We start from the raw sequence: 72089 nt of genomic DNA, 5'->3' as shown, positions 1-72089 counted from the left end.
TTTAATGAGGTGATTAAGTTAAAAAGAGACAGGGGACAGCTGGCTGGCTAGCTGGCTGGCTGAGTCAGTACAGCATGGGACTCTTGATCTTAGGGTTGTTAAATCAACCCTAAAACCAAGATCAAAATCTTGATCTTAGGGTTGTTGGATGTAGAGATTACTTAAACATAAAACCTTAAAAAAAGAAAAGAAAAGAAAAGAAAAGGAGAGAAAAGAAAAGAAAGAGGCAGTTAGGGTAAGCCCTAATCTATTCTCTGTGGTATCTTTATAAAAGGAGATTAGGACATACAGAGACATCACGGGTACACATGCACACAAGGATGACCATGTGAAGAGGCAGCAAGAGTGAGGCCATCTCCAACCCAAGAAAGAGAGGCTGGAAAGAATCTTCCCATATGGCCCTCAGAGAAAACCAGCCATGCCAGCACCTTGATCTTGGACCTGCAGGCTTCAGAACAGTGAGAAAAATAAATTTCTATTGTTTAGGCTACCCAGTCTGGTATTATGGCAGCTCTAGCAAACTAATGAAGTACCTAACACATTCTTAATAAATTGGATTTTCCTTCTGGTGAAATTGATTGCTGCAAACAACTGGTATGAATAAGGTAATTAATGTTTGCACACATTAATAATTGCGTTTTAATAATTTCAAAATGGAATGTGGATAAAATAAAAGACCAAGAGATTGCTCATCTATTACAATGTCCAAAGGAATCAGTTTGGCTTCAACCTGGGTCCCCTTCTAATAGGTGCCTATGCCTGAAACTTAGCTATGACCTGTTTGGTTTTGCAGGCAGAACGAAACAAGTTCAAGGGTCAACGTGTTTCCTTGTCCACAACTGGTAATTCTGATTGTACGCGTAACTTCTTAGAGGTCTGAATGTAAGCTAGAAAAATATGTTAGGGTCCTTGCCTGAGCTAGGATTCTGAAATGTGCAGCAGCAGAGAATACACTGGTTAAAAAGTGGGGTTTCCTACCGCCCTCCCGGCTGTGCTGTCCTGAACCCTCTTGCCCTTTGCCGCAACCTCTCCAGGTACTTAATAAGCCCAATGACGGGAGAAAACATTTAAAAAACAACTCATCAGGAGACTAGAGAACTTTAGCTATATAGAATGAACGCGAGCCTATTTTCTCAATTTGCCCCTTCAGGCTGTCAAGACCGCACAGCCCCTACTACCGCTAACCGCCCCAGCTGGAGGGTGGTGCCCCGGAGCATCGAGGCTGGCTTCAAATTCCTCAACCTTGGGGCCGGTTCTAACAAGCATCACACCCGGGCTGCCAATTCCCCAGCCACACAGGGCGACCCAAACCCCAGGCCCCGAAACAGCAGCCCGTCCCCCCTCCCCCGCCCGGCGCTCGCTCACCCGCATCCCCTAGGCCCGCGGCCCCGCCCCCCAGCGCCCCGATTCACCTCAGGCCAGGCGTGCTGCGGCCGGCTCGGATCTTCTGTACCCGCAAAGGGAGGCCCAGGAGACAGCTCAGAGCTGTAGACACCCTCAGGATCTGGCCGCCCTGCCAAGGGTGTGGGTGGGAGAGGAGAGAAAGAACATCAGACGGGGAAGCTCGCTTCCCTCTGCCACCGGCCCTGCCCCGCACTCACGCCTTCCATGATCCCGCCGTCCACCTCCACCCGCTGAGCCGCCATCGGGGGCGCCCTGCGGTCCGGCCCGCAGCGACAAGGCCTCTGCCGGAATGGGAGGAAGAAAAGATGCTCGCCCCGGCCCCGCAGCTCCGAAACTTCCGTCCCTGCTTGGGCCCGCGGAGGCTTGCGGAAGCACGAAAGCGGCTCCGGCTCCCGGGAAACCGGAAGCAGCTGAAACAAACCCCGACACTCCGCGCGGGGACCCGGGATCTCCCGGCCCAGCGGCAGTACGCGTGCGCGCCACGGCGCTTATAGAGGCGGTGCCCAAAAGATGCGGTCAAATCGGACGCTCTCCCGGTTAGGCGGCGGCGGCCTGGCAGGCATCCTGGGGCTCCGCAGTAGATTCGTCGCTTGAAAACACCAGCCCCTAGCATGGCAAAACACGCAGACTGAAGAAACTCAAACCAGATTCTCCGGTTGTCTCGCGGGCTTCTGCAAACATCTGTTTATCTCTTTTCTCAAGGATGCTGCTGTTTCCAGAGCTGACGAATTTTAGAGCTGAAGCTGGAAGAAAGGTCTGGATCCTGCAATGCATAGACCACCTTCTCCCTGGTCGGGTTTGCCTCTTCTGCAGATGGCCCTTTAATACCTGTGAGCCCGTCATTGATCACAGGGTTGTGTGTAGTAGTAGTAGTAGTATAGTAGTAGTAGTAGTAGCATTGTACTAGTAGTAGTAGTAATAGCGTTCTTTTTCTCTTCTGAAGCATGATTTATTTGGGGGTGGGTGGGAAAGGGCAGAATTGGAATCAGTGATATAATGTTCTAAAAAACTAGTTACGTCACCTTGTCCAAGAGCAAGGGCAAGTTCATGACAGTTGAACTAACGTCATTCACCTCAGACGATGGCAGAAAAAAACAGTCAGCTTCTTGATTCTGCTTGTGGCTAGTTCCTGCAGTAACTGAGTATCCCATGATATGCAAGCCTCTAGGTAAGCAAAGAAGAGTAAGGCAGCTTCCACCATGAGGTTACTGGAGGTATATTTAGGACACTGAGAAGTAATCATTTACAGTGTTATACTTTGGTAATTTAAATAATATTTAGCATATACTAATCTTAGAGTTAAATAGGAGGGCACAGAAATTAGAATATGGTAAACCACAACAATAACAGACAACATTCATTAGGCATTTACTTGAGTGCCATGCACTGCATGCATTCACAACCTGTTGAAGTACTTAGTGTTTTTACCTCTGCTTTACAACTGCATATGTTAAAAATTTGCTGCAAGTCCACAAGTTGTTAACTAGAAGACTGGAACATGAACCTGGGTGATCTGATGTAACTACCATTGTTTCCTAATCCTAATAACTAATCCTAAGAGATTATTCTGCCACTTTTGTGACAGAAATGTTCTGGTAACATATACTCTGTATACTTAACCAAATCTGAGACACTGTAATATCAGGAACTAGCCATAAGACATTAATCAGGGAAGTAGTCATATTTGCATTTTAGAATGTTGATTTTGACAATGTGTGGAGGGTAAATAGGGCTAAGAGGCTGAAGAGAAAAATGACAATGGTGTAATAATCTAGGCAAGAGATAATAAGAATTTTTTTTTTTTTTAAAGAAAGGTGGGATCACTTCTCGGCCTTTTGACTGAGATCAAGTGTAGAAAGGTGGGTCTTTGTTTTTGTTTTTAAAGATTTATTTGAAAAGGAGAGAGAGAGAGATTGAGTGTGAGTGTGTGTGTGTGTGTAAGCACAGAGCAGAGGGAGGGGCAGGTGGAGGAGAGAGAGAATCTCAAGCAGATTCCCTGATGAGTGCAGAGCTATGGCAGGGGCTCAACCCCTGGACCCTGATATCGTGACCTGAGCCAAATCTTGAGTCAAAAGCTTAACCAACTGAGCCAGCCAGGTGTCCCAAGAGATAATAAGAATTTGAAGAAAGGCAGTAGCAGTGGGGATGGAATAGTAAAGCTCTACTCCTATTTGACATCTTAGATCCTATTGTAGAAACTTAACCTTCTCAGGATCCTTGGTCTTCATTCCTAACTTTGCTATGGAATCCTGCCTCTGATCCATTCGTCTCATTCTAACTACTTCCAGTTGTAGGAGGAAGTGAACAAGATGGTAAGATAATGGAGAAACTAGCCAGACAAGAGTAAGTAATAGTAAGCATTTATATAATGCTTTCATATACATTATCTGTTCTAATGTTCACTAGAAGCTGTGAGGTCGATGTTACTGTATCCATTTGGCCAACAAGAATCTGAGGCCTAGGGTGCCTGGGTGGCTCAGTGGGTTAAAGCCTCTGCCTTCAGCTCAGGTCATGATCCCAGGGTCCTGGGATCAAGACCCGCATCTCTGCTGAGCAGAGAGCCTGCTTCCCCTTCTCTCTCTCTGCCTACCTCTCTGCCTACTTGTGATCTCTGTCAAATAAATAAAATCTTAAAAAAAAAAAAAAAGAAGAAGAATCTGAGGCCTAGGGAATCAAAAGACATGCCAAGGTGACATAACAAGTGGTATAGTTGGGTTAGATCCTGGGTCTTCGCAATTATCTACAAAGAAAAGACACTTAAGCCCACAACAAATTCCTCAAGAGAACAATGGAAGTAGAAAAGATAATGGATTGGGAGGCTTCTGGCTCAGTGGGTAGGGTATGGGACTCTTGCTCTCAGGGTCATGAGTTCAAGCCCCATATTGGGCATAGAACTTATATTAAAAAAAAAAAAAAGGAAAAAAAGACAATAGATTCATATCTTCAGAATGCTGACAGAAAAGTAACCATCAACATAGAATTGAGTCATCAGCAAAATTATCTTTCAAGAATGAGAATGAGATGAAGAAAATAGTTTCCAGATACATAGAAACAGAGTTTAAGATACTTAGTAGAGGATGTACTTCAGAAAAGAAAAATTATATCAGGGACACCTGGGTGGCTTAGTTTGGTAAGCCTCTGTCTTCTGCTGAGGTCATGATTCCAGTGTCCTGGAATCAAGCCCTGCATCATCGGGCTCCCCACTCAGTGGGAAAACTGCTTCTACTCTCCCTCTCCCTGCTGCTCTCCCTGCTTGTGCACGCTCTCTTGATCTGTCAAATTAAAAACAAAAACAAAAACAAAAAACTTTAAAAAAGAAAAATTAGGGCGGCTGGGTGGCTCAGTTGTTAGGTGTCTGCCTTCGGCTGGGGTCATGCTCCCAGGGTCTGGGATCCAGCCCCCCATCGGGCTCCCTGCTCAGCAGGAAGCCTGCTTCTCCCTCTCCCACTCCCCCTACTTGTGTTCCCTCTCTTGCTGTGTCTCGCTCTGTCAAATGAATAAATAAAATCTTTAAAAAAAAAAAAAAGGAAAAAGGAAAAATTGACTCAGAGGGAAAGTCTGATATGTAAGAAGAAAAATGAAAAAGAAATTATAAACATATCAGTTTATCTAAAAAAGCATTACATAAAATAACACCAGACAGCAAAAGTGTGTAAGTCAAGAGATGGATGACTAAAGTTAAAGAATTCTAAGATCTTCTTTGGGCATAGAGTTAAAACATAAATTGATTAAAGACTTTAAGGTAAGTATGCAAACAGGGTGTCTGGGTGGCTCAATTGGTTAAACATTTGCCTTTGGCTCGGGTCATGATGATCTCAGTCCTGGGACTGGCTCCCTGCCTGGTGGGAAGTCTGCTTGCCCTTCTCCTTCTGTTCCTTCCTCTACCTCGTGTCCTCCCATGCTCTCTCTTTCATAAAAAAAAATTTTTTAAAGGTAAGTATCAAGTTAAAATTCAAGGGTAATGAATAAAGTAACATTGTATATAACTTCTAAACGAGCTGAAAGGAAGAATAAACTAAGTGGAAAACACACTTCCGTTTTTAAAAAAAGAAAAATTGAATCAGCATAAAAAAGCAGGATATAAAGAAAGCACTAAAGCAAGAAAGTAGAAATGCGTTCATGTATACAACTAATAAAAGTAAAACGTAAAGTAATTTTCTGGTTGAAAGCCAGAGATTGGTATTTTTAAAAATAATCCATTTGGGGCACCTGGGTGGCTCAGTGGGTCTGCCTTTGGCATAGGTCATGATCTCCAGGTCCTGGGAGGGGGTCTGCCTCTCCCTCTATCCCTCCCCAACCCTCATTCATGTGCTCTCTCTCTCTCTCTCTCTCTCAAATAAATAAATAAAATCTTTTAAAAAGAAATTCCAGGGGCTCCTGGTTGGCTCAGTCAGTTAAGCGATTGCCTTCTGCTCAGGTCATGATCCCAGGGTCCTGGGATAGAGCCCCACCTCGGGCTCCTTGCCCAGCGGGGTCCTGCTTCTTTCTCTGCCTGCTGCTCCCTCTGCTGTATTCTCTCTCTCTGACAAATAAATAAATAAAACCTTTTTTAAAAAATCCATTTATAAGAGATGCACTTAAAATATTAAGGATCATGAGAAGTTGAAAATAAAAAAGATGGAAGGATGTACCAGATAAATACCAACTTTTAAAAGAAAGATGATATAGCTATGTTAATGATAAATTAGATTTAATACATAAAGCATTATCATTGACAACAAAAAAAGGTAGCTACAAAATAAAAGGTTGAATTCACCAGGAAAATATAACTCTTCAAAACTTTGTAAGCCCTAGATCAAGCAGGTGAAAATTTAGAAAAGATAAGGATGATTTGAACAAAACAACAAATAAGTGTGATTTAATGGCAATGATATATACATATATATTTCCATATATATATTCTTCAGTCAACTATTATAGATTATATATTTTCTTAAAGAACTCATAAAACACTTATAAAAATGACTAAGTCAAAAAGCAAATCTAAACAATGTCCAAAAAACTTGTATCTACAGGTGACATTTTCTAACCAAAATGTAATTTTGTTAGAAATTCATTCCAAAGAGGTCAAGCAAAACAACAAGCAAAGAACAAGTACGTTTAAAAATGTACAAACACTTGTAAATAAATCATAGGTAATTGAAGAGATGATAATAAAAAAATGTTAAAATACTTAAAGGTGACCCAAAAATCTAAAGAATGCAATGAAACTAGTACTTCAAAAGAATTTTTTCATTAGATATTACTATTATTAAAGAATAAAGGCTGAAAATTGACTTAAGAAGTCAGAAAAAGAATTAAAAAATCAGTCAGTAGAAAGGAGCTAATAAAGACAAAGGCAGAAATTAATAAATTACAAAATAAATTAGTTCCTTAAGCTGATAAAATTGACAAACTTCTTAAAAGATTGATCAAGAAAAGCAAGTACAAATGCACAATATCTGAAAAGAAAAGAAAGCACATAATTACAGATACAACAGATCTTTTTTTTTTTTAAGATTGTATTTATTTATTTGACAGAGAGTGCACAAGCCAGGAGGGGGTGGGAGTAGCAGGGAGAGGGAGATGGAGAAGCAGGCTTCCTACTGAGCGGGGAGCCCCACGTGGGACTCAATCCCAGGACCCTGGGATCATGACCTGAGCTGAAGGCAGGCGCTTAACAATGAGCCACCCAGGCTTCCCAGACCTTTTTTTTTTTTTTTAAAGCAGGAGAATACTCTGAACAACTTTTGCCCATTAATTTGAAACTTAAATGATATAGACAAATTCTTTGAAAAATATAACTTACTAAAACCGGCTCAAGAAATAAACCCATTTTCTTCAACAAGCAAATTGTGCAGGGAAAACAAATAGTGGTAGTTTTTTGGATCTTGGTTGAAACAAACTGTAAAAATATAAAGAATCTCTAATATAAATGAGACTATTGAGAACTTGTATGATCAAAAAAAAAAAAAGAAGAAGAAGAAGAAGGAACAGCACCTGGATGGCTCAGTCTATTAATGTCTGCCTTCAGTTCAGGTCATGATCCCAGGGTCCTAGGGTCCTGGGTTCTAGGATCAAGCCCCACATTGAGCTCAGCAGAGAGTCTGCTTCTCCCTCTCTCTGTGCCCCTCCCCGCCACTTGGTGCACTTTCTCAAAAATAAATAAAATCTTGAAAAAAAAAGAACAGAAGGAGAAGTAATATAGAGACCTACTTATACTATAACTGTTTAAGAAATTTAACTGAACTCAAGGAGAGAGAGTGAAACAGGAAAGGCAGTCAGAGTGTTCTACTGACAAGATATCCCAAATTTTCTGGGAACAGATGATATTCACATATAGAGAACAGACCATGAATTCATATAAGTTCTACCAGGTAATATGAAAAAGAAGTAAGACACCCCAATTCTTTTTACAAGTATGACTTTGTTTTTGTTTTGTTTCTTTTAAAAATATTTTATTTATTTATTTTATTTAGTGATTCAGCACTTACATATAACACCCAGTGCTCATCATAAACAAGTGCCCTCCTTAATACCCATCATCCATTTAGCCCATTCCCCACCTACTTTCCTCCATCAACCCTCAGTTTGTTCTCTATCATTAAGAGTCCCTTACGGTTTGCTTCACTCCCTTTCTCTCCCTCTCTTTTTTTTCTTCCAATATGTTCATGTGTTTTTGTTTTTTAAATTCCACATATGAGTGAAATCATGCAGTATTTTTTTTCTGAATTATTTTGCTTAGCATGATACACTCTAGCTCCATGTCATTGTAAATGGCAAGATTTCAGTCTCTGATAGCTGAGTAATATTCCATTGTATATATATACCAATATATAGAAGATTTATCCATTCATCAATTGATGGACATTTGGGCTCTTTCCATAGTTTGGCTCTTGTTGATAATGCTGCTGTAAACATTGGGGTGCATGTGCCCCAAGACTCATTTGACGTTGATACCAAAACCAAAGAAAGATGACATGGGAAAGAAAAATTATAGGCCAGTTTTATTTATAAATTTAGGGGTACCTGGGTGGCTCAGTTGGTTAAGTGTCTGCCTTTGGCTCAGGTCATGATCTCAGGGTCCTGAGATTGAGCCCCATGTCGGGCTCCCTGCTCAGTGGAGGGTCTGTTTCTCCCACACCCTTGCTCATGTTCTCTCTTTCTCATGCTCTCTCTGTCTCTCAGATAAACAAATAAAATCTTTAAAAATTAATTAATTGATTGATTTAAATGTACCAGTATCAATGAAAATATTAACAAATAAATCCAACAATGTTTATAAAATACTATATATTATGACCAAGTTAGGATTGAAGATTAGTTTCACATTAGAAAAATGTTATGATGATCTATCAAAAACTTAAGATTTCATCAATAAATGAAGAGAAAACATTTGAAAAAAAAATCAAGATCTATTTAAAATAATTCATGGTTAAACAAGGTCAAAACTAGAAATAAATGTAAACTCCCTTAACTGATTAAGGGCATCTGGAAAACCTTACAGTAAATTTCATTCTTCTTAATAGTAAGTAGTAAAACATTAGACATCTTCCTTTTAAAATTAGTAACAAGATAATGCCCACATCATGGCTTCATTTCAACAGATGATGGAAGTCTAGCAAGATTTACAAGAAAAAGATAATGGACTATGTTATTGAAAACATAGTTTCAATGAAAATTCCAATCAAATGCCCCTGGGGACTTTTTTAAAGAGACAGATTTGCAGATTCTCAAATTTATATGAAAGAACAAAAAGGCAAGAATAACTTTAAAAAGAATGAGGATGAAGGCACCTGTCATCTCAAAATCCTGAATTTCTAAGTAATTAAGATAATGTGAGATTGGCGTAGTGACAGACAAATAGTGCCCAGAAGTGGATTTCTAAACTGATGAGATGGCAGGTCTTTGGAAAAAGAGAAACTCCTCAGTTTATGAAGCTGGAACAATGGGTTAACCATAGGGAAAAATGGAATTGGATTTCTATCTCACAGCATACATAAAAACTATTTCAAGATGTTTTAAAGACTTAACTATCTTACACTATGTACAAAAATTAACTCAAAATGGATCAAAGCCTTAAATCTACTAAAACTGTAGAACTCTTTTTTTTTGACAGACAGAGATTACAAGTAGGCAGAGAGGCAGGCAGAGAGAGAGAGAGGAGGAAGCAGGCTCCCTGCTGAGCAGAGAGCCTGATGATGCGGGGCTCTATCCCAGGACCCTGGGATCATGACCTGAGCCGAAGGCAGAGGCTTTAACCCACTGAGCCACCCAGGCACCCCAGAACTCTTTTTTTTTTAAGTTTTATTTTTATTTACTTAATCTCTACAACCAACGTGGGGCTCAAATTCATGACCCTGAGATCAAGAGTTGCATGATCTAACTGAGCCAACCCCTACAACTATAAAACTCTTAAAACATGGATATAAATCTTCATTGACCTTGGATTAGTTAATGGTTTCTGAGAAACCAAAAGCCCCAACAATTAAAAAAATAATTAAATTGAACTTTAATTAATTAAAATTAAAAACTTTTGTGCTTCAGAGATACCATCAAGAAAGTGAAAAGACAAACTGCAGAATGGGAGAAAATACTTGTAAATCATATATCTGTGAAGAGTGTAGTATCTAGAATATATAAAGAATGCTTACAACTCAAAAATAAAAAGATAACCCAATTTAAAATGCATAATGGATTTGAATACACATTTCTTCAAATGGCTAATAAGCACATGAAAAGATGCTTAACATCATTTGTCATTGGGAAATGCAAATGAAAACCCCAATGAAATAACAGTTCACATCCCACTAGCATGACATTAAAATAAAAGACCAGTAATAACAAGTGTTGGTGAGGGCATCAAACCAGAACCTTCCTACACTGCTAATGGGGATGTAAAATGGTGCAGTCACTTTGGAAAACGGTCTGACAGTTCCTCATGAAGTTAAGCATAGGGTTATCATCCTACCTAGCAATTCCAGTCTTAGATATATACCCAAGAAAAATGAAAACCTATGTCCACACAAAAATTTGTACAAGAAAAAAAAAGTAGAAAAAAAAACTTGTACAAGAATGTTCATAGCATTATTATTCACAGTAGTTCCAAAACAGAAACAACCCAAATGTCTATCAACTGATGAGTGGATAAACAAAAATGTACTATATCTTACGATGAAATATTATTGAGCTATTAAAAGGAATAAAATACTGATAAATGTGTAATATAGATGAACCTCAAGAACATTATGCTAAATTAAAGAAGCCACTCATAAAAGAACACATATTGTATGGTTACATTTATATGAAATGAAATGACTGAATAAGCAAATTTGTGGAGAAAGGAAATAGATTAGTAGTTGTCAGGAGCTTGGGGAGGGGGTGGGTGGAATTCCAGAATGGGAATTTATTGTTAATGGGTATGTAGTTTCACATGGTGGTGATGAAAATGTTCTGAAATTAGATAGTGGTAATGGTTACACAAGTTTATGAATATACTAAAAATCATTTAATTATATACTTTAAAGGGGCGAGTTTCATGGTATGTGAATGATATTTCAATTTTAAAATTACAAAACCAACAATGACTTAAATGTGAAGGAAATATATAGCAGATTGTCTTCAGAACTTTGGATAAGGAAGCATTTTTTTTTCTTTTAAAGATTTTATTTATTTATTCATTTGAAAGAGTGAGTGGTGTTGTAGCAGAGGAAGGACAAGTAGACTTCATGCTGAGTGCAAAGCCTGACATGGGGCTCAATCCCAGGACCCTGAGATTATGAGCTCAAATCAAGAGTTGGAGGTTTAACTGACTGAGCCACCCAGCTACTCCAATTGGGAAGTATTTCTTAAGACAGAAAAAGCACTAACCATACAGGAAAAAACCAACAAACAAACAGATACATTCAACCATGTTAAAAGGAGAAACTCTGTACACCAAAGACTCTTATAAAAGAGCAAAGACAAGGAAAAAGATACCAAAAACACAAATAAATGAAAAAACATTACAATCTAAAATATATAAAGAACTCCCACACAAATCATCTAGAGAAAGACATACACACGATAGTGGGGAAAAAAAAGGCTAAAAACATGAGCAGGCATTTTAAGAATGATTGATAAATATATGAAAATGTGTTGACCTTATTAACAGGAAATTCAAATTAAGAATATGATACCATTTTACAACTACTATGTTGGGAAAAATATTAATTTGGTTTTAGTGTGACAATATCAAATCAGAAACAATGGGTAATCTCTTAACAGCTTCCGTGTATTTTGCATGATCATGTTGGGAAACAATATAGCACTATCTTGGGTAAAGTTAAAGGTAGGTATAATCTTGGGGTGCCTTGGTGGCTCAGTTGGTTAAGCAGCCAATCTTCAGTTTGGCTCAGGTCATGATCTCAGGGTTGTGAGATCCAGCCCTGTGTTCGGGTAGGTGCTGAACATGGAGCTTGCTTAAGATTTCCTCTCTCCTCTCCCTGTTTGTGCTCTCTCTCAAAATTAAAAAAAGGGGGGGTGGTAAGTATAATCCAAGTCTCCACAATTCTATTTTTTTAAGTTTGTTTGTTTTAGTAATCTCTCCCTTCAACGTAGGGCTTGAACTCACAACCCTGAGATCAAGAGCTCCACCACCTGAGCCTGCCATGTGCCCCTCAATTCTATTTTTAAGCATATATCCTTGTCTCACTAATCAAAGTGTAATTGGCTAACCAATAGCAACTGTATCACCTACAGCTTGTTAGGAATGCAGAATTTCGGGCCTCATCCAGATCTAGTGAATGGGAATCTGCATTTTGACAAGATCCCCAGATGATATGAATGTTCATTAAATCTGAGAAGCACTGCCCTAAAGAAACTCTTGCACATGTACCAGGAGAAAAGAATGTATGTAGCAGCAGTAGTGGTAAAAGTTGTAATAGCAATAGAAAAGAACTGGAAACACCACAAATGTTCACTGCACAGAGAATGGATAAGTAAATTGTGGTACAGTCATAAAAGCTAGTTGCAGAAAGATGCAATTTGATGACATTTTTATGAAACTCAAAAATAAGCAAAGCTAAGCAAGATATTGTTGGAGATTCATATGTAACATATGGAAACAAAGTTATGCTGTACACACATGCAGGATAATTTACCTCCAGTGAGAGGAAGGGTTAAGAGGAGGAGGAGACAGTGTGACCTTCACCAGAATAGGAACGCTTTTATTTCTTAAATTGGGTTATGGGCTCCAGGTTTTTGTTACTATGTGCAACTTACTGATATGTTACATTATTCTTTGTAAATATACGATGTAACAAATTTTAACAGCTTCATTGAGCTATATACCATAAAATTCACTTGTTTTAAGTGTATAATTCAATGATTTTTAGTACATTTTATAGTTCTGCAACCATCACCACAATCTGGTAATAGGAAATTTCCATTACCATAAAAAGCTTTTTCTCATTCCCAGTCATTTGCCATTTCCCACTCCTATTCTCAGGCCCACGCAACCACTAATCTGCTCTGTCTCTATAGATTTTCTTTGGACATTTCATATAGATAGAATCATGCAATGTATGACCTTTCAGATCTGGCTTCCTTTACTTCCCATAATATTCTTGAGGTTCATCCATGTCACAGATGTACAAGTGTTTCAGTCATTTTTAAGGATAAATAATATTTTATTATGTGAATATACCACATTTTGTTCATCTGTTCACCTGTTGAAGAGTATTTGGACTGTTTCTAGTTTGGGGCTATTAAAAACAATGCTATTACCATTATTCTTGTACTGGTCTTTGTGTGGACATATGTTTTCATTTCTCTTGGGTAGATACCTAGCAGTGGAACTGATGGGTCATAATCAGTTATTTATTAATTAGGAAAAGGGAAAAATGGTTCTTTGGTTCTTTTGAACTCAAGCAAATGGATTAACTAGTATGTAGGTGGCATAACAGTTGATGGTGAAAGATAAGGACACACACAATACTGAATGTGGACTCAATCCATTGAGGTCAAAAGAGGGTAAAAGAAAAGAATAACCAAGTATTTTCTTGGAAGAAGGTAGAATTAAAGGGAAAGTTAAGGGGTGCTTGGGTGGCTCAGTCGTTAAGTGTCTGCTTTCAGCTCAGGTCATGAAAACACAACACACCAAAATGATGGGCTGCAGCTTAAAGCTGTGCCATGAGAGAAATTTATGACCCCAAATGTTTGATTAGAAAAGGAGATGTTGGGGCACCTGGGTGGCTCAGTTGTTAAGCGTCTGCCTTCGACTCCGGTCATGATCCCAGAGTCCTGGGGTCAAGCCCTACATCCGGCTCCCTGCTCAGAGGGAAGCCTCCTTCTCCCTCTCCCACTCCCCCTGCTTGTATTCCCTCTCTCACTGTGTCTCTGTCAAATAAATAAATAAAATCCTTAAAAAAATAAATAAAGGGAAAGTTAAGAGGAAGAAGGTGGTATACGGGCCCTGGGAAGAAAATAATTCACTTCAAAGTCACAGCTATTACATCTTCTATTTATTTATTTATTTTATTTATTTTTTTTTTTAAGATTTTTTATTTATTTAACAGAGAGCGAGATCACAAGTAGGCAGAGAGGCAGGCAGAGAGAGGGGGACACAGGCTCCTCGCCGAGCAGAGAGCCCGATGAGGGGCTTGATCCCAGGACCCTGAGATCATGACCGGAGCTGAAGGCAGAGGCTTTAACCCACTAAGCCACCCAGGCGTCCCCCCACCCCCCCGCCCACATCTTCTTTTTAAAACACACACACACAACTGGGAATATCAAATAAACAGTGCTTATAAAATCTTTTGTTAATTGGAAAGTTAAAAAAATTAAAGTTCTTCTGACTTTTCAGATATTGTTCTAAAAGTAATGATTCGGGGCACCTGGGTGGCTCAATACTTTAAAGCCTCTGCCTTTGGCTCCGGTCAGGATCTCAAGGTCCTGGGATCAAGCCCCACATCTGGCTCTCTGATCAGCAGGGAGCCTGCTTCCCTTCCTCTCTCTCTGTCTGCCTCTCTGCCTACTTGTGATCTCTGTCAAGTGAATGAATGAAATCTTTAAAAAAAAAAATAAAATAAAAGTAATGATTCGAATGTATTGCTTACAATAGTTTGTATGTGAAATATACTGAAAAGCAAAAAAAAAGTGTGAGTTTGGGTAATATTAGCAAATTTGTGAAATAACTGAGAATTTGTTCCAGTCACTAACCTTGATTATTGAGGATTTAAAATGTCTTTGTTCCCATATTTTGGGCTTTAATTCTTTAGACATCTGTACAGATTTTATTTCTCATCTAGAGGGCAAAAACCATGCAAATGTCATCCTGGAAGTTTCCAGTAATTGTTATCCTAGTTGCTCTGAGAAAGATTGACTGTTAACAAACTCTGATCTCATATTTCCCCCCCAATCACCTTGACCTGAATTTGACATTCTCCAAGAGCCAAGTAAATCAAGTTTATATATGTCTGTGATATATATTGTATACGCTGGGCAGCTGCATCTGACAACATTCTCTAAGAAGAAAAGATAATGTTGGTATCTTTATTTCAGACGTTAGGGTAACCTTTATCTTCTGTAGGACAAAAAAATTGAAAAGGCAATTTCGGTCACCAAGAACCCTCAATGGGAGTAAAGAATACCAGTCACTGGGTAGGATTCCAGCATAGATTTGTGACTCGATTAGTGGTACAGAGCCTTGCTGCAAAGTTTGGAAATGTCGCATTTTCTGTAATCAAGGCGGGTAAGATCCAAGCTGAAAGGGGGTATTTTCCTACTCATCAGGTCTTCACCATAACTCTCTCCAAGTAATAGTCTTCCTTTTTGTTCCCTTAACAGTCTCCATTTCTACTACACGTATGAAAAAGATGATCGTTGGTGGACACAGCCATGGCCTGCCCAACTTTGTCCCCGAAACTCACGTTGAGCTGCCTCCACCCCGCTCTTCCCCTCCAGCGTGCTCTCTTACCTCTGCGCAGGACTCTCCGCCCCTTCGTGTTTCCCTCAGGCCCCGCCCCGCCCGCTGGTTGGCTGTGGGGTGGGAGGCTCGTTCCGGCCCTCGCCATTGGCCGCTCAGGGGGAGGTGCGTTTCCCGGCTCCCCATAGGTCGGCAGTGCGAAACAACTCTTCACAACCACCGAGCATTTGTCATTTCCGGGTAAGATGGCTGCAGTGCGTGTGCTGAGGACCTGGAGCCAGAATGCTGGGCGGCTGGTAAGCGGTTTGGGGCTGATTTGAGGTCGGGAAGGAATGATTTGTCGCCGGTGTTCGCTGGGAGGTGTGTTACTTTGTCGTCCGAGAGCCAGGCGGTCGGGGCACGTGTGATGGAGAAGTGGAAGGATGTATGCTACACGAAGGGCAGAGAAGGTGGCGAGCGGACCGGTCCAGAGACCCACTCCCTCCTTACCTGGCCGTGTTTCTGTCGCAACTCCGTCTCCTTCCAGCTTTATCTACACCCAGTGCCATCTAGCCTTTCACCCGATAGCCTTTCATTGGGCACCATCTAGGTGCTGGGCATTGTGATAAGTGCTAGGGGTATGGAGATATATATTCATTCAGCATTTATTGAGCACCCACTGTGTGCCAAACACTGACCACACGACCCCTGCCTCGGAGAACTTGCAGTCTAGAGAAACTCGAAGAACTTACAGTCTAGAGGAAGAGACCCGTAAAGCAAACCGTAACAGCACGGGTCCTTGCCTCCGAGGAGCAGGAAAACTCAGGCTTCATTCTGTGGACCTGTGTTCCTCTCCCGTGTCTGTGCCACATATCTTTACAACTTTTTTTTTTTTTAAGATTTTTTTATTTATTTGACAGACAGATCACAAGTAGGCAGAGAGGCAGGCAGAGAGAGAGAGAGGAGGAGGAGGCAGGCTCCCCGCTGAACAGAGAGCCCGACGTGAGGCTCGATCCCAGGACCCTGGGATCATGACCTGAGCTGAAGGCAGAGGCTTTAACCACTGAGCCACCCAGGCGCCCCTCTTTCCAACTTTTTATCACCATAGCTGCGACCTACCTCCATCTCCCCTGAAGTTTTTCCCTTTGAACAACCCTTTAGCACCAATCACCTGACATCCCAGTAATCATAGTGTTTCGTCCTATTTGCATAGCGTTTTTCCTTCTGGGATCCCTCTTTCCTAAGGTCTTACAGTGGTCGACCCCTGAGCTTAGAAAATCTGTCAAGAGCCTGCTGTGTACTAGGTCCTGTGCTAGGCACTCTGGAAGCAAATGTGAGAGAGAGAACCCTGCCGTCTCAGATTAATTACAGCCTTGGGGTGGAAGGCAGGGGAGAAAAAGGTACAAAGAATTAGGACAGCTTGAGAAGTGCTAAATGGGACATTATAGAGTTACAGGAACCCGTAGGAGGGGTATTGGGGGGTCAGAGAGGAGTTCTCAAGGGATACTGTGTAACTTGAGATTTGCACCGTGGTAGGTATTGGCCTCTCTTGAAAGTTCTCCTTGCTTGGCTTCTGTGACACCACTTCCCACTATTCTTCTTCCTAGATGTTTGGCCACTCCAGCCCAATCTCCTGTTTTCCTGCCTGACTTTTAAATATGTATTGGTGTTTATAAGGGCTAGGACTTTGGCACTCTGCACTTCCCAAACTACTTCAGCCACTTCTTTCAATTTAGTTGCTATCTGTATGCTGATAATTCCTAAAGTTCCAGTCTTCAAGCCAGCTCTACTCCAGACCCACATATATCCTGCTGTCCTGGAGATCTCCAGTTGCATACATAGTAGGTATTTTTCAGCTGCAAGTAATAAAAACCCAGCCAATAAATGGGAAATAAACTAACTATGCATCCCATAGCTAGATGGCAGCTGGCATTGGTTAAGTGGCTCATACTTATCAGGGTTGTCATTTCAACAATTCATGCGGCCTTTCCCTTATGGTTACAAGAGGGCCACTACAACTTCATATTCGAGGGAGGAAGGGGGAGGGGGTGGTACCAGCCACACTTTGGCCAGGACTGTTACATGGCCACCGCTAGCCCAGGGGGTCTTGAAGGAGTTAGCATTTAGTTATCTCACAGCATCTACCCTAATGCCTCAGAGACACATTGGATTCTAGTTTCCAGAGTTAAACCCTTAGATCTCTTTTGATTCTAGCCTATACAACTCCAGAATTTAGTCATTATCCTCCACCTTGACCCCAACTGCAGCTTTCCTGGTCCTTCCTAATTGGACTTTCTGCCTCCAATCGGTGCCTCTCCAACCCATTCTCCATAGTGTAACCAGGGTGATCTTACAAAGTAAGATACATTTGAGAATGTCATTTCCTTGCTTAAAATTGCCTCAAGCAAAATGTCCAAAATCTAAAAGACTATGAGGCAATTTATGATCTGGACCTTTCCAAATCTCTCAGGCTTCATTTCTTGCTGAAACCTACCCACCTCAACCCCCACTCTGACACTTGCCTCACCCTTGCCCCACACTGAACTACATTGGAAATACACTGAGCTTCATTTAATTAAACACACTGCCTCTCTCGACTTCAGACTCCAGACCTTTGCACATGTATTTCCTCTGCTTTAAAGACTCTTGCTTTCTTTCCCTATGTCCTCATCTGCAATAACACCTCATGTCCTGGATTACATGTGCTCAGCCCTTAGGTCTTACTTCAAGTTTGCTTTCTTGAAGTAGATTGTTTTCCTCCTTTGTGTTTGTTTTTAATACTCTGCTCCTCCCATTATAACACTATGTCATCATCAACTCTTTAACTGTCTTCCTTTGAAAGTATGGACTGTACATTCCATGAGAGAAGGAATTAATCTATTTTGTTCTCTAATCCACAGTGCCTAGCACAGAGTAGATACTCAATAAATGTTTGTTGAACAACTCAGTAAAAAGTCCATTTTTTTCCATCTGTTGTAAAGTATAAATAACAGGAGGTCTTAATACATGTAGTAGATCATTAACAAGGTCTTACTATGTTGGGTTTTATTCTCCCTTATTGCACTGGACATTTGACTCTTGATGAACTTACCATTGAATTAACATTGAACTTTTCTATTTTGTCCGTCTTCTTGTAATGAAGTGTAAGCAACTTGAATTTAGGGACTACATTCTGTAGTTTATTCAGCTTTGAATTCCCAAGCCCAGCATAATCCCTGTCTTCAGGAATGCTCAACAATTGCCTGTTTAATTATTATTTATTTCCTTATTTGAATCTACTAAAACTTGGTTTCATTTCCTATTTTTTGCATTCTGTTTCTAGAAAAAATGTCTTTTTAGTTTGACAAATTATTTTTTCTCCTTCTCCCTTCTGTTGCTTTTTTTTTTTTTAAGATTTTATTTTTTTATTTATTTGACAGACCGAGATCACAAGTAGGCAGAGAGGCAGAGAGAGCGGGGGAGGCCAGCTCCCTGCTGAGCAGAGAGACTGATGTGGGGCTCCATCCCAGGACCTGGGGATCGTGACCCAAGCTGAAGGCAGAGGCTTCAACCCATTGAGCCACCCAGGCTCCCCTTCTGTTGCTTTTTTATCTTTCCATTCAGCAGCTTCACTAATTAGTCTAGCCTTCTCTTAGTCCAATTAGTCACTGTCACATAATGCCTGTTGTACTTATGTTGCTTTCTCCTTTTCCACTGTAAATCACTTCAGGAGCCTGGTAGTTCATGGCTCAAATACTGTAATAGTTTTTTAACTTTTTCCTCTCTTACTTGGCTTTACCTGTTATAATCTAATCAATAAACTGCAACTATATTAATTTCTTAGTCCTTTTTCTTCAATAATCTGTAGTGTAGAAGTTCGAACTCCTTATCCTGATGGTTATATTCAACAATAATTCGGTCCTCATTGAGCAACTTCCAACACTCCCACCCCCCCCCCTTTTTTTTTTTTAATTTCATTTGACAGAGCAGAGAGCATAAGCAGGAGGGGCAGCAGAGGGGGAGGGAGAAACAGACTCCCCACTGAGCAGGGAGCCTGTGGGGCTCTATCCCAAGACCCTGAGATCATAACCTGAACAGAAGGCAAATGCTTAATGACTGAGCCACCCAGGCGCCCTGCAACACTTCCTTTTATAAATTTGATGAAGCCAAATCAAGCAACTCACTGCCTGAGGAGACAAGCTCCGGAAGCAGTTCTTTGTTTATTCTGTTCCCTCTGCTTTAAAAGTGCATTGCTGCTCTGTAATAATTAATACTTACTATGCAAGGCCCACCACAACTTTTCCCCTGGAAGCCTTCCCAGATCAAGCCAACCTTAAAAAAACAAATCAAAACACAAAAAAACTCTCTGCTGAAGTTCCTCTAATGCCTACTGCCTATACTTACTACAAAAAACTAGAGCATACACATCCATGCATGAATGTGTGTGTGTGTGTTTATTTGTTTCTGCTAGGTTATAAATTCAAAGCAGGGATTATTTCTCCTACATGTAACAGTGTGATGTGAAAGAAAGAACCTCAGCTTCAGAGTCAGATTTTCTTGGTTTCAGAGCTGAATTTTGCTATTTGTTTGCTTTGTGACCTTAGACAAAGCATTTAACCTCTTTGATCATTAGTTTCTCATGTGCTAAAGAGGGCTAATGTGCCCATTATTTCAGAAGGTAATTGTGAGATTAAAAAGATGATGATGCATTTAAAGACCTTTAAAGTATCCAGCATTAGTAGGCATTCAATAAATGTTTGCTAGTTCATGCCTCCCTTGCCTGATTAGTCGTTCTTCAATAAAAGTTGCCATTGTTTAAGGTAGGACTTCCTAGTAATTTAATTTTCTCTCAAGGTCTTTAAAAAAACTATTTCTTTATATCAAGGTGAATCCATATTCTTCAAAATTTCCATTTATTGCCCTAAATTAAAATTTATGAATGTCTGATGAAGTGGAGGTTGATTTACACCTTTGATTCTGTTGTTGACTAAGAGCCAGGATTGTGGAAGTTGAAGGAGAAAGAAAGGACACAGAAAATGGGGGTTTGGGAAAGAGAATTCTTTCACTATCTGTTAACTTTTTTTTTTTTTTTTAAAGATTTTATTTATTTATTTGACAGACAGAGATCACAAGTAGGCAGAGAGGCAGGCAGAGAGAGAGGTGGAGGCAGGCTTCCTGCGGAGCAGAGAGCCCGATGTGGGGCTCGATCCCAGGACCCTGGGATCATGACCTGAGCTGAAGGCAGAGGCTTAACCCACTGAGCCACCCAGGCGCCCCACTATCTGTTAAGTTTTAAGCTATCAGTTTTCTTTAGGTTTTATGTTTCCCAAATGTTAATGTTAATAAAAATAAAATATATATTGTAAAGATTAGTTGCTTTACAATTATCTCTTAAGGTAAAACTAAGATGCATGATTTAAGATTATTTGTGTTTTAGGAAAGAGATCTTTAGTTTTTCTTTGCTTTCAGAAATCAGTAACAGCTTAGAAATTAAGGTGAAATATCACATAATAATTTAAATGTATTATTTGTATTGGTAAACCAAATACTTGTTTTTATATTATTTGCTGTCAGAAAAAGAACAAAATTCTTGTTTATAAATACATATTATAATGTGGCTATAGTATATAACATAATATGTATTATAAAATAACTTTTAAATTTTAAGGGCTAATCACCACCAAAGGATAAAGTACATGATAATAAAGTAATTTTTTTAATTAAAAGTAACTCCTACATTAATTTAAAAAATTGCGAATATATACCACTCTTCTCAAATACAGTAATGGGGTTAGAAATTTCTGTACATTATGTTTAAAAGTGTGATATAGTTAACCTGCTGTTAATAACATTGAAATGTTAACTTTCAAAATAAAATAGTCTACCTTTCAGACACATAGGTTCTAATATATCAATTTGAATAGATTAAGGTCAACTTGTTTCTCTTGTATATTGTCTTGCATTATACTGAGATGTTATACAAAATGGTCATATCTAAAGAGTCATCTGTAAATTATAGTAAGAAAACCTTTCCCTACAGCACTACACGTTTTCAATGTCTTTAGATGCTAACAGTTAGTTTTGAATTCTTTAGTAGTTTTATTTTGGGAAGTCTTTAGTGATGCAACTGTACCTACAAACTCATGTGTTTGTACAAAATATATCGTTAAAATTTCTTCACTTTCACAAGAAATTTTAAGCAAGGATCATAAGCATATAAACAAATGTGACTCCAGGGATGTAGTTTTACTAAGTAAAAGAACAAAATAATGTTCCTGGGTGACAGGGTTTAAGTTCCTTTGATTTCTTGAACAGAAATACTTGAGAAATAACCAGTCTTAATAAACTTTATTTTCACTGATTCCAGGTTTGGGCCAGTTCAGATGTTGGCCTGGATAATTTCATACTGTTTGTATTGTGATAATGACTGTTCTACTTTTAGAACAGACTTGAAATTCAGTATGTACTTACAGACATAAGCCATCAAGAACATTCACAGAAGCTTTTACTTTTTTGTTTTCTCATCTTTAGATTTGTGTTCGCTACTTTCAGACATGTACGAATGTTCATGTTTTGAAGCCAAAATATGTGTGTTTCTTTGGTTATCCTTCATTCAAGTATAGTCATCCACATCAGTTGCTGAAAACAACTGCTGGTAAGTATGATCTCAAAATAGACTGTCTACAATAATGTTTTATATCGTACTCAGAACTTTTTAAAAAGGTAATTAAAAACTTACCAAAGTAAAAAGAGTTAACCTTTTCATTCTAGCCCAGCCCTCCTTGCTTTCCCTGAATCTATCCTTTTCTTACTTTCTTTTTTGTGTGCCCTGCCCCCATCCCTTTCATATCTTTACATAAGTGCATGTGTCTTCATAATGTTGGGAATGGGTTGTCTTGGGCCATCTGCTCTGTATCACCTGGCTCATCCAAGTGCAATAGTCAGGTAAATTGTTGACTTAGTAGATTATATCCTTATACTGTCACTGTATTACTGGTTGGATGAAGCACTTACCTCGGTCTGTTGTGTTAAGATTGTGTGATGAAATTATCACCAAGTGTTCCTAAATAGAAAGTTTCCTGACTTTTACCATTTAATTACCTTTCTCACATCTTTTTCTACCCTCAGTAAAGAACTTGACGCTTAAGTATTAGATTTGGCAAGGGCACTAAGATTTTTTTTTCCCTGATTTTCTATTTAAATCTCTGATAAAGAACCCTAGACTTTTGTTACATCATTAAGCTTTTGACAGATACTTGTTGCCATAGTCTGTGCTAGCAATGAAAAATAGGGGGATTCCAGGCAGATCCAACCCCTGAGATCAGTCTTTCCATGCATTTTTATAGGTCATTTTACATAATACCTTAAGATATATAAGCCCTACCTTTGACTTTTTTTTTTTTTAAGATTTTTATTTTTAAAAGTTGATCTTTTCTCTTTACTTCTTAGAGAAAATAGAGGCCATTCAAGCAGAAACTCCCAACTTCTTGCTCTAGTCTCTAAACACTTACCTTAAGCTTTGGGTTCTTGGTCTATCAATTACTAGCTGTGTAACTTTAAGCAAGTTACTTAATTCCTTTCTATTTCATCATCTGTAAAATTGGAATAATCACTGTACCTAACTCATTGTGTCATTGTGAGAATAAATTCATTTAACACAAACACTTATTTATCACCTGCTCTCTGCCAAGGCACTGTTCTAGATACTTGGGATACATTCTATTCCTATATTCCCTAACTCGGTGAATACTTAAGCTAGAAACCTGGAGCCTTCCTGATTCCTGTTTCACATCAAATTGATTACTGAGATCTATTAATTTGACATCCTACATGATTCTTAAATCTGTCTTCTCTTTTTCAGACAGTTTTGAAAATATATAAATATATTAAATTCTATACTTCAGCTTCGTACATGTAGTAGCCTCCTAACTGCTTTCTCTGTCATCCCTTCCCCAACCCCATCCACCACATTCCTGCCACGGAGATTTCTTTCTAAAATTTATAGATTTAAAGTTACAAATCTGAAATTGCAGATGATATTCCCTATTGGTTAATTATACTGAATAACAACCCTGCCCATGACTTTAGGCTTAAAGCAACAATGATTTATTATTTCTCAGGATTCTGGGAGTTACCCAGATGGTTCCTGTGCTGGTTTCACCTGAGCACGCTAATATGAGGATCCTCGGCTAGAGGATTATCTGGGCTGGAAGGTCCAAGATGGTCCCGCATATGTGTCTGACAGTTGGTCCTGGTTTTTGGGTGGGGTGTCTCATTTCTCCTCTACATGGCCTTTCATCCTCCAGTAGACTAGATCAGTTTCCTTACTCCAGAATCTCAAGGCAGTATTCCAAGAGGGAGGTGGTAGAAGAAGCTGCGAGGTCCTGGCTCCAGAATTTGTACAGTTTCACTTCTGCTGTATTCTGTTGTCCAAGCAAGTGATAAGCCAGCGTAGATTTAAGTAGTGGTAAATTAGACTCTACATCTTATGGGAGCAACTGCAAAAAATGTGTGACCATATTTACTTACCACTGGCTCATGATCACCTTCAGGGCAAATTTCCAACAGCTCACCATGGCACAGCAAAGAAAGCCTTTTTCAATCTTGACTGATTTTTTTTTTTTTTTCCACATGTACTATCTTCAGCCACAGAATTGTGTGTTATTCCCTAACCATGCTCTGTGCTATATTTCTATATTCTTCTTGCACATGCTGTCCCTTGAATAATACTGTTTTGTATAGAGGTTCCATAATATATTTGTCATTTTTCAGTTACTTCGATTGGAATTATAGATCTTCATTTTAACTCTATGATAACTATTCTTTTTTTTTTTTTTAAAGATTTTATTTATTTATTTGACAGACAGATCACAAGTAGGCAGAGAGGCAAGCAGAGAGAGAGGGAGAAGCAGGCTCCCCGCCGACCAGAGAGCCCAACGTGGAGCTTGATCCCAGGACCCTGGGATCATGACCTGAGCCAAAGGCAGAGGCTTTAACCCACTGAGCCACCCCAGGTGCCCCTATGATAACTAGTCTTGAGTACAAATCTTTGTGTACCTCTCTTAATTATTTCCTCAGGGGGAAAAAGTCTTAAAAGCAGAATTGCTTATTGAGTCAAAGATGTAGACTTTTTTTTTTTTTTTAAAGATTTTGATATTTAACACCAAACTACTTTTTCAGAAAGGTTCCAGTTTGTACTTTGAGCAGCAGGCCATAAGAGAACCGAACTTACCAGAGAGGAAATAAGAGGTGCCTAATACCTCCATATCAAAAATGCACTTGTATTTCTTTTTTTTTTTTTTTTAAAGATTTTATTTATTTATTTGACAGATGGAGATTACAAGTAGGCAGAGAGGCAGGCAGAGAGAGGGGGAAGCAGACTCCCCACTGAGCAGAAAGCCCCATATGGGGCTCGATCCCAGGACCCTGAGATCATGACCTGAGCCGAAGGCAGATGCTTAACCCACTGAGCCACCCAGGTGCCCCTGCACTTGTATTTCTTAACCATAAACTTATCTCCTCATATTTATTAAAGAAAATCTTAGGACTTGAATCAGCTTGTTGTGTATTTTGTAAGCAATTTTGATGAATTTTGATGAAGATAGAAGAGAACTCTTGAATCATTTCAGAGCCACTTGTTATCCTGCAAAAGTGAGAGAATCCATACCTACTTCCTGTTGACCAGGAATACTTTCTCTGGGGAATAATTGCCATAAAGTATCACTTGGCATCTGGTTGTTATAAGAGTGGAGTAGAAATTCAAAAAGGGATAAACAATGGAAAGGAAGGAGAGAGACTAAGATTTAATAAGTTGGCAGAACATGGTTTGGACAGATGAAAATTTTCCAAGTTTTCTATATATAGACCCATCTGATTGTTAACCACTAAGAATGAGTGAAGTCATGAAGACATGAAGTCAAAAGAGATCTAAGAGCAGGACAGTAAGGTTATTATAGTTTAATATTAGAAAACAAGATCCAGCTAGCTGGGCCTTCTATACCTTTGTAAGAACGCATTCTTTTTCTTGAAAGTTGGAAAATGGAAGTGCTATGGCCATTATCCATAGGTCTGTGATGCTGAGTAATTTATTTAAATCTTTGATGGTTATGAATGATGTTTATGCTTTCAAAAATTATTAAATACTTTTTTATCTGTAAAATGCAATAGGTTCTGCCTCTCATTTAGTTGTGAAAGCATCTATTAGGAATATATTATGTATTTAATGAGACCATTTCTCATTTGTCTTTGAAGCTCTGCAGGGGCAGATTGTTCAGTTCAAACTCTCAGACATCGGAGAAGGTATTAGAGAAGTAACTATTAAAGAATGGTAAGTTGGGGCATCTCGCTGGCTCGGTCAGTAGAGTATGTGATCTTGATCTCAGGTTTGGAAGTTCGAGCCCCATGCTGGGTGTAGAGATTACCTAAAAATAAAATCTTTAAAAAAAAAAAAAAAGTAAGTTATTCTGAAAAAGATTGTAAGTCAATGTAAAAATAAGTTGTTTAAGAATAAATATGAATTCTTTAAGTTGAGAAATTTCTTTCTGTAACAATGCTTTGTTTTAAAAGCATTAAGGTAGTTTATGTTGCTAATAGGTTGTTAACACAATTCATCATACATCATGACATTTTATTTGATGTAATTTCTTAAGGATTATTTTTTATTCTTTTGAAAAAATTATTTCACTGCTCACCCCTCTATGAAGAAGGGAAATTAGCCTGTAAAAAATGTTAACTTGATATGACCATGTGTTTGAATGACATTTGTATATGAACTATTTATTTCCAGACTATTTTAAAATCATGATATAGTCTAAGCTCTCTTTACTGAAAATGACCTCAGTAAGAATGCCTGTACATTTTACTCACTGTTCTCTGACAGTTGGCCTGTATTTTTAGGATAGGTTAAAATATAATACCGAAAGACATTAATAAAAAAATAATTTTGCAAAGGTTCAGAGTTTTTAAAAAAAAAGCCTTGTAACAGGCTCCTACTGCTTTAATCATCCTTCTACCTCTTTTCCATTTCCTTTTTAGAAATAAAAAAGAAACACCTCTGGGTAGTGAACTAATTTTTGAAAGTGTCTAGGAGTAGCAGTGCAGATGAATAAATGGGTGCTCTCTCACCATAGTTTTATACCATTGAAGATCCCTATAAGAATCTGATTCAGCCACCTATATATTCTTTCTCTGTAGTTCTCACTATTATTACTTCGTTAGTTAGAAAACAGTAAGAATGTAATTGTGCCTTACCGTTATATCTCTAGTGGCATTGTGGGATTAAAGAAAGAGCAAGAGCAAATCAGAAGAGCCTGACTCTGAAACTTATAAACCATCTTGCCTGGGATTCACTTGGTCTCTACTGAGCATTGATTCTTAATGTGTAAATTGGGGGAAACAGCACTTACTCTGCCATCTCACAAAGGTTTTTTGTTGTTGTTGTTTTGTTTTTGTTTTTGTCTTTTTAGCAGGCTCCCCATGAGCAGGGGAAGCTAGATGTCAGATCCCGGGACCCGGGGATCATGACCTGAGCCGAAGGCAGTGGCTTAACCAACTGAGCCACCCAGGCGCCCTCACAAAGGTTTTGAAAGGATCAAATAATATAATATATAGAGAATGCCTTTTAAATCTGCCAAGTATTATGTACATTTTTGCTTCTTTCTATCTTTTAGAAAAATAACTTCTTTCTAAGACAAACACTAGTCTTTGTAGATTCTAGAGGTTTTTTTTTAACATTTCTTAATTTCTACCTCTTATTAATTCTCTGGACACATATGTTTTGATATAGGGTTTTAAGGTTCTTGGAAAAGGAGATTATGTCATTCCTAACGAAAATCAATAGTTCATTAGATGAAAAACACATATTTGATTAAGGTTTTACAGAAGTTCTTTAAGAAATATTAAGAGCTTTCTTGGGATGCCTGGGTGGCTCAGTGGGTTAAGCTGCTGCCTTCGGCTCGGGTCATGATCTCAGGGTCCTGGGATCGAGTCCCACATCGGGCTCTCTGCTCAGCGGGGAGCCTGCTTCCCTCTCTCTCTCTCTCTGCCTGCCTCTCCGTCTACTTATGATCTCTCTTTGTCAAATAAATAAATAAAATCTTTAAAAAAAAAGAAATATTAAAAGCTTTCTTAAATTCTGTGTGCTTTTTCTCTAACTTAATATCTATAAATCTCAACTCAAGGGGAAATATATATATTGTAATGCAGTTGGGGGCACCTGGGTGGCTCAATAAGTTGTGTCTGGCTCTTGATCTTGGCTCAGGCCTTGATCTCATGGTTGTGAGGTTGAGCCCCACATTGGGCTTTCTTTTTTAAGTCTACTTAAAAAAAGTATATGTATATATAATTACATACAGACACACACACTCTCTCTATATATACAACATCATGTATTTATGCATACACACTCTCTCTATATAATATGTGATGTTTGTAGTATGTATACTATATGGTATGTATATAGATATACATACAATATATATATATACCTACATACACTGTGTATGTGTGTATATATATATATACACACACACATTATATGTATATATAATGTAGATTGGTAAAATGTTCAAAAGTAGAATAGTGTGCTATACAGCAAGAATAGAAATTTGAATGTGTAAGGAAGCATGATTTAACAGAAGGTGATGTTTTCGTGTAAGTGGCAGTAAAACCTTATTCATTCTTAGAATTTGTAGCAGCAAATAAATGGGTAAAGAAGAAAAATACTTCAATTTCAAAAAGGCTTTGACAGATTTCCAAAACAAAAGTTTGGATTATATATTTGCTTTTGCATTAAAGTCAGTTTTGTCTGATAGTAATACAGCTACTCCAACTTTCTTTTGGTTACTGTTTGCATGATTTTGTGTGTGTGTGTGTGTGTGTGTGTGTGTGTGTGTGTGTGTGTGCGCTGTATGTATTTTGCATGTGTTGTGACCATATAATTGTGATTTTATCTCTGGATTTTCTGTTTTGTTCTATTGATCAACATGTCTATTTTTGTGCCAGTACCATACTGTTTTGATTATTATGGCTTTGTAATATAACTTGAAGTCTGGAATTTTGATCCCTCTGGCTTTGCTTTTCTTTCTCAAGATTGCTTTGGCTATTTGCGGTCTTTTGTGATCCCATACAAATTTTAGGATTGTTTGTTCTACCTCTCTGAAAAATGTTGTTGGTATTTTGATAGGGATTGCATTAAATGTGTAGATTGCTTTGAGTAAAAAAAAGTACTTTTTTTTTTTAAGATTTTTTATTTATTTATTTGACAGAGAGAGATCATAAGTGGACAGAGAGGCAGGCAGAGATGGGGGGAAGAGAGCCCGATGCAGGGCTTGATCCCAAGACCCTGAGATCATGACCTGAGCCGAAGGCAGAGGCTTAACCCACTGAGCGACCCAGGTGCCCAGTAGTATAGACATTTTTAATCATATTTGTTTTTCCAATCCATGAGCTGGAATATCTTTGTATTTCTTTGTATCATCTTCAGTTTCTTTCATCAGTGTTTTATTTTTTTCAGAGTACAGGTCTTTCTCTCCTCTTTGGTTAGGTTTATTCCTAGATGTCTTCTTATTTTTGGTGCAATTGTAAATGGGATTGTTTTCTTAATTTCTCTTTGTGCTGCTTCTGAAGTGATGTTTCAAAATGAAACAGATTTCTGTACATTGATTTTGTATCCTGCAACTTTACTTAATTCATTTAGCAGTTTTAGTAGTTTTTTGGTGGAGTCTTTCGGGTTTTCTATATAATATGTCACCTGCAAAAAGTGGAAGTTTTGCTTCTTCTTTACCAGTTTGGATGCCTTTTATTTTTGTTGTTGTCTGATTGCTGAGGTGAGTAGTTCTAGTACGATGTTGAATAAAAGTGAAGAAAGTGGACATCATGTCTTATTCCCGACCTTAGGGAAAGTCTCAGTTTTTCCTCATTCAGGATGATGTTAGCTGTGGGTTTTTCATATATGGCCTTTATTATGTTGAGTTATGTTCCCTCTAAACCTACTTTGTTGAGGGTTTTAATCATGAATAGATACTGTACATTGTAAGATGCTTTTTGTATGTCAATTGAAATGATCATATGATTCTTATCTTCTTATTGATGTGATGTATCGATAAGACTTTTGTTTGTTGGGAGTTTTTTCACTACTGATTCGATTTCTTTGCTGGTTCTCTGTCTACTCAAAATTTCAATTTCTTTTGATTCAGTTTTGGTAGTTTGTATTTTCTAGTAATATATCCATTACTTCCAGTTGTCCAATTTGTTGGCAGATAGTTTTTATAATAATCTCTTACAATTGTTTGTGTTTTTGTTGTGGTGGTGGTTGATTCTCCTCTTTCATTTGTGATTTTATCTATTTGAGTCCTTTTTCTTTTTTCCTTGATAAGTCTGGCTAGAGGTTTATCAGTTTTATTGATTTTTCCAAAGAACCGGGTGCTGGTTTCATTGATCTGTTCTATTGTTTTTAAAATTTCTTTATCATTTATTTCTGCCCTAATCTTGTTTATTTCCTTCCTGCTGCTTTTAGGTGTTTTTTGTTCTTTTTTCTAGCTCTTTTGAGTGTAAGAGTAGATTGTTTACTTGAGATTTTTCTTGCTTCTTGAGGTAGGCCAAATTGATGTAAACTTCCCTTTTAGAACTTCTTTTGCTGCCTCCCAAACGTTTTGGACCTTATGTTTTCATTTTCACTTGTTTCTATGTACTTTTTAAATTTCCTCTTTTTATTTCCTGTTTGACCCATTCTTGCTTATTAGCATGTTATTTAACCTCACTGTATTTGTGAGCTTTCCAAATTTTTTCTTGTGGTTGATTTCAAGTTTAATAGCGTTGTGATAGGAAAAGATGCATCATATGACTTTAGTCTTCCTGAATTTGTCAAGGATTGTTTTGTTGCTTAGTATGTGATCTATTCTGGAGGATGTTCCATATATGCCTGAAAAGAGTGCATGTTCTCCTGTTTTAGGTTGGAATGTTCTGAATATATCTATTAAATCCATCTGGTCCAGAGTGTCTTTCAAAGTCATTGTTTCCTTGTTGATTTTCTGTTTAAATGATCTGTCCATTGATGTAAGTGGGGTATTAAAGTGCTCTTTTATTATTGTATTATATATTGGGTCCTTTATTTTTGTTATTAACTATTTTATGTATTTGGGTCCCCCCATGTTGGGTGCATAAATATTTACAATTATATCTTCTTGTTGGATTGTCCCCTATCTTATTATATAATGTCCTTATTTGTCTCTTTCTTTTCTTTTCTTTTCTTTTTTTTAAGATTTTATTTATTTATTTGACAGACAGAGATCACAGGCAGGCAGAGAGGCAGGCAGAGAGGGGGGGGGAAGCAGGCTCCCCGCTGAGCAGAGAGCCTGATGCGGGGCTCGTTCCCAGGACCTGAGATCATGACCTGAGCTGAAGGCAGAGGCTTTAACCCACTGAGCCACCCAGGTGCCCCTTTTTTTTTTTTTTTAAAGATTCTATTTATTTGTTTATTTTAGAGAAAGAGAACATGAGCTGAGGGAGGAACAGAGGAAGTGGGAGAAAAAAAATCTAAAGCAGATTCCATGCTGAGCATGCAGTCTGATATAGGGCTAGATCTCATGACCCTGAGATCATGACCCAAGCCAAAATCAAGAGTCAGGAGCTCAACCGACTGAGAGGCCCAGGCGCCCCAGACTCGGCTTTCTTTTGACATCCATTTGTATGATAGATGTTTCTCCATCCCCACTTTCAATCTGCAGGTGTCTTTAGGTCTAAAATGAGTCTCTTGTAAACAGCATATAGATGGGTCTTGTTTTTTGTTTTTTGATTTTTATCCATTCTGTCACCCTGTGTCTTTTGATTGGGATATTTTAATCCATTTACATTCCAAGTAATTATTGATATGTATTTTTCACTATTTTGTTACCTGTTTTGTGGTTGTTTCTGAAGAATTTTTCTGTCTTTCTTTCATGGTTTTCTGGTTTTCTTGAGTGATATATTTAGATTTCTTTCTTTTTATTCTTTACATATTTATTAGTGGGTTTTGGTATGTTGTTACCATTAGGTTTATATATAACATCTTCTGCATATAGCAGTGTAAATTAAGTTGATGGCCATGTAAGTTTGAACACATTCTTCTCTCCTCCTCATGTTTTAGGTATATATTGTCATATTTTACATCCTATTTGTGAATTCCTTGACTTATTTTTTACAGGAATTGTCATTTTTACTGTTCTTGTGTTTCCTACCATCATACTGTCAGTCTCTCCTTTCCACTCAGAGTCTCTTTTAATGTTTCTTGCAAGGCTCGTTTAGTGGCCATGAACTCCTTTAGTACTTGTTTGTCTGAGAAATTCCTTATCTTTCCTTCTATTCTGAATGATAGACTTGATCACTAGAGCATTGGTGGCTGCATTTTTTTTTTCCATTTAGCACTTCAAATATATCATGTCAATCTCTTCTGGTTTAGAAAGTTTCTACTGAAAAATCTCTTGATAGCCTTACGTGGTTTCCTTTGTATGTTACTGTTTTCTTTTGTCTTTCTGCTTTTAAATTTTCTTTAACACCATATTTTGCCAATGTGATTACAATAGGTCTTGGTGTAGATCTGCTTTTGTCAGTTTTGATGGGGGCTCTCTGTGCCTACTAGATCTGGATATCTGTTTCCTTCTCCCAGATTAGAGACGTTTTCAGCTATTATTTCTTCAAATAAAGTTTCTATCCCCCTTTTCTCTCTCTTTTGGGACTCCTATAATATAAATGTTACTACATTTGGTGGAGTCACTGAGTTCCTTAAGTTTATTCTCATTTTGCATAATTCTTTTTTCTCTCTTTTGTTCAACTTGATTACTTTCCATTACTATGTTTTCTAGATCATTAATTTGCATAAAGTGTTTTTTTTTTAAGATTTTATTTATTTTATTTGACAGGCAGCGATCACAAGTAGGCAGAGAGGCAGGCAGAGAGAGAGAGGCGGGGAAGCGGGCTCCCTGTTGAGCAGAGAGCCCAAAGTGGGGCTCAATCCCAGGACCCTGGGATCATGACCTGAGCCAAAGGCAGAGGCTTTAACCCACTGAGCCACCCAGGCGCCCCATAAAGTGTGTTTCTAATCTTGTTTATTTTACTCTTCATCTCTGATTTGATCTTTTTTATCTCCATTAAGGGTCTTACTGATGTCTTCTACTCTCTTCTCAAGTTTAAGGAGTATTTTATGATTATTACTTGAAATACTCCATCAGGAATATTACTTATATCTCTTCCACTTATATCTCCAGCCATGGCCTGTTCTTTCATTTGGATCAAATTTCTCTGTCTTCTCATTTTGTTTAAGTCTCTTTGCCTGTTTCTTTGTGTTTAGAAACATGTTCTTAAAGGTAATAGTCTTATAAAGAAGAGGTCCTCTAGTGTCCTAGTGCCCTGCCATGTAGTGTCCCATGTTCCCCAGAGCCTGGCACTTATGTGAGTGTCTCTAGTGTGTGTTGCATGTACTCTGCTGTTTTATCCTGGCCACTTTATCCTTTAGGCCTGTTGTCTGCAGAGGATGCCTTGGCCTGTTGTGGGCAGTATTTGGTCCCTGGCCTGACTGTGGTGTGTTTTAACTATGTGTGCTCTGGTCTGCTTGTCAAATGAGACCTGTTGCCACCGCTGTCAGAACCAAGGCTCCACAAAACTCCCAGATTGGGAGATACAGCATTGGCAGGATTTTGGACCAGTCTTTCGGGGGAGGGGGCCCACCATGCTGGGACTGAGGCAACTGTGGCCAGGAAGGGTGCTTCCGCTGGAGCATGGGGTGCAGGGGGTGATGGGACTTGGTGTAAACATGCTAAGTAGTATGTGTCAGCACCACACAGCTTCCTGTAGGTAGACCTGTGCTTTTGCTGAGGGGTAGGGGAGGGAAATCATGTCTCCCAGTTCTTTTGTTCCTGAAGGGTTCTGTCTGTGAATGCTGCCTCTCTGGGATGTCCTCTGAGATAAACAAATAACCTTCCCACCTTGTGATCCAGGATGTTTTTGAGGTCACTGTTTCCATGCTGTATGTCTGCAGGCTATTTGCCTAGTCTTCTTTCCAAGAGCACCCTCAATGCCATCAGGCTCTATCTGAGCCAAGTCCACTGACCTTTACAGCTCTAGGCTTTAAGCCCTGCTTTTTGCAAGAACTCCTGAAATTCAGCCCCTCTCACTTTCCAAGCCAATTACTATTGCAATTAGTTTTCCCCGTGCACTCCCCTGTGTGTTAGTTTGTCTCTCACCCTTCTCTGCCACCAGTTACCTACCTCCCAACTGTAGCTGCAAGTCTGTTTCTCTCCTAAACCTTGTCTCTGCACATCCTACATTCATTGATGTGACCTCTTCTCTACCTTTAGTTGTGCAATTTGTTCTGCCAGCCTTAAGACTGATTTCTTAAGGTATGATTTCTTAAGGGTATGTAGGATGATATGGGAGTTGTCTAGTTGTATTTGTGGGATGAGGTGAGCCTTGGGTCCTCCTGCTCTGCCACCATCTTTCCCTCTTGCATGATATATTTTTTTGCATACTTTTACTTTTAACTTATTTGTGTCTCATAGATAGTATATAGTGGAATCATTTTTTGAAATCCATTTTTCCAACTATGCCTTTTATTGGCATGTTTAAGCCATTTATATTTAATATAATAGATAAAGTAAGATTCATATCTGCCATTTTGCTATTTGTTTTCTATATGTTTTTGTGGGTTTTTTTTTCATATATTTCTCCCATTAGTGCCTCTTGTTGTGATAAATAGCTATTTCTACCATACCATTTTAATTTCCTTGTTTCTTTTACTATATATGTATTTTTTAAGTTACTTTCTTAGTGGCCACCCTGTGGTTTAATAAAAAACAATGTAGTTTGGATTAATATCAACTTAGTTTCAATAGTACATTAAAAACGTTGTTCCAGGGGCGCCTGGGTGGCTCAGTGGGTTAAGCCGCTGCCTTCGGCTCAGGTCATGATCTCAGGGTCCTGGGATCGAGCCCCGCATCGGGCTCTCTGCTCAGCAGGAAGCCTGCTTCCCTTCCTCTCTCTCTGCCTACTTGTGATCTCTGTCTGTCAAATAAATAAATAAAATCTTTAAAATTATATATATATATATATGTATATACATATATATATATAGTGTCTTGTATATTTACCTGTGTAGTTAATCTTTTTTAGTATTCTTTATTTCTTCATGTGGATTTGAGTTGCTGTCTATTGCCCTTTTATTTCAGCTTGAAGGGCTCCTTTTAGCATTTCTTGTAAGGCAGGTTGCTAGCAAAAATTCTGTTTCAAGTTATTTGAGAATGTATTTATTTCTTCTTCATTTTTTTTGAAGCACAGTTTTATTAGATATAAGATCCTTGACTGACAATCTTTCTTCTTCTTCTTTTTTTTTAAGATTTTATTTATTTGTCAGAGAGAGAGAGTACACAAGCAGGGGGAACAGCAGGCAGAGAGAGAAGCAGGCTCCCTGCTGAGCAAGGAGCCCAGTGTGGGTCTCGATCCCAGGACCCTAAGATCATGACCTGAGCTAAAGGCAGATGCAACCAGTTGAGCCACTCAGACATCCCCAGTCTTTCTTTTCTTTCAGCACATTGAATGTGTCATTCAATGCCTTTTGGCCTCCATGGTTTCTGACTAGAAACCATCTGTTAGTCTTGAAAGGGTTCCTATAGTTGATGAGTGGTTTTTCTTTTGCTGATTTTAAGATTTTTCTCATTGTCTTTCAGCAGTTTGGTTATTATGTGTCTAGGTGTGGCTCTTTTGAATTTATCCTATTTGGACTTTGTTGAGTTTCTTACAGAGGTACATTAATGTTTTCATCAAGTTTAGGAAGTTTTTAGCCATTATTTCTTCAAAGATTTTATCTCTTTATTGATATTCTTTATTTAGTGAGGCATCATTTTCTCCTATGTCCCTTTAATTGTTTAGATATGGTTTCTTTTAGTACTTTGAATATTTAATTGCTGATTTAACTTTTATTAAAGTTAATAACATTAATTATTATTAATTAACATCTGGACTTCCTCAGGGGTGGTTTCCATTGACTGCTTTTTTTCTCTACATGGGCCATACTTTGTGTTTCTTTACATGTCTTGTAATTTTTTGTTGAAAACTGGATATTTTACATAAAATAATGTGGCAGATATGTGGTAGGATGTATGGACATCTTATTACCCAGGTCTTCCTTTTAAGAACCTCTTGTTTGCCCTTTTATCATTGCCTCAGCTAGCCATAATTTTCAATTGCTGTGGACTGTTTTCAGCAAACACCCTGAGGGAACTGAGTCATGTCAAACAAGAATGAGCTCTGTGAATAGATTTTTCCCAGAGAGCTGTCCAACATGTCAAATAGGGACAGTTCTCTGGGAGTATAGCTTTTTGTGAAACTCCAAACATGGGTATGCCCTTGGTATAACATAAGGCTGCTGATTTTCAAGACTAATGCTGAGCTGGAAAGGAAAAGGAGAATAGGAGTTAAAATAATAAAACTAGGATGTGCCTGGGTGGCTCAGTCACATCTACCTTAAGCTCAGGTCATGATCTCAGGTCAGGGTCCTGGGATCGAGACCCATGTTGGGCTTCCTGTTCACTGGGGAGTTTGCTTCTCTCTTTCCCTCTCCCTTTGCCTTTCCCCTTGCTTGTGCTTGCTCTCTCATGCTATCTCTCAAATAATAAATAAAATCTTTTTTAAAAAAAGATGAAGCCAGATGTTTTTAATGAGATTCAGCCACTTTTCCTGAATAGGTCTTTCTTGATAATTGCCCTATTGCAATTTCTAGAATTCTGAAAAAGTCCATTTTTAATAACTTTTGCCGGTATACTTGTATTTATAGAGGTGCAGAGTTCCAGAGGGACTTAGTCCACCATTCTAGAAGTTTAAGTCCTCTATATGTGCTTTTATTTATTTTTTTTTAAAGATTTTATTTATTTATTTGTCAGAGAGAGAGGGAGAGAGAGAGAGAGAGAGCACAAGCAGATAGAGTGGCAGGCAGAGGCAGAGGGAGAAGCAGGCTCCCTGCTGAGCAAGGAGCCCGATGTGGGACTCGATCCCAGGATGCTGGGATCATGACCTGAGCCTAAGGCAGCGGCTTAACCCACTGAGCCACCCAGGCATCCCTATATGTGCTTTTAAACCTAGTTTCTATGTCATGGGTGATGTTTTATTATGGACTGAGAACTGGCTAAGATAGGAAGACAAGGAATAAGAAGGACTGAACAATTATCTTAATGAAGAATTTGGTGATAGTAAGTCAGAAATGTGCCAGATACATGAAGAATGGTATAAGAATCAAAATCATATGTTGCATTTCAGATTTGGTTCCATTCATCCTATTCTGTTTGTTAAGAGTATCTAGAAGACCCTGGGGCACTGGGATGGCTCAGTCAGTTAAGTGTGTGTCTTCAGTTCAGGTCATGGTCCTGGTGTGACTGAGCCCCACATCAGGCTCCCTGCTCACTGGGGAGCCTGCTTCTCCCTCTCCTTCTGCCTGCCACTCCCCGTGCTTGTGCTCTCTCTCTGTCAAATGAATAAATAAAATCTTTGGGAAAAAAAATAATATCTAGAATAGCCTTACAAAGCATACCTAAGATGATTAAGGAGAAAAAGAGACTCATATAAAAGAACAGATTTAAAAATTCTAGAAGGAAAGACTGAGAGAACTCAATCCAAAATTCATGAAATTACAAAGAATATGCATTAGGGATATCTATTTTTGGACTTAATTATAGAATAATAGACAAACCTTAAAGTTTGATGAAGGCTAATATAATAAAAGGAAATAACATCTTAAAAACACATTTTTAGAATTTCTTCCAAGAAATGGGTGAGGCATCACACCTGAAAGTGTGATTAAATTTTTGGATTATATATCTATCAATGGCTTTTAAATTTTTAGTATTTCTTGAGGATACATCAAAGAGACCCCTTATAGTCTTTTTCTGACATTTTTTGGTGCACTATCTGGGACTAAATGACGTAGTGGATGGATACTGACCTAATTCAGTGTAACATTTACATTGTTAGAATGATTAGTATTATATACTTATAATTATTGATGTAAAAGTATTTTGTGTCTTTTTCTTTTAGGTATGTAAAAGAAGGAGATACAGTGTCTCAATTTGATAGCATCTGTGAAGTTCAAAGCGATAAAGCTTCTGTTACTATCACTAGTCGTTATGATGGAGTCATTAAAAAACTGTATTATAATCTAGACGATATTGCCTATGTGGGAAAGCCATTAGTAGACATAGAAACGGAAGCTTTAAAAGGTACTGTAAACATGTTCATCTATTTTGCCAAATTGATTACTGCTGTCCTTTTGTTATGGGTACTAATTAAAAGAGATATTTACTTTTAATAACTTACAGAATTTAATTTGGTGGTTTAAGAGCTGAAATTAGGAAAACAGAAAAGGTCCTCTGTGATGAATGATTATCTTCTGACCAGTTACCATGTTAGAAACATACACATTAACACTTAATTTATCTGGAGGCCTGCCTTCTGTAATCCTTAGTGTTCAAAAGAATCAACAGTCTTTCTTAGGAATTAAAGATTCAGGCCTTGAATCCTGGTCACTAATGACAAAAACTGGAATATGTGAAAGATTAAATGTAACAGTGAGATCATTTAGTTTGCCACTGATTCAAAAACAAAAGCACTTACTTGGGTTGCCTGACTAAGCCAATTATTGGAGCATGCAACTCTTGATCTTGATCTTGGGATTGTGAGTTTGACCCCATGTTGGGGGTAGAAATTACTTTAAAAATTTTTTTAATTAAATATTAAAAAAAAAAAGCCCATACTCTCATTGGCAATTATGGTTATGAAAGCCAAACTTCTTGAAGAGAACTGGAAGAGAAAAGAAGGAAAATCATAATGAAAAGTGAAGAGACTAGCATTCAGAAGAAGCAGTGACCATGGGACTTAGAAGCAGTAGATGTCCTGACAAAAGTGAATCTGTTGTGACAGTGTTGCAGAGGAAAACTCAAACAGTGGGCTCTCCCAGTGGTGGGAGACAGCTGTCTACCTCAGAAATTCCTTATGGCATTGTTGTGATACAGTAAAGTTATGTCACCTAGAAAACAACTTGGCCATCAGGGATTGGCTGGGGGGGCAGGGGGAGGCGTGTGTGTGGCGTTAAGTTTTGTGATGCAACCCTAAGTCAGCAATCTATCTGGGAAGGGCTGAAATAGACATCCAGAAGTCTGAATTACGGGGGCTGCTTGACTCATAGACTGTATCATTAATAACAACAACAACTAATATCACAGTCATACTTCACAGTTTATAAAAAGTTTCACTATTTACTTTATCCTTACTTGTGAAGTATTTCGGTTTAACAGTTGAAGAAACGAAATGCAACCTATAAACTTTGAGCGATTTGCCCAATGGTCAGTGACAGAGCCAGATTTAGAACTTGATGGCCTGTCTTTGTCCAGAATATTTTACACTATGACATGCTGCCTCCAAAAGTTGGAAGATGGCCCATTAAAGCCTTCTTATATATAAAATGCAGAAAACCAAAAATAAGAAAATGAAAACCTTCCTGCTACTCAGAAATCACCACTCTTAACACAGTAGTGTATATCATTCCAGATGTTTTTCTAAGCACACACACATGCTTTGAAGTAGTTTTTTACCAAAGTAATGTATTATGCTTACTGTATTCTAATCTGTTTGCTTAACGAGGTCTGTGTTTTCATGACAATACATTTTCATTTCATCTGATAATCAGACTATTTAAATTTCCCCAGTTGCCCCCAAAATGTCCTTGAAATTTCAACTGGTTTGTTCAAACTGAGGTCCAATAGGGGACTAGACATGGCCCATGGTCTCTTTTCATGTGACTCATACTCTTTCCCATTTTGTTTTGTGACACTGACTTGTGGACAGGACTATGCCATTTGTTTTGCAAAATGTCACGTCTTTGGGATTTGTCTTTTCTCCCTTCACTACATATGGCACTATATATGGCACTATATAGATACTTCATAATCATTTGAGTGTCCTTGCCTAAATCAACAATTGCTTTAGGGGTTGTGGAATGATGATTTTTTGATTCTGTCATTCTTTTTACATTATTAGCTGGCATTATTCTGTGAAGTGGAGCTTCACCCTCAATCATTTGGGTCTGTTAGTTACTCTGAAATATAGTTTCTATGGGAAAGACAGAATAAATGCTTAATTCTTTTCCCTTACCAAGGGGTTGCTTTTAATAGTGATTAAATTTCTATTTTTCTCTTTGTGTGTATTCAGTTGATTTGCTGTGTTTAATCTATTAAAATCGTTCTTTTTCATGCTGAAATTGTAATAGAAGAGACTCTTTCAGGGTGGCTCCTGTGTGTTCTCTTTTTTTTTTTTTTAAGATTTTATTTATTTTATATATTTTATTTATTTATTTATTTATTTATTTATTTATTTTATTTATTTGACAGAGACACAATAAGAGAGGGAACACAAGCAAGGTTAGTGGGAGAGGGAGAAGCAGGCTTCCTGCCAAGCAGGGAGCCTGATGCGGGGCTCAATCCCAGGATCCTGGGATCATGACCTGAGCTGAAGGCAGCTGCTCAACCGACTGAGCCACCCAGGTGCCCCTCCTGTGTGTTCTTTTAACATGACCTCGTTAATTTTCAAAAGCTTTCTTGCCTTTGGCACTAGAAGATGATTGGGGCTCACTGTGTACATTTCCTACCTGAGATCTGGAATTTTCCATTTCTAAAGGGCTCTTGTTCCTTTTAATGCGAAGTGGACCAGAGATCATAATCTATGTAGTAGAGGTGATTCCTATATTGAAAGCCACGATTTAGGAGTATTAAAAAAAAAGAAGAATTTACCTTTTAAAATTACCTGCAACACAAAATTATTTTGATGGATCAGTGACTTTTTTTTTATTGTTATTATTCGGTTAGGACGTAAAAATGCAGGAGGGTTATACTCTTCCCACAAACTGAGAGTCCTGAATCCTAACCACTAGACCACCAGGGAGCATCAGTTTGGGCACAAACTGAACAAGTAAAGATGCTGAACACTATTGCGGATGTCATTAAATTAGAACACCCAGTCTATATCTGGTCTATAGCAGACTGGTGTTATAGACCAGATTAGATACTAATCTAGGCCATCCAAAAAAAAATGAATTATTTATATGAACAAATAAACAGTTGAGATTTATGGGTTTTTTATTATTTGGCTTTAGAGTTTGTTTTGACATTTCTGATGGGATTCAACTTTATAAGTCTTGTTATATCGCAAAATACAAAGTCATAGAACTGTTTCAGAGTAGGGGTGTTTTTTCTAGAGAATTGTTTCATAAAAATTCATCTCCTGTATAGCATGAATGAATCTCAAAAAATTATGCTGAGTGCAAGAAACCAGACAAAAAAGAGAACATGGTGTATGATCTATGTACATAAAATTTTAGAAAATGCAAACTAATCTATAAAGACCGAAAACTGATTAGTGGTTGCCTGGATAAGGAATCTCTTGGGAGTGGGGCGGGTGTGTTCCTTATCTTGATTGTGGTAATGGAATATGGGTATATATATATTTCAGGTTTATCAAGTTTTATGTATGTGCAGTTTATTTTATATCTGTAAAAAATGAGATTGTGTAGGTTATGTTCAGAATAAAAATTATCCGTTCATTCTCCTCAGAGAGAACTGATCATTTGCTCACTGTTCTGTTTTGTTTGCTAGTAGAGTGTAATCTAAACAATTATCTTGCATTGTGGTTTTATTTTGCATATGTGTCTTTTTGCTCTTATATTTATGTTGCGTTTTTTTACTATAAGAATAAACTACAAATCATAACCTATATATAAGCAAACCTATAGAACAGAAGATTCAATTTAATGAGATTTATATATGCTTCTCTTTAATTTTGGAAATGGGAAAGATTTCTAAATATTTTATGTACCTTTTCTCAAGCAAGAATTTGTAGTAATATTCAACTTGTTTATATTGTTTTTGCTTTAGTGCTAGTAAAACCAATTATACTATAAATAGAAAATGACCAAACAAAAAGTCTTTTATAAGTATAAGATACATTATTTCCATTTTACAGGTGGAAAATAATTATAGCATAGAACTACCAAAGGTATAAGAGATCAAAATTAGACATCTTAATAGTAGTATTCACAATTAATCCTCTCTTCCAATGCTTGTTTAAATACTTTGTGGTACTGTCTTTTGGAACATGGTGGTGGTGTCTACTTTTCAAGGCTGGAGTATCAGGATAATTCTGAGAAGAGAAACTGTATTTGTGATGTCCAGGTCCTGTCTATGAGTGCTTTGACTGTAGATAGACCTTTGCTTGAAAAGAGCTTACTGGACTGACTTATGCCTCTTTGTATGTGTGACATTTAGAAGGCATAAACTGTTGTACTTGCTTCAGCAGCACATATACTACAAGGCATATACTATTAAAAAATATATATTACAAGTTGAAATCCAATTATTTAATTTTATCAAGATTATGTCAAATTATATCACATTATATTCCATGTCTCAGTGTGTTGTCTGTTGTAAACTCGGTTTTAAGTATAATGCCATGAATTCTTTTGACAGCTAATCTGGCTTTCTCTAGTCTCTATTTAACAAAGTAAGATGGCTTCTCACATTTTTAAATAACTGAAGTTTTTTATAACAACTTATCAAAATATTTTTTAGGGGAATCATTAATTTTCTTTTTTTTTTAATTTTACATATTTTACTCCTTATAGAGAGGGTATTGAGTATAGCCTAGAATCTTTAGGATTATGTAAAAGCACATTAATGAACATTTATTATTCTGGAAACAGCACAATTTTGCATCTGGCTTTTGGTTTTTCGGCTTACTTCTTAGCATTATTACCATGCCCACCCATGATTCTCCTTCCTAAATTTCTGGGAACACCAGTAACTAAGTTTGTTAAGAAGTAGGTACAAAGAGGGGCGCCTGGGTGGCTCGGTGGGTTAAAGCCTCTGCCTTCGGCTCCGGTCATGATCCCAGGGTCCTGGGATCGAGCTCCGCATCGGGCTCTCTGCTCAGCAGGGAGCCTGCTTCCCCCTCTCTCTCTGCCTGCCTCTCTGCCTACTTGTGATCTCTGTCAAATAAATAAATAAAATCTTTAAAAAAAAAAAAAAGTAGGTACAAAGAAGAGCAAGTGTGATCAGTTAAGAGTCTAAATTTCTCTTTTCTGGAGCGAGGGCATGGTTTTAATGCTGAGGCTGTGTGGCAGCTGTTCTAGGTATTCTGATCCTAAAGCTCTGCGGAATTAAGTTGCCAGAACGTCTGGCCACCACCACTACACTTAATTAATCCTAACAGAGGAGTCTTGCCATCATGGGAAAGTATTAAGGAAAGAGAAGGAGGAACATAAGCTATAGCAGAATTCTGTCCTTTAACATCACTGCCTCTCATTGACTGAATACTTTCTCTGTTCTAATGCTGTATATACATTATTTCATATAATCATGTAGATTGAGTTATCTAGATTATTACTTGCATTTGACAAGTGCATCATTGAGACCCCCAGAAGTTTAATATCTTGCCTATGGTCACATAGTTAGTAACTGGGGGAACTACAGTTTGACCCCAGTTCTGTTTAATTCTAAAGCCCGTAATCCTAGCCACTTTGTTACACTGAAAATTCTATCCAGAGACTATGAGTATCAGCTCCATTCTGCGGCTAGAACACTGGGACTGAACTTCTAGCACTGTTTGTATGCATACTTAGGAAAATCTGCTGTAACAACATAAATTAGGTGTCCCACAGAGTTTATAATCTACTTTTTTTAAGATTTATTTAGATAGATAAACAGAGCACGAGTGGGAAGGGCAGAGGGAGAGGGAGAGAATCTGAAGCAGACTCTGTGCTGCGCCTGACATAGGGCTCGATCTCAGAATCCTGAGATCATGACCTGAGCCAAAATCAAGAGGCAGATGTCTAACCAACTGCACCACTCAGGCACCACCCTACAAAGAGTTTATAATACTAAAATGTTTATCAGGATTAATAAAGTATTCTGAATTGAAGAGAAGTTCTTTGAGGGGTGCCTGGGTGGCTTGGTTGGTTAGTGTCTGACTCTTGATTTTGACCACATAGGGCTCTGTGCTCAGCTCAGAGTCTGCTTGTCCCTCTCCCTCTGCTCCCCTCCTCCCGCCACCTCCCCACCCCTCTCATACTCTCTCTGTCCCTCTCTCTCAAATAAATAAATAAATAAAATCTTTTTAAAAAAACCTCTTTAACATAAAACCATTTTAAGAACATAGCATGTCATTTAGTGAAATTATACTCAATGACATAAATTACAGAGTGTAATCCCTGGGCATCGTAAGTGAGCAGTGAACGATAGCTGTAACTTAGTTTTGTTCAGCCAGTTGTAGATTAAACTGATTGAATTAGCTGTTTCAATAATTTGATGTGAAAGAGAAAATACAGTGGGATTTCATTGATTTGGGTATCATCAATTCTCAATTTATGATCATTTATATAGGAACTAAAGTTTACATTTGTTCTACAAGGAAAAGTCGTCCTAAGAAGTTTTGCAGAGAGAAAACTTTTTGTGAAGGCAAATTGTTTCAAACACCCTTGAATGCTCTAGTATTTAAACATTTTCTCTACAAGAATTTCCCCAATTAAGTGAATTAATTGACTACTTAATGTCATTTTTAGAAATAGCTCTTAAAATACCTAAGAATATTGTAATTTCAGTTTTAATGTTTTTACCAATTCAAATTACTTTTTTATTTAGTTTATCTGAAATAATAGTTCTGTTATAAATTTGCATCACTTGAGGAATTCTGGCAACGTTAAATTGGCAGTTTTCATGACTTATTAAAATAAATGACTTATTTATAAAATAAAATATATAAAATTTATATAATAAATGACATAAAATAAATGACTTAATAAAAATGTTTATTTACCAGAGTTCTTTTGTTCTTTTTAAAAATTTAAGGATTTTAAAACTATATATTCTAAATCCACTACTGAAAGAATAAAATCCCACATATTCTAGTGCTAGAACCATGAAAATCATGTCACTTGGGGGAGTGTTAATGAAATTTTTGTTTAGCCTTAACTCCATCGCCCCTAGAGTCTTTCTATATTGGTAAAATTGAGAACTCTGCCCTTCATTTCTGTAACAGTGTTGTGATCATAAAAGGAGAAAATATGTATAAAAACACTTAGAAAATGATTTAAGGTACTGTGTAGTAAGGTGGTATTTTAGTGCTGAAGAGAGCTTTCTTCTAACAACTACCTGACTACTACAAATAATATATAATATGAATGACTTCTCACCATTGAACTTGTCTCATATTTATACCCAAATTTTCTGAAAGGCAGTACTACTTGGTCATATATCGGAATGTTTTCCAGAAAAGCTGAGTAGCAATACTTTCAGTGATCTTTTGGAAATATATAACTTTTGTATCTGAGCATTATTACAATTCTCATATTACTGCAAATACACATTAATTCAGGTTATATTTAGAATTCCTACAATGGGATCACCTTGGTTTCCCTTTGCATCCTAGTTCCTAATGCTCATCTTTCTTACTAATTTCTCCAATAACTTCAATAGACGATACTACAGGGTTTCTCAAATTGCAGCAAAACTATACCTTGAACCATAGGAGCTGTATTCTAGCTTCTTTGAGAAAATTTACCAGGATCGTGAACGAATGGAAACAACACAGGGTGAAGCAGCCTCGGAATGATTTCCAGTTCTTAATAGTGTCTCAGCTGTGTGAACTTAAGCCAATCCTTTCATCTTTCAAGTGTCAGATTTTTTTAATCCATAGGCTGGGATAATAACACCTATCTTACACAGTTGGAGTGAAGATTAAAATATGATACTGCATATGTAGTGTAGTATTTGACATATAATAGGTAATTGTGGGGGAGGAAAAATAATTCTCCCACTAACCTTCTGAGTTCTTAGCTGAGACTTCCTGTAATAAAAGACAGATTTGGGGTGCCTGGGTGGCTCAGTGGGTTAAGGCTGCTGCCTTCGGCTCAGGTCATGATCCCAGAGTCCTGGGATCAAGCCCGGCATTGAGCTCTCTGCTCGGCAGGGGGCCTGCTTCCCTTCCTCTCTCTCTGCCTGCCTCTCTGCCTACTTGTGATCTCTGTCAAATAAATAAAATAAAATCTTTAAAAAAATAAAATAAAATAAAGCTAAATCTACACCTATCACATGATGATTTATTAAAAAAAAAAGATTCACTAGAGAAAAACAGACGTTTATTAACATGTATACCTCATTTATACACGGAGACACCCAGGGAAAGATGAGTAACCCAAAGAAGTGGCTTTAGAGTTCAGGCTTAAATAGCATTTTAATAGGGAAAGAGGAAGTGGGATGTTGGCTTCTGAGGGGAGAGTAAATAGTTTTTCAGGAAGATGAATGGGCCCTTAGAGAACAGATGGGAGGTATGACAGTTTGGGTCAAAGTTTGAGTGTAGCGCTGACTTCTAGTCTCTCCTGTGATGGGAATCAATATTCCCCGGTGGATGAAACTCCTGGGGAAGGGGCTTATGACTATTGAGTTCCTTCTGGAAGATCTGTCTTTAGGCACATGAGAGTGTAGGGAATGCCTTTCCCTGCATTTGCTGTTCTTCAAATGCCTACAGCTCAAAATAATCAGTACATGAAAGTGGTATGCTCGGGATGGCATATTCTGTGAACCTACATGCTCAGTACAAGTTTTGTTTTGTTTTCCCTTCTGCGCCATTAGGGGATCTTTGAGAGCTCCACTGGGGCCATTCATAGACCAGTGAGGAGAAATGAAGAGATTGTCTTTCCGTAGGTAGAGCAGTGGAGAATCGTTCCTTGCTTTGAATGGAATGTCAGAGCAAATTGACTTGCCTGCTTTCAGAGACTTAGTGTCTAATTCACTCATTCCCACAGAGATTTCTGCTGTACAGCCTGGATTTCCAAGCATCAGACTTTGACAGTTCAGTGCTCTCTGAGACTTTTAAATTTTTCATTGCAAAAATACATGCTAAGAGCCTGAGGTAGTTTTTCATCCATCGGCACTCTAGATTTAGAGACTTAGACCAGCCACATTAGCATTAGCCATGAAAATAAAATCTTCCTCAGCATTCCTTAAGCCATATTCAAAGCAGAGAAAAATGTTACATGCTTTATTATTTTAGGAAGGCGTTTTAAGATTGTCACAGATTTTATGGATTCTTTCATGTCATTTGCCTCACATTTGATTCTTATTGTATACTATTTAAATATAAATGAGAACTTTATCAGGGAAGTATTTAAAATACAAAACATTTAAACATTTATTGAAGAAGCTTTCACTTTTTAACTTGTAGCTGCTGCATGATTCTAAGAGAAATGAAGTAAACACCAGGTAATAATAAACATTCTGCAGCTCTAGGTACCAGTACCCGCCTCCCTCAACCCCTTTTGTTTCCCTCTGTAAAGTTGTGTCTTCCCACTTTGAAGTAGCCTGACTAGTATGCTTTTGATTAGATGTATTAAGTTCAATTTATTTGTGTATTATAAGCCAAGAAGCTCGTTTTTATTTTTTTGTATTTTTCAACTGAAGAGTAAAATTTTACCTTGTTGACCAGATTCAGAAGAAGATGTGGTTGAAACTCCTGCTGTGTCCCATGATGAACACACACACCAAGAGATAAAGGGCCAGAAAACACTGGCAACTCCTGCAGTTCGCCGCCTAGCAATGGAAAACAATGTAAGTTGTCTTAATATTTAAGTGTGAGGTTGCATAGGAAATATACATTTGTCTTAGTGTAAAGTTAGCCAACTATTCTGTGAAGAGATGGCTAAAGTTGAGATTCAAGGAAAATGATAGTGTGTGTTACTGAAAAGTGACTGTTGCAGAAAAGCACCAGTGAGAAATGAGAAACCATAAACTTGTTTCTTGTATTAGCTGAGCAGTGTAGTTTTATTATTTTTCCTTAGAGCCTAATAAACGTTAGGGCTACCATCTATGGAACACTTGTAGATACTAGTGTTTGGATGAGGTCCCCTGGATGCCAGCTTGAGACAGGGATTTGGATGCATGTGAAGGATCAATTGAGGGAGGGAACAACTTTTCTAGGAATGAGGGAAGCAGATAGAGGAGGGAAGAGAAGGAAAATGGGCCAGGCAAGGAAGTGGCCTCAAGGATCTCATCCAGTACAATTTCAATGGTTTCACCAAAACCATTGAAATTGTACTGACTTGAGACGAGGAGACCAGCCTTTTGAATTTCCTCCTGTCCATCATTTGTGCTTATCCAGGGCTTGGTGGCTCCCAGGTCCTGGAATCAGTATGTATACGTTATCTCATTTAATTTTTACAGTAATGCTGTAAGTTATGGGGGCTATTTGGAGACGTGGAGAGGTGAAGTAACAGGTCCAGGGTCACACAGCTGACACAGTGGTGGAGCCAGGATTCTGAAGTGAGTCTCTGTGACTCCAAAACCAGTTCCCTTAATCCTGATAAAGTGCCTCAGCAGTTACTGCGTCCATTTTTTGAGTTAGACACTGTATACACACACAGTCTTTCTAATCCTCACGGCCATCCTGCAGGGTAGTTTGGATTATCCCCATTTTGCAGATGAGAAAGGGCAGAGAAGTTGATTAATTGCCTCAAACCAAGTTAAGTAGCTGAATTGGGGGTTTGAACACATCTGTTCTTTTCCAAACTTGGGTTCTTTGCACTATGCAGGGTTTTTGTCTGTTTTTGAGAGAAGTAGTTAAGTTACAGCGGGAAAAAACAAAAGCTTACATTTTAGAAATAAGGTAATGAGTCATTAAAATGTTCATATCCCTTCAGACCCTTATCCTATCATTGGGAGACTATCCCAAGGAAATAATCTAGGATATATTCTTTTAAGTCTTTTATATAGCCAAAAGTGAGACGGCACATACGGGTTCAGAATGAGGGATATGCTTGGGTAAATTATGTTAAAGATTTATTTATTTATTAGAGAGAAAGAGAAAGAGAGAACAGGGGAGGAGCAAAGGGAAAGGGATAAGCAGACTGCCCTGAGCACAGAGCTCAAAGTGGGGCTTGATCCCAGGACTCTGAGATCATGACACAAGCTGAAGGCAAGAGTCAGGGCACTCAACCAGCTGAGCCACCCAGGCGTCCCTGGGTTAATTATGTTTTAAACCCTTAATGAAAATTTATGTAGCAGTTAAATGTGTTCAGATATGAAGACTATTTGGCATAATAGAAAATAGAAATAATATGGAACACTACATTGTTAAGGGCATCAGATGAAAGATTCATGTTATGTATTACTTTGAAAGTTATAAGTATTTTACTAATGTTGTTCTCAATTATATAGAAAAACTACTAGGGTACCTGAATGGCTCAGTCAGTTAAGCATCTGCCTTTGGCTCAGGTCATGATCCCAGGGTCCTGGGATTAAGCCCCACATTGCGCTCCCTGCTCAGTGGAGAGCCTGCTTCTCCCTCTGCTCACCCCCCTTTATGTTCTGTCTCACTCTCTCACTCTCTCTATCTCAAATAAATAAAATCCTAAAAAAAAAAAAAAAAGGCAAAACTATCTGTAGCAGTGCCTGATTTTGCTTTCCTATACCATTTCTTAAAGATGTATATAATAAATGGAATATTTGTATAATTACCAGAAATTACTAGATTACTTATTGTAAATCACCTTTTCTTTTTTTTGCAGTTTACATATTTATGACTTGGGTTTGTTTTAAAATTAAAAGCCAGTGGCATTTACAGTTATTTGAAATTACCTAAAAATTATTTGAATCCTCAGAATTTTTTTTATAAACTAAATGTTTGACATGATAATATCCTTTATTCTTCTGAAGTCACCCTTAGAGAAGCACTAATACAAATGATGCAGGACTTAACCCTGAGAAATTAATAAATACACAATAAGTATGAGGCTATCATCTAAGCTTATGTGTCTTTTTATTTAAACAGAATGAAATTTAAAGAGAATATTTTATTTCTGTACCAAACATAGAAGGGATTAAATAAAGCCTGATCAAAGTGTTTCCACAGAGAATCATGAACCTTTTAGGTTCCAGGACCCAGTTCCAATGGGTGTATTGGGGGCAGGGGGTGGGGATGGTTCCCACATCAGCAGGCAATTCTCTGGACATCAACTGAGTATCCTACAATTCAGGTCAGTTTTGCATGGTCTGTCGATAGTGTCAGAATTGACAGGTTAATGATTCATTCCTGCAAGACTGCCCACCCTCCCCCACAACAGTTCAGATACTCTCAAGCCCGGTTATCATCTATGCTTCTGACCAGCTGGCTACAGATAGGAGTTTCCATTGACCTCCTCCAACTCAGCATGCCAATCACAAGCCCAGGTTATTACCTGTCCTTCTGACCTGTTGGCTGTGGCTGAGAGGTCCCCACAGTCCTCTCTTTGGGTTTGATTAGTTTGCAAAAGCAGCTCACAGAATTTAGGAAACCCATTTACTCACTAGATTACTGATTTATTATAAAAGAATACAGGGGTGCCTGGGTGGCTCAGTCATTAAGGTCTGCCTTCAGCTTAGGTCATGATCCCAGGGTCCTCGAATGGAATCCCACATCAGGCTCCCTGCTCTTTGGGAATCCTGCTTCTCCCTCTCCCCGCTCCCTGCTGTGGTCCCTCTCTCGCTCTGTCTCTCTGTCAAATAAATAAATAAAATCTTTAAAATAATAATATAAATAATACAACTCCAGAATGGCCAAGTGGAGGGACACAGAGCATATGTGGAAAGAGGCATAAGGGTTTCATGCCCTTTCCAGGTGTGCCACTCTCCCCAAATCTCCGTGTGCTCACAACCTGGAGGCTCTCTAAACACAGTTCTTATGGGTTTTCTTTGAAGGCTTCACTACATGCTCAGGACTGACTCAATCATTGTTCCATTGACAACAGAACAGATTCAACCTCCTGCCCTTCTCCCCTTCCCAGATTTGGAGTAGGGGTACTGAAAATTTTAAATCTTTAATCGCATGTTGGTTCCCCTATTAACCAGCCTCCATTTTTAGTTCCCCAAGGGCTTTCCAAAGTTAATTAACATAACAAAAGAGACCTCTTTTCACAGGCCCTTTCAAGGGTTTTAGGAGCTTTGTGTGGGGAAATGGGGAGAAAGACCAAACATATACTTATTATAAATCACAATCTCATAATGATTGTGTAGTGGAAAGTGGAATTTTGTCATTTGTTATTATGTAGAAACAATAAGGGGCACCTGGGTGGCTCAGTCGGTTAAGCATCTGCCTCTGGCTTAGGTTGTGATCCCGGGGTCTTGGGATCTATCCCCTGTCTGGCTACCTGCTCAGTGGGGAGTCTGCTTATCCCTCTCCCTTTACCCTTCCCCCTCTTCATGCTCAATCTGTGCGCTCTCTATCTCTTGCTCTCTCTCAAATAAATGAAATCTTTAAAAAGAAAAACAACAACAGAAAAGAAACAATAAAACATACATTTGACACTTGGGCTGAGAAAGTCAATTAAGTTTAAATTTACTAGTAAAATTTCAGTGTTTTAACAACTGTGAGAAAAAAAAGCTAAGAGAGCTTTTGTATGGTGATTATTTTAACTGTTACTAGTTTACTGTTGGCTGAGTTGTCTCAAACATGCTATAAAGGCATATACATGTGTTGTGTCTTTCCTGGTGTCAGCTTTATTCAATCACAAAACAAGGTTAAGATCATTGTAAAGTAGGTTCAGGATTCCAAACTCAGTGACATTTTACTATGCATTTAACCTGGCTTCATACACGTCACAGAAAACAAAGTATGATATAAAGTCATACTACAAACAAAATACAATAAGGGTAAGAAGTTAACAAACCAAACACTAAGTCAGTCCCTGAGTGCACAGTTGAGAGGAGGACACCATCTGGTCTGGGTCAGCTCTCTGCACATGCTGCTTACTGTGTGCAGGCAGGGGAGGATCTCTTATGCTCAGAAAGCAGTTGGGTGAACCTTTGGTGGCAATTGCCTTTTTAATGCAGTCAGATAAGGAAGGGTCTAGCATCTGGAGAGTCTGTTTGCTACAGAGGTCTAACCTTTTTATTTGTTTTTTTATTTTTTTAAAGGATTTTTTTTTTAAAGATTTTGTTTATTTATTTGAGAGGCAGAGATCACAAGTAGGCAGAGAGGCAGGCAGAGAGAGAGGAGGAAGCAGGCTTCCTGCCAAGCAGAGAGCCTGATGCGGGTCTCGATCCCAGGATCCTGGGATCATGACCTGAGCCGAAGGCAGAGGCTTTAACCCACTGAGCCACCCAGGCGCCCCAATGTTTTGTTTTTTTGAGAGAGAGGTTGAGAGAGTACAGGTGGGGTGAGGGGCAGAGGGAGAAGCCAGACACCCTGCTGAGCAGGGATCCTGACATGGGGCTGGGTCCCAGGACTTGGAGATTCTGACCTGAGCCAAAGGCTGATGCTCAACCAACTGAGCCACCCAGGTGCCCCACAGTCTAACCTTTTTAAAGTTTCATTAGTCTTAGGCCTTGGCAGGCTTCTTCTGATTCTAATAACTTCTATTCCTGGTTCTCCCAGGTTTGCATGACTTTACTGATTATCAGTCCTTAGAACTGTGCTGGTTTTCCTGATTTCCTGTCTTAGCTGCAATGCCTTTGGCTGCTTATGTCATTGCTTGACATGGGCTCTCTCTTGCTCTCTCTACAGAAGGTCAGAAACATTGGTCTACATTTGCTATAGTGTTTAAGTCTTTAAATTTTCGGTTCTCCTTATATGGTCTCCAGAAATTTAAAAACAAAAAAAAATCTAATAAGAACTATGCAAGAAGTTTAAAAATAATTGATTGCTTATAAAATGTAAGTTTTCATAGGTATGGATTATATACAATGTAGATACTGCATTGTTACCACCCGGGCAAATGAATAGTATATACAAAAGTAATGAATAAAAAAGTAAAAAATGATTATATACAGAGGAGAGCTATAGTTTAAGAGCATTCTATTAAGATGATAAAAATGTTATTTCCTTGTACAAATTTGTAGTGGACAGAGATTATTTTTACCTTCAACTGATTAAATTCTGTTTAGAGAACTTAATGATGAATATATTTATTTCTAGATAGTTTTTGATGTCAGAAAATGTTGGGGTTCAGAGCAAACAGTCTTAAGACATCTTTGGTGCAAGGGGCACCTGGGTGGCTCAGTGGATTAAGCCGCTGCCTTCGGCTCAGGTCATGATCTCAGGGTCCTAGGATCGAGTCCCGCATCGGGCTCTCTGCTCAGCGGGGTGCCTGCTTCCCTCTCTCTCTCTCTCTCTCTCTCTGCCTGCCTCTCTGTATTTGTGATCTCTCTCTGTCAAATAAATAAAATCTTAAAAAAAAAAAAAAGACATCTTTGGTGCAAAAAGGTGGTTTTATTAAAGCACAGAGACAGGACCCATAGGCAGAAAGAGCTGCACTGGGGTCATGAGGAGTGGCTGATTATATACTTTCAAGTTGGGAGAGGGATTATATACTTTCAAGTTAGGGATAGCTTAAGACTCTAAGAAATCTTGGAAGCAAGGTTTCCAGGAGGGGGCTAGCTAGCCATTGTTAGGAAAAGATCATTTATTTCTAATAAAATCCTAGTCATGAGCCCCTTCAGATGTTTATCAGTGGGCCGTATGCTTGGGGGATGACTGCCAACATACATCTTGAGGGGTAGAGATAAAAGGAGTTTCCAAAGGAATTTTATTTTAAATTTATTTATTTATTTATAAATATATAATGTATTTTTATCCCCAGGGGTACAGGTCTGTGAATCACCAGATTTACACACTTCATAGCACTCACCATAACACATACCCTCCCCAGTGTCCATAACCCCACCCCACCCCCAACACCCCTCCCCCCAGCAACCCTCAGTTTGTTTTGTGAGATTAAGAGTCACTTATGGTTTGTCTCCCTCCCGATCCCATCTTGTTTCATTTATTCTTCTCCTATACCTCCCTAACCCCCCATGTTGCATCTCCACTTCCTCATATCAGGGAGATCATATGATAGTTGTCTTTCTCTGATTGACTTATTTGACTAAGCATGATACCCTCTAGTTCCATCCAAGTCGTGGCAAATGGCAAGATTTCATTTCTTTTGATGGTTGCATAGTATTCCCTTGTATATATACCACATCTTCTTTATCCATTCATCTGTTGATGGACATCTAGGTTCTTTCCATAGTTTGGCTATTGTGGACATTGCTGCTATAAACATTCGGGTACATGTGCCCCTTCGGATCACTACGTTTGTATCTTTAGGGTAAATACCCAGTAGTGCAATTGCTGGGTTATAGTGTAGTTCTATTTTCAACTTTTTGAGGAACCTCCATGCTGTTTTCCAGAGTGGTTGCACCAGCTTGCATTCCCACCAACAGTGTAGGAGGGTTCCCCTTTCTCCGCATCCTCGCCAGCATCTGTCATTTCCTGACTTGTTAATTTTAGCCATTCTGACTGGTGTGAGGTGATATCTCATTGTGGTTTTGATTTGTATTTCCCTGATGCCGAGTGATATGGAGCACTTTTTCATGTGTCTGTTGGCCAGCTGGATGTCTTCTTTGCAGAAATGTCTGTTCATGTCTTCTGCCCATTTCTTGATTGGATTCTTTGTTCTTTGGGTGTTGAGTTTGCTAAGTTCTTTATAGATTTTGGACACTAGTCCTTTATCTGATATGTCGTTTGCAAATATCTTCTCCCATTCTGTCAGTTGTCTTTTGGTTTTGTTAACTGTTTCCTTTGCTCTGCGGAAGCTCTTGATCTTGATGAAATCCCATTAGTTCATTTTTGCCCTTGCTTCCCTTGCCTTTGGCGATGTTCCTAGGAAGATGTTGCTGCGGCTGAGGTCGAAGAGGTTGCTGCCTGTGTTCTCCTCAAGGATTTGGATGGATTCCTTTCTCACATTGAGGTCCTTCATCCATTTTGAGTCTATTTTCATGTGTGGTGTAAGGAAATGATCCAATTTCATTTTTCTGCATGTGGCTGTCCAATTTTCCCAACACCACTTGTTGAAGAGGCTGTCTTTTTTCCATTGGATATTCTTTCCTGCTTTGTCGAAGATTAGTTGACCATAGAGTTGAGGGTCTATTTCTGGGCTCTCTATTCTGTTCCATTGATCTATGTGTCTGTTTTTGTGCCAGTACCATGCTGTCTTGATGATGACAGCTTTGTAATAGAGCTTGAAGTCCGGAATTGTGATGCCACCAACTTTGGCTTTCTTTTTCAATATTCCTTTGGCTATTCGAGGTCTTTTCTGGTTCCATATAAATTTTAGGATTATTTGTTCCATTTCTTTGAAAAAAAATGGGTGGGATTTTGATAGGGATTGCATTAAATGTATAGATTGCTTTAGGTAGCATAGACATTTTCACAATATTTGTTCTTCCAATCCAGGAGCATGGAACATTTTTCCATTTCGTTTTGTCTTCCTCGATTTCTTTCATGAGTACTTTATAGTTTTCTGAGTATAGATTCTTAGCTTCTTTGGTTAGGTTTATTCCTAGGTATCTTATAGTTTTGGGTGCAATTGTAAATGGGATTGACTCCTTAATTTCTCTTTCTTCTGTCTTATTGTTGGTGTAGAGAAATGCAACTGATTTCTGTGCATTGATTTTATATCCTGACACTTTACTAAATTCCTGTACAAGTTCTAGCAGTTTTGGAGTGGAGTCTTTTGGGTTTTCCACATATAGTATCATATAATCTGCGAAGAGTGATAGTTTGACTTCTTCTTTGCCGATTTGGATGCCTTTAATTTCTTTTTGTTGTCTGATTGCTGAGCTAGGACTTCTAGTACTATGCTGAATAGCAGTGGTGATAATGGACATCCCTGCCATGTTCCTGACCTTAGCGGAAAAGCTTTCAGTTTTTCTCCATTGAGAATGATATTTGCGGTGGGTTTTTCATAGAGGGCTTTGGTAATATTGAGGTATGTGCCCTCTATCCCTACACTTTGAAGAGTTTTGATCAGGAAGGGATGCTATACTTTGTCAAATGCTTTCTCAGCATCTATTGAGAGTATCATATGGTTCTTGTTCTTTCTTTTATTAATGTGTTGTATCACATTGATTGATTTGCAGATGTTGAACCAGCTTACAGCCCTGGAATAAATCCCATTTGGTCATGGTGAATAATCCTTTTAATGTACTGTTGAATCCTATTGGTTAGTATTTTGGTGAGAATTTTTGCATCTGTGTTCATCAAGGATATTGGTCTGTAGTTCTCTTTTTTGATGGGATCCTTTGATGGGTTTTGGGATCAAGGTGATGCTGGCCTCATAAAATGAGTTTGGAAGTTTTCCTTCCATTTCTATTTTTTGGAATAGTTTCAGGAGAATAGGAATTAGTTTAGTAGAATGTTTGGTAGAATTCCCCTGGGAAGCTGTCTGGCCCTAGGCTTTTGTTTGTTTGGAGATTTTTGATGACTGTTTCAATCTCCTTACTGGTTATGGGTCTGTTCAGGTTTTCTATTTCTTCCTGGTTCAGTTGTGGGAATGCATCCATTTCTTCCAGATTGTCAAATTTGTTTGCATAGAGTTGCTCATAGTATGTTCTTATAATTGTTTGTATTTCTTTGGTGTTAGTTGTGATCTCCCCTCTTTCATTCATGATTTTATTTATTTGGGTCCTTTCTCTTTTCTTTTTGATAAGTCTGGCCAGGGGTTTATCAGTCTTATTAATTCTTTCAAAGAACCAGCTCCTAGTTTCGTTGATTTGTTCTATTGTTTTTTTGGTTTCTATTTCATTGATTTCTGCTCTGATCTTTATGATTTCTCTTCTCCTACTGGGTTTAGCCTTTCTTTCTTGTTCTTTCTCCAGCTCCTTTAGGTGTAGGGTTAGGTTGTGTATTTGAGACCTTTCTTGTTTCTTGAGAAAGGTTTGTACTGCTATATATTTTCCTCTCAGGACTGCCTTTGCTGTGTCCCACAGATTTTGAACCATTGTGTTTTCATTATCATTTGTTTCCATGAATTTTTTCAATTCTTCTTTAATTTCCTGGTTGACCCATTCATTTCTTTAGAAGGATGCTGTTTAGTCTCCATGTATTTGGGTTCTTTCCAAATTTCCTCTTGTGATTGAGTTCTAGCTTCAGAGCATTGTGGTCTGAAAATATGCAGGGAATGATCCCAATCTTTTGATACCAGTTGAGACCTGATTTAGGACTGATGATGTGATCTATTCTGGAGAATGTTCCATGTGCACTAGAGAAGAATGTGTATTCTGTTGCTTTGGGATGAAATGTTCTGAATAGATCTGTGATGTCCATCTGGTCCAGTGTGTCATTTAAGGCCTTTATTTCCTTGTTGATCTTTTGCTTGGATGATCTGTCCATTTCAGTGAGGGGAGTGTTAAAGTCCCCTACTATTATTGTATTATTGTTGATGTGTTTCTTTGATTTTGTTATTAATTGGTTTATATAGTTGGCTGTTCCCACGTTAGGGGCATAGATATTTACAATTGTTAGATCTTCTTGTTGGACAGACCCTCCAAAGGAATTTTTATATGTTAAAGACAACTTACAGGGTCCTGGGGTTGGGAGAATGTTAAGCTAAGATTGCCTTTTGCCCTTAGCAAAGTATTAACATCAAGGCAGCTGAGTTCTTAGAGGAGTGTCACTCTGCCTGTCTCAAGGACTTGTCAGTGGGCCGTAAGTAGTAAGGAAATTAAATTTTTCTTTTGCCTTTGTTTCCCACATTGGTTTAATTTTTTAACATTAAAATGTGTCTTCTTCTTCTTCTTCTTCTTCTTTTTTTTTTTTTAATAGATTAAGCTGAGTGAAGTTGTTGGCTCAGGAAAAGATGGCAGAATACTTAAAGAAGATATTCTCAACTATTTGGAAAAGCAGACTGGAGCTATATTACCTCCTTCGCCAAAAGCTGAAATAGTGCCACCTGCACCACAACCAAAAGACAGAACTATTCCTACACCAGTATCAAAACCTCCAGTATTCACAGGCAAAGACAAAACGGAACCCATAAAAGGTAATAATAGTAATGTAGGGCACTACTACAAGTTATTTGGGGAAATTTACTTCAGTAGATCCAGGTGTATAGAATATGGTGTTTTCAATTCCTACTGAAGGGAACGTTTAAGTTGATCATACTTTTTTAAGTGGTGAAATAGCATAGTTTTTCCAGGAAATGCTTTAATCTCTACTGTTAATTTCTGAAGAGTATTATGTGAGCAGGTTTCTTGGAATATAAATTTATATACTAACAGTTGTTCTTTTTAAAGACTCAGTATGTTATAAATGTAATTTTTAGTCAGCTTCAGAATAATTAGATGTGATTTGTTACCTATAAACTCTTAGGATGATTAACTTCCAGAAGTGTGGCTTTGCAAGAAAGCCGGTAAGTAAATACATGACTTGTATCCTTTTATATTTTTTTAATATACCCCAGCATTAAGGGCACTTACCTCTTAATATCATTACACTTGACATTGGGTATTATGCTGCAGTCAGTGCTCCAGCATTGGAATTAATGTCTTTCAATTACATAATGAAGATGGTGGCCTTGAGAGGGAGAGTAGGGTTGAAAAAGTAAATGACATTAGAAAACCCTCCATTTTAGTAAAAAGGTTTAAAGGATTTAAGAAATTTAAAAATATGTGCCTGGGGGCACCTGGGTGGCTCAGTGGGTTAAGCCTCTGCCTTTAGCTCAGGTCATGATCTCAGGATCCTGGGATCCAGTCCCGCATCGGGCTCTCTGCTCCTCAGGGAGCCTGCTTCCTCCTCTCTCTCTCTCTCTGCCTGCCTCTCTGCCTACTTGTGATCTCTGTCAAATAAGTAAATAAAATCTTAAAAAAAAAATGGGGCGCCTGGGTGGCTCATTGGGTTAAGCCGCTGCCTTCGGCTCAGGTCATGATCTCAGGGTCCTGGGATCGAGTCCCGCATCAGGCTCTCTGCTCAGCAGGGAGCCTGCTTCCCTCTCTCTCTCTCTCTCTCTCTCTCTCTGCCTGCCTCTCTGTCTACTTGTGATCTCTCTCTGTCAAATAAATAAATAAAATCTTTTTAAAAATAAATAAATAAATAAATAAAATCTTAAAAAAAATAGAAATAAAAATAAAAATATATGCCTGGGTGGCTCAGTTGGTTAAGTGTCCCACTCTTGGTTTCAGCTCAGGTCATGGTCTCAGGGTCATGAGATTGAGCCACCTTGGGCTCTGTGCTCAGTGCAGAGTCTGCTTGAGATTCTCTCCGTCTGCCCCTCCCCCCACTAGGGCATGCATGCTCTCTCTCTCTCAAAAAAATAAATAAACCTTAAAAAAAAAAAGAGTTTAAAAATATATGTAAATTTGGGATTCTGGGTGGTACAGTTGGTTAAGCATCCCACTCTTGGTTTTAGCTCAGGTCATGGTCTCAGGGTTGTGAGATTGAGCCTGCCTTGGGCTCTGTGCTTAGCACGAGTCTGCTCAGAGGTTCTCTCTCCCTGGTCTGCCCCCGTGTACACACTCTCACATGCATGCTCTCTCTCCCTCTCTCTCAAATCTTAAAATATATATGTATTCAATGTTAATGTTAAAATACATATATTTAATGTTTTCCAGGCTTTCACAAGGCAATGGTCAAGACCATGTCTGCAGCCCTGAAGATACCTCACTTTGGATATTGTGATGAAGTTGACCTTACTGAATTGGTCAAGTTAAGAAAAGAATTAAAATCCATTGCTTCTGCTCGTGGAATTAAACTCACCTTTATGCCCTTCTTCCTAAAGGTGAGGTTTCATTCATTTCAAACAGGGCTTGAATAGGACATTAAAATTTTATTTTGGAAATATGCAATGTGTTAACTATGGATTTAGATAAAAATACTACTTCTCACCATATCATATAGTTAGAAAAATGTACAAGTGCATTATTTCTTTGTTTCTTAGGAATTTATAAAATTAAAATTTGTGTCATTTTTTTAAGATTTTATTTTTATTTGTTTGACAGACAGAGATCACAAGTAGGCAGAGAGGCAGGCGGGCAGGTAGTGGGGAATCAGGCTCGCCGTTGAGCAGAGAGCCGGATGTGGGGCTCGATCCCAGGACCGTGGGATCATGACCTGAGCCCACGGCAGAGGCTTTAACTCACTGAGCCACCCAGGCGCCCCTGTGTCATATTTTTATCAGCTCATCTCTCAGTCAGATAGTGGATTGTCTTGCCAGTTAAATAAAGCCTTTAATTTTGAAAGGATCACTCCAGCAAAATCCTGATTTGAACAAAAACAGGACTTGGTGTTGATCTTGCATAGATCACTGATATGTATCATTTTCATTTATTCAACAAACTTATATGGAGAGTCATAATTTCTTGGCCTTGTGACTGTTATAAAACCAGACTATCGGCTGACCGTAGGCAGTTCAGTATCTCACTCATATTAACAACCATTTATGAAGCAGGTGTCGTGTGGCCGACCCTGTACTGAGCATGCTATATACATCATCTCTTCTAATTTTCAGAATAAACCTGGCATGCAGATATTGCTATTCCCACTTTCCGTTTAAGGAAATTAGGAATTTCTCAGCTTCTCTAAGTTGAGAAACTTGTCAAGGATATATAGCTAAGTGGGGAAGCTAAGTTCCAGGTTCTGGTCTGTTTTACTCAAATACACATATAGGTGTCTCTAACTCCAGCCCTTTCTCCATACTGCACCAAGACAAATCTTTCATTTTTATAAATGAAAGCACTGTGTTATTCCCTGATTCTTTCCACTGGTCTCCTTCATTGTCCTCAGGTTAGTTTCTAAACCCCTTAATTTGGCAGATAAATAGGATTGCAAGTCTCTGCTTCCTACCTCTCCAGCTTCACCTCTCAGGCATTCCTTCTGGGTTGTTTTTTTTGTTTGTTTGTTTTTGTTTTTTTTTCAGTTTTGTTTTGTTTTGTTTTTCAGAGAGAGAGAGAGAGAGCACAACCAGGGGGAGTGGCAGGCAGAGGCAGAGGGAGAAGCAGGCTCCCTGCTAAGCAGGGAGCCCACTACGGGTCTCCATCCTGGGATCTTGGGATCATGACCTGAGCTGAAGGCAGACACTTAACTGACTGAGCCACCCAGGCGCCCCTCCTTCTGTTCTGGTCAGATTAAGCCTGCATAGTTGTTGGACTAGGTGACTTCATGTGAAATGCCCCCTCCTCCTTTGATCAAACACCTGCCCATCCTAAATGCCAAATTCTGTTCAGGAACAGCCTCCTCCAGAAGCCGTCTGTGGCTGTCACAGTTTGAGTTCGATATTCCTCTTGCCCATTGCAGTTCATCTCAGTGCAGTGCAAGTGTTGCTCAGTTTTCTCTTCACTGCGTGCTGAGCTCACAGGGCACAAACTGGTCTTTACCTCCATCGTTTCAGCTGCTACCCGAACAACTAAGTGATCTATGAACATGAGATGTAATAGATGTCTATAAATGAGATGCCTGGGCTATATTTTAGCTATAGAGTCATTTTTAGAGACACAGTCATCGAATCAGGTGGATGAAATTACCCACATGGTGTGCAAAGGAGGAGAAAAGGCTAAGGAATTTACATCAGTGTTTAAGGGATAGATAGAAGTGGATTTGGCAAAGACGGTGGAAGAGAGTGAATGGATCAGCGGTATGATGACAGAAAAACCGGGCAAGTGTCTCCTAGAAGCCAAAGTGTATCTCTTGGTGTATAATGGACCACTCCTAAGTTTAGTGGTTTGGAACAACAGCCATTTATTATTTCTCATGAATCCACAGGTAAGCAGGGCCAGTCTGCTGATCTTGGCAGAACTCACTTCTGTGTCTACAGACAGTTGGTATAGGTGGGCTAGTGTAAGATGGCCTTGGCAGGGATGACTCGTTTCTCTCCCTTATGTCTTTCTCAGCTCTGCAGCATGCTAGCCTGCACGTGGTTTCATAGTACTAGCAGGGATGAAGAGGAAGCAGAAATGCTCTAGCACTTTTTCCAAGCTCTGCTGTATCACGTTTGTTCTTGTCTCATTGACAAAGCAAGTCACATGACTGAGCTCAGAGTCAGCTTGCACAGAGCACCACCAAGGGGCATGGATACAAAAGAGGCATGAACCATTGGGGCCATTCACTCAGCCACTCATGCCAAGAGAGAAGAAAAATGTTGTGATGGGGATGCCTGGCTGGCTCAATTAGTAGAACATGTGACTCTTGATCTCAGGGTCGTTATTTTGAGCCCCATGTTGAGTGTGGAGATTACTTAAAAATGAATTTCAAAGCCTTTTAAGAAAAAAGTTAGGATGGGAATAGGCTATTGGATTAGTAATTAAGAGGTCATGAGTAGTAGTGCCTGGGTGGCTCAGTGTGTTAAAGCCTCTGCCTTAGGCTCAGGTCATGATTTCAGGGTCCTGGGATCGAGCCCCACATCGGGATCTGTGCTCAGCAGGGAGCCTGCTTCCTCCCCTCTCTCTCTGCCTGCCTCTCTGCCTACTTGTGATTTTTGTCTGTCAAATAAATAGATAAAATCTTAAAAAAAAAAAAGAGGTCATGTGTGGCTTTAGTTAGGACTGATTGAATAAAGTATTGTTGAGGTCGAAGCTTGACTCCAGTTGCTTGGTGGATGAATAGAAATCAAGGAAGAGGAGATGCTATAAATATCTGGTAAAAGGCAGATGGAGCTTAGGCACAGAGGGCAGGTATGGTGGTAGTTAGGGGTAGATTAAGGAAAGATTCCATCTGCCCTCTTCCCCTCCTGGAAAACCTGGAACAGATCTGAGGCTGAGGGAAAGCTGGAAAATGGAGAGTTAAAAATATGTGAGTGACAAATGACAAAAACATATGAGTGAAACTGGCGACATCTGTTTTGAAGGAAGGGGAGACCAGCTTTTTATTTTTATTTATTTTTTAATTTTATTTATTTATTTGAGAGAGAGAGAATGAGAGAGAGCATGAGAGGGGAGAAGGTCAGAAGGAGAAGCAGACTCCCTATGGAGCTGGGAGCCCGATGCGGGACTTGATCCTAAGACTCCAGGATCATGACCTGAGCCAAAGGCAGTCGCTTAACCAACTGAGCCACCCAGGCGCCCCGAGACCAGCTTTGTAATATGCTGGTCTTTGTAATATGCTATCATTTGTCTTCATCGTTTTAGTCTGAATGAAATACCTGATCTTTATTTTGAGAATAAAATTTAGTGTGCTTTATTTGTTTTAAAACGACATTTTTTCTGCCTGTATAAGTTTCAGAACATTCAGGAAATACTAGAATGTATTGTATAGGGAAGAAAATAACTTCTTATTGAGGGACTCACCCCCACCTTGTTTTTTCTTTTACAAAATTTGGACTGTACTCAAAATTATGTTAACACTTTAACCGTAATCATGGATTTTTATATAAAGAAGATTAAATTTACAGATGTCAAATCAAATGCTTAGTAAAACTTGCCTTAACTCTCTAGTTCGAGGAAATGATTTTTTTTTTCAACCACTGACCCCCAGACAAAAATAATACTTAACACAATGCTGATAAATAACTCTTAGTTGAACTAGAGGAAGGCCAGGAGGGGGGGGGTAGATTTTAAGGACAATCTTAAGCATTTTTACTTGCCTATTTTAAATGTAATACAAGGCATGACAACCAAATGCAGTGTGTGAGCTTTGATTAGATCCTGGATGGGCAGAAAAACAGGGTATAAAGAACATTTGGGGGAACAGTTAGGATAATTTGAATATGGATAGAAGAGGAATGGTACCGAGTAAGAAGAAGGAAAAGGAAAAAGGATGAAGGGAGAAGAAAGCAGAGAAGGGAAACAAAAATGCCATCAATTTGGGGAGGTGGCCAATAAGTAAACGTTCATACCAGCTGTGCCCTTCACTTGGCCAAGGACACCAAGAGGAACACTAGCCTCGCATGGTCAGTGCCCTTGGAAACCCTACGTGCTTGTTCTTTCTATACAGGGAAACAGCTTGCTGCCTTTTTGTTTTAACTCAGTGTGTTTCTGAACTTCAGATTTGCTTCTCATGTAAGATTCTACATGTAAAATTCTTCTCCTATAGAATTTAGACATTTTGTTTGGTACTTTGGTCAGTCTCTACACTTATTTTGAAAATCTCCTGATGTTTATAAGCTGCCTGACAACTTTATTTTTTATTCTTCAGTGATTAGGGTGACCTGGTTCCACCCTCCTTGAAGGTGATATTGGGAGTAGTATGCCTAGGTACATAAAGACGAGAAATTAAGCTCAGTGTAAATAAGGGTTCTCACCCTCCCTCCCTCACCCCCCTTATTGCTTCCGATTCCCTTTCCCAGTTAAGAGTGTTAATGTTGCGTTCTCTTTCTGTTAAACAGGCTGCTTCCTTGGGACTACTACAGTTTCCTATCCTTAATGCTTCTGTGGATGAAAACTGCCAGAACATAACTTACAAGGTTGGCTATGTGTTGTGGAAAAGTGCTTGTTATAAATAGAAAATGGTACAGCTATGCTTATAGGTTGGAAAAGCTTCTTTTGTACCCCGAAGAGTGAATTTTTTTTTTTAGACTAGAATTAAAGGTATAGGATAAACTATTAAACTGAAATATAATTTGTTATTTTTACTGGTTTTACTGGTTACTAATGATACTGTTCAGATATATGGAGTTCCATTTTCTAAGTCCCTTTGGCTTATTGCTTAAAATAATGGAAATAAGTGGCCATCAGGCAATGGATTATGTTAACAAGCCTACATACCCTCCTCTCAAAGACATAACCTCTGTCAAAATGGAGTTCCTGCAGTTTTTAAAACAAGAATAATTTTTTTTTTTTTAAGATTTTCTTTGTTAATTTGACAGAGAGAGACACAGCGAGAGAGGGAACACAAGCAGGGAGAGTGGGAGATGGAGAAGCAGGCTTCCTGCAGAGCAGGGAGCCCGATGCAGGGCTCGATCCTAGGACCCTGGGATCATGACCTGAGCCAAAGGCAGACACTTAACGATTGAGTCACCCAGGTGTTCCAAAATAAGAATAATTTAAACAGAAATAGGACAAGTAATGAAAGTATGCATTCCATTTGAATGAGCCCTTCTGTTTGGAGTGAAGCATTATTGAGACTAAGTACTGTTTTGGGGATGCTAATCATTATTTATATTTCTATCTAGTAGTAAGCTTAGGTATTTTAGCGGGTCAGATCTAAAATCTTCCCATATGAAGGGGCGCCTGAGTGGCTCAGTCAGTTAAGCATCCAACTCTTGATCTCAGCTCAGGTCTTAATCTCGGGGTCGTGAGTTCAAAGCCCAGATTGGGCTCCATGCTGGGTGTGAAGCCTATTTTTTTAAAAATTAATTAATTAATTAATTAAAATCTTCCCATATGATTAGTACAATTTCCTGATTAAGTATCTACTTGTAAAAAATTCAGGCAAGAAATTAACTATTTACGTTTAATCTCATGACCCTAAGATAACTCACTGTTGATGTTGAGATGTGCATTCTTCTAGAATTTTATTTTCACATATTTTTTAAAAAATAGTATTTTTATTTTATTTTTAAAAAATATTTATTTATTTGACAGAGATCACAAGTAGGCAGAGAGGCAGGCAAAGAGGAGGAAGCAGGCTCCCTGCTGAGCAGAGAGCCCGCTGTAGGGCTCGATCCCAGGACCTTGGAATCACGACTGGAGCCGAAGGCAGAGGCTTTAACTCACTGAACCACCCAGGCGCCCCTCTAGAAAGTCTTACATAGCCCCCAGCTTATATATCCACTAATAATGAATGGAAATAGCCTTTTGCCCAATATTCTTACCAACAAAAAATTATTTTTTCCAAAAAATCTTTTTTTTTTTTAAAGATTTTATTTATTTATTTGACAGATAGAGATCACAAGTAGGCAGAGAGGCAGGCAGAGAGAGAGGGGGAAGCAGGCTCCCTGCTGAGCAGAGAGCCGGATGCGGGGCTCGATCCCAGGACCCTGAAATCATGACCTGAGCCGAAGGCAGAGGCTTTAATCCATTGAGCCACCCAGGCGCCTCTCCAAAAAATCTTTTTAAAATTCTTTAAAAATTCTTCAGATCATCAATCTGGTAGAAATAGTTTTTGGTTGTTTTTCATAACAAAGGTTAGTCCTTTCTTTTCTGTTAACTTATGAAAAGGCCTACTATATAATTTTTTTTTTTTTTAGGCTTCTCACAACATTGGGATAGCAATGGATACTGAGCAGGGGTTGATTGTGCCTAATGTGAAAAACGTCCAAATCTGCTCCATATTTGAGATCGCCACTGAGTTGAACCGCCTTCAGAAATTGGGCTCTGTAGGTCAGCTCAGTACCACTGATCTTACAGGAGGAACATTTACTCTTTCCAACATTGGATCAGTGAGTAATAGAAACATTCAAATTCTAAACTGTAACTGTAATTCTGATCATATGCTCAATTAAAATTATAATATTTCATTTCCCATTTGTTCCTCAAAAGCTTAATTTTTCTACTCTTCTGTTTTACTTTACTTTTTTTTCTTTTAGATTGGTGGTACCTATGCCAAACCAGTGATACTGCCCCCTGAAGTAGCAATTGGGGCTCTCGGATCAATTAAGGTATGTTTATTAAATAATTGGCAAAAGAGTTTTAGCAAATTGGGAGGGTAAACACAAGACTCATTTCTGAAGTTTCTGAACTTCATAGGTTTGAGTGTAACATTTGGCTCTGTAAGCCAGTTATTCTTCCTAAGAGGTAGGCCTGCAATTGCAGTGGCTGCCTCTATGTATAGGAAATGGTGGTGATCTGGATTGTTCCATATGGAACCACTGTAGTTCATGCTAGGCACAGATGCACATCTTTATGGAAAATCACAAATACAGTCAATATGCTTCTATCAAAATATCTTTATTTCCAAAGACCACAGATAATAGTAAGCCAGTCTAAATTATTTATAACAAAGCGAGACACCGTTTAGACCATTTTTCTCATACTTCACTCTGCTCAAGACTCATTGAGAGTACTAGTTAAAAATGTAGTATTCTTGGGCGCCTGGGTGGCTCAGTGGGTTAAGCCGCTGCCTTCGGCTCAGGTCATGATCTCAGGGTCCTGGGATTGAGTCCCGCATCGGGCTCTCTGCTCAGCAGGGAGCCTGCTTCCCTTCTTCTCTCTCTGCCTGCCTCTCTGCCTACTTGTGATCTCTCTCTCTCAAATAAATAAATAAAATCTTTAAAAAAAAAAATGTAGTATTCTTGGGGGGCCTGGGTGACTCAGTCGGTTAAGCATTCTGCTCTTGATTTTGGCTCCGGTCATGATCTGAAGGTTGTGAGATTGAACCCTGCATTGGGCTCTGTGCTAGACATGGAGCCTCCTTAAGATTCTCTCTCTCTCCCTCTGTCCCCCCCTTTCCCCCACCCTCTCTTAAAAAAAAAAAAAAAGAAAGAAAGAAAGCAGTATTCTTGGCTTTGGGGACAGAGCCCCCAGAACTTAACATTTTAAACAAGAACCCAGGTGATTCCAACATGAGTGATCTCTTGGCCATGTTTTAGGAGACACTGACTTAGAATTAGGGTTGCAGTGATTCTTTTTTTTTTTTTCCCCTAAGATTTTATTTATTCATCTGACACAGAGGGAGAGACACAGCAAGAGAGGGAATACAAGCAGGGGGAGTGGGAGAGGGAGAAGCAGGCTTCCCACTGAGCAGGGAGTCTGATGCAGGGCTCGATCCCAGGACCCTGAGATCATGACCTGAGCTGAAGGCAGACTCTTAATAACTGAGCCACCCAGGCACCCCAGGGTTGCAGTGATTCTTGGCTACAAATTACAGTCATCCGGGAGCTTGAAAAAAATGTTTAAGCTCACTCTATACCAACTGAATTACAACTGGGTGGGGGGTGGTGGTACAGAGCTTGGGCATCTCTGTTAACTCAGTGTTGAGAGGCATCAGAATCAAAGAATTAAGCTCTTGGATTCCATTGCAGTACCACCATTATTAAATGTCATCACTATTTTGACTTATTTTGGTGTTCATGTTTTCAGAAGAATCTTTCTTTCTTTATATTTCTGATGTTTGCACACCGAGCATGTCTGGGACTTGTCTTTCATGAGTTACCATTTTTGTATTGGCATCTAAAATTTCCACAGATACTTTCATTCGGCCTTTGATTTGCTCTCTTGCAGATAGTACTTTAGCTGCTATGCTATTCCTTTTCCTAGCAGCAACCTTCCCTCCTGGCACACAGAGGACATAGGGGAGAAAAAAACCCCAAAACACATAGCAGACTCTGTTCTTTGGAAATCGGGAGTTTCTCTGAATATACCTTCCCTGTCACCCATTCCCCAGCCAGCAAGAGCTCAGCATTTGAATCTCCCAGGATTCTGATTTCCTATAGGTTCCCAGCTATGATACCTACTTGGCAAAGTCTTGTTTTTCCCTTTCATTAAAGAGATGTATTATCCTCTGGATTATATGTACATACATACATACATACACATTTATATATAAACCTATATATAAGTCTATATATCTATATATATTTCTCTCTCTCTCTCTCTTTCTATATATATATATATATACACACACATACAATTATATATATAATTGTGGTAAATTATACATAAGATAAATTTACCATGCTAACATGTACAGTTCAGTGGTATTACGTACATTCACATGTTTACAAACGTCACCACCATCCATCTCCAGAACTTTGTCCCAGACTGAAACTGTGCACCTATATTAACATGTTTTGTTTATTTGCTTGGCTCTAATGAGTTGGGTTGTCTCCTTTCTTTGGTTCTTGTGAAGACTGCTGCTGTGAACATTGGTGTGCAAATATCTTTTCACTAGGTGTCAGTTTACCAAATCATTTGACCCATGATTTCATCAAGCTAAGAAGAATAGTTCTTGAAGTATAAACCTTCTGATATTTTCTGGGTAGGAACAAGTAGGGCGTATTTCATTCTTCTCTCTCAGTGTATCCTCTCTCCTTTGCTACTTTCTGTTTTCACTGTAAATTTTGAATGTCTTGTTGATAAATGGTCTAAGTCACTAATACCCCACATAACTCACTTCTCAGTGCTTGTCTTCCCTGACCTGTTAGCCACACTGGAGTCAGTTGACTGACACTACTTCCTTGGAAAGTGTCCTTCACTACGACTAGTAGAATACCTTGCTGTTACAGCTTTCCTCCCATCTACTGCTTGTTCCCTCTGAGGCTCCTCTGCCCAGGCTGCCTTATTTCCTAATCTCTAAGCCTCTGAGTACCCCAGGGCTCAGTTCTGGCCCTCTTCTTGATCTTTAAGCACCATGTATATGCTGATGACATCCAAGTTTATATCTCCAGACCTGGCCTCTCCTTTGACCACCAAATTAATATATCCTAGTTGGATATCTAATTAGGCATCTTGAATTTTCTGTTCCTTTCCTTGCCACCCCCCACCCTCAAACTTGCTCCTTCTGAAGTTTTCCCTTTTTGGTAAATGGCCATTCTTCCCAGAGACCTCCTCCTGTAGCTTCTCACCTCACTCAGTTTCAGGGCCATTTGAACCTATGTGGTGGCTTCCATGGCCCTGCACTGGTGCTCCTCAGTGTAATCAGGGACCCATGTGGAGCTGTGACTGCTGTATCCCGTGAGGAGACTGTGAGGAGGTCACTGCCGAAAGGGAAAGTAGGGCTTAGATACTTTCACAGCAGTCTGACAGGTGATTTTGGGTCTATTGAATCTAATAAGAAGTTAGGGCTTATGTTTTCTTTATCTTTTTAAATTTTTCTTTAAATTTGTTTGTCTTTAGTAATTTAACTGACTGAGCCACTTAGGTACCCTTTAGTAATTTAATATGTTTTTTTAAAATAGCTTGCAATGGAATAGAAATTTTTAAAAAAACAACCGTAGGGCATTTACCAAAGACAAATTGAGAAGCATTGCTCTTGACAATGTGCCCTGCCTTCCGCCTGCTCCCTCTGTGACCTCATCTCCTACCTCCCACCCCTACTGCCATCCTGCCCACCTTGCTGTTCCTCCAACAGTCCAGCCCTGCTTCCCCTCTGTATCTCTTGGAGTATCCACCTGGCTTTCTTCCTCAGCCTCGGTGAGGCTTTCCCTGCCCAGCCTGTCAAACAAAAAATGCTGCCTGCACCTGGCCCCTGCCTACCTTCTCTCCAATTTCTGCATGATATATTTTTCCTTTGCACTTTTCATTATCTAACATGTTATATATTTTACTTATGTATCTTAATTGTCTCTCTACATTAAAATGTTAGCTCCAAGAAGGCAAGGAATGTTGCTTCTTTTGGTTTAGCTCCATAGTTGAGAAGAGTACCTGGTACATAGTAGGTGCTCAATAAATATTTGTTAAGTAATTGAAATCTGAAATGAGATTTACTGTATATATGGAAATTGTGCAGGGGACAGGAAGTACCCTGGGGAAACTGAAAGCTCGAGGCAAATATAAAAATGGGAAAAATTGGAGTTAGCGTTTTCAAGTCATTTTGGGATGCCTGTTTCTTCTATTACAACGAGGGGAATTTGCTTAATCTTTCACTGTTGCTGTTGCTAGAGCCTTCGAGCAAGTGAAGGTTGACTGTTCTTTGCCTTGTTTCTAGGCCCTTCCCCGATTTAACCAGGAAGGAGAAGTATATAAAGCACAGATAATGAATGTGAGCTGGTCAGCTGATCACAGAATTATTGATGGTGCTACAATGTCACGCTTCTCTAATTTGTGGAAATCCTACTTAGAAAACCCAGCTTATATGCTACTAGATCTGAAATGAAGATTCATCGGATGTCTTTGAACTTTTTGAGCTTCCAAAGAATATGTAGAGCTAGCTGTGCAGCTTCATCACAATTTGTATTAGAAATGATCTGTATTATATGATTAAGGTTCCAAGGCACAATATTTCTCACTGTTCTGTTAGACTTTTTACCGAAAATGAATGATGGTGTAAGAGTTCTTCTGCGGCTGTCACATTTTATAGGTCATGATGTCACTTCTTAATATGGTGCAGAGGTCTTTGTGTCCCTGGGTTGAAACTAGCAAGAACAACAAAATTAATGTTACTAAAAGACAGACTGCCATATCCAGTGTTTACCCTATCTTTCTTTCTTTCTTTTTTTATTTTAGACTGACCTTAGTGAAACTTCTCAGTTACACTTAGTTAGGAAAAGGAATTTATGTACAGAAGTATCTTCCATTTCCCCACAATAGAAATGAGAGATAACACTAACTGTTGGATAAGTGCAATTACTTAACCTTTTAAGATATCCATGATTATGTTGCTCCATAGAGATTATCTGTAAATGTCTTGTTTATATAAATTAATATCTTTTAAAAGGGAAAATTATAAGCTAATCTTAAAAATGCCCAATTATAAGGATGCTTGGCTGGCTCAGTCAGAAGAGCATGTGACTCTTGATTCCAGGAGTCATGAGTTCAAGCCCCACATTGGGCATGGAAAAAAAAAAAAGCCCAATTATAGTTTTATAACCAGTAAGGCTGTCAAAAAGCATTTGTTTACAATGAATATACTTTTTGAAATTTGGTAACATTTTTGTGTTTTGTTAGGAAAAAAACTTCACCTTGGCAAACTTGCCTCATGTAAGGAAAGTGCTTTAAATGTAGCAGCTGCTGACATTGTCTTACATTTAGAAGTCCATTGCCCTTTAACTATTTTTTATCCTTCTTGTCTTTAGCTAAAACATAGGATAGGATAATGTATTCCATTCTCCGTATCCTGAGAAGGAATGTGAATAAGAGGAGAGAGAAGAGTCTAATGGGTAATTATGGACATTAAAACGATAAATATTATATAGAAATGGAGGTATCAGAATGATCTTTTTGTAAGAGGCCCACTTTAATCAGAAGTAGCATCAAGGTGAATATAATCCAACATTTTGATTTGCATTCAGAAATCCAGGTTGCTTCTAATATTGTCTATATGTTCAAGTGAAATTTTGTAACAAAAAAGTTGTTGTAAATCTCAATTTTTTTCAAAATGAGAATCATGTAAATTAGAAAATAATCAAATGAATGTTATTTTTAAAATTTAGATAGTACATTACGGAGTTACAAAGAAAATAAAGTCATCCATAATCATATTACTGTTAACATTTAGATCAAGGTATCTGTATACATAGCTATTCTTTTTATAAAAATGAAATCATGCTATATCTACTATTTTATAATTTGATTTTTTAATTTAACATTATGGGTAACTTTACATGTCAATAAACAATTCTACATTATTGTACTTTAAGTGGCTGTATAATATTCTGTTATGTGTATTTGTTATACATTTGATACTAAACTTCTGTACAGCAGGCATGATGCTAAGCGCTGGGCACAGAATGCCCTCCCTAATGGTCCCTGCCTTCACTGGGTTTACAGTCTAGTAAGGAGGAGGAGGCAGATACTAAATAATCATTAAAAGTAAAGTATCATTACATGTCTAAGTAGGAAAAAACAGGGTGCTGTGACAGCATCTAATAAAGGTTACTAATCCTGTCTTAGAGGGTTAGGAGAGTATGTACCATAATTTAACCTGTCCTCTACTGATGGCATTTGCAGAATTTTAAATGAAGAACAATATGTTCAATTGTCTCTTTCTCTCTCTCTCTCTTTTTTATGAAGGAGATAGAAGTTTACTGAATATACCATAAGGGAGTGGCAGGCAGGACAGCAGAGAAGAGGCTGTCTGCCTGGTCAGTTGTCTTCTAAGGAAGATTCCCCAAAGCCACTCTGGACACTGTCCCTTACTTCCCACTGACTATAACTATAATTTAGTTATATGGCCAACCTAGTTGAAAAAAGTGTGGGAAATAAGAGGGCATGTGCTTAGCTAAATATTTTGTTACTTTGGGTAAAGGAGAGAAAGGCTGTTAGGAGATAATTGCCATCTCTGCTAATAGAAGATATTTTATACATTTTAAGTTAAAGACTATAATACATAAAGCAATTTCTTCATGTCACACATCCACTACAGTGCAAACTGAGGCTCAGTCCGGGTAGATCCACTTGCTACTCTGTCACATTATGTCTTAGCACAAGTCTGACCAACTTCTCTTACTTAAGCTAATAAGCAATAGAGA

General features: G+C 38.6%; 2 protein-coding genes across 3 annotated transcripts in view; one reads left to right on the top strand and one right to left on the bottom strand.

Moving 5' to 3' along the window:
- The window catches only part of LOC111143351 (RNA 3'-terminal phosphate cyclase), a 25227-nt gene extending 23375 nt beyond the window's left edge, over positions 1 to 1852 (bottom strand). Inside the window, exons 1-2 of one of the 2 annotated variants that reach the window (XM_022497034.1) lie at positions 1602 to 1852; positions 1413 to 1513 (exon numbers count right to left, since the gene is read on the bottom strand). In XM_022497034.1, coding sequence (XP_022352742.1) covers positions 1413 to 1513; positions 1602 to 1646 — 146 coding nt within the window. In that variant the 5' untranslated portion in view covers positions 1647 to 1852. The remainder of the gene's footprint in view (positions 1 to 1412; positions 1514 to 1601) is intronic. The other variant, XM_022497035.1, reaches the window with a different exon arrangement.
- Positions 1853 to 15430: 13578 nt separating this feature from the next.
- On the top strand, positions 15431 to 70427 carry LOC111143074 (dihydrolipoamide branched chain transacylase E2). Its single transcript, XM_022496530.1, has 11 exons — positions 15431 to 15585; positions 21779 to 21902; positions 25499 to 25574; positions 37301 to 37482; positions 46790 to 46911; positions 56921 to 57137; positions 58705 to 58871; positions 63408 to 63485; positions 65211 to 65402; positions 65550 to 65621; positions 69608 to 70427. Exons 1-11 carry the CDS (start codon positions 15535 to 15537, stop codon positions 69773 to 69775), a joined length of 1449 nt encoding a protein of 482 aa, XP_022352238.1. The 5' UTR covers positions 15431 to 15534; the 3' UTR covers positions 69776 to 70427.
- The last annotated feature ends 1662 nt before the right edge of the window (positions 70428 to 72089 follow it).

Source organism: Enhydra lutris, unplaced genomic scaffold (genome assembly GCF_002288905.1).
Source record: "Enhydra lutris kenyoni isolate GAN:26980312 unplaced genomic scaffold, ASM228890v2 scaffoldscaffold9, whole genome shotgun sequence".
NCBI classification, from domain to species: Eukaryota; Metazoa; Chordata; class Mammalia; order Carnivora; family Mustelidae; genus Enhydra; species Enhydra lutris.
This window is presented reverse-complemented; position numbering and strand designations above follow the sequence as displayed.

What these genes read in the sequence shown, in the direction of transcription:
- LOC111143074 (XM_022496530.1), top strand. Translation starts at nt 15,535, where the DNA reads ATGGCTGCAGTGCGTGTGCTGAGGACCTGGAGCCAGAATGCTGGGCGG. An exon ending in TTATGCCCTTCTTCCTAAAG is followed by an intron (nt 58,872 to 63,407) that starts GTGAGGTTTCAT and finishes TCTGTTAAACAG; the next exon opens with GCTGCTTCCTTGGGACTACT. An exon ending in GCCAGAACATAACTTACAAG is followed by an intron (nt 63,486 to 65,210) that starts GTTGGCTATGTG and finishes TTTTTTTTTTAG; the next exon opens with GCTTCTCACAACATTGGGAT.